At 33.6% G+C, this 70,896-nt stretch overlaps 8 protein-coding genes across 14 annotated transcripts; 4 read left to right on the top strand and 4 right to left on the bottom strand.

The window, feature by feature from the left end:
* Positions 1–2,891: 2,891 nt before the first annotated feature.
* On the top strand, positions 2,892–9,578 carry LOC130970767 (transcription factor TCP2). 3 transcript variants are annotated; one of them, XM_057896946.1, is made up of 5 exons: positions 2,892–3,242; positions 3,822–3,975; positions 4,139–4,246; positions 4,587–5,998; positions 9,327–9,578. In XM_057896946.1, exon 4 carries the CDS (start codon positions 4,603–4,605, stop codon positions 5,977–5,979), a length of 1,377 nt encoding a protein of 458 aa, XP_057752929.1. In that variant the 5' UTR covers positions 2,892–3,242; positions 3,822–3,975; positions 4,139–4,246; positions 4,587–4,602; the 3' UTR covers positions 5,980–5,998; positions 9,327–9,578. The 3 variants fall into 3 exon arrangements, with proteins under 3 accessions (XP_057752929.1, XP_057752930.1, XP_057752931.1); XM_057896947.1 differs by having other exon boundaries at positions 2,892–3,475; XM_057896948.1 differs by having other exon boundaries at positions 2,892–3,475; positions 3,817–3,975.
* Positions 9,579–9,673: 95 nt separating this feature from the next.
* LOC130970766 (ornithine aminotransferase, mitochondrial) lies at positions 9,674–13,155 on the bottom strand. Its single transcript, XM_057896945.1, has 10 exons — positions 12,917–13,155; positions 12,445–12,553; positions 12,106–12,336; positions 11,499–11,658; positions 11,345–11,400; positions 10,839–10,991; positions 10,645–10,742; positions 10,356–10,436; positions 10,055–10,288; positions 9,674–9,976 (listed from the first exon to the last, which is right to left on the bottom strand). The coding sequence occupies exons 1-10, from the start codon at positions 13,057–13,059 to the stop codon at positions 9,823–9,825; spliced, it is 1,419 nt and encodes a 472-aa protein (XP_057752928.1). The 5' UTR covers positions 13,060–13,155; the 3' UTR covers positions 9,674–9,822.
* A 4,637-nt stretch (positions 13,156–17,792) lies between these two features.
* Positions 17,793–21,840, bottom strand: LOC130968912 (KH domain-containing protein At4g18375-like). 2 transcript variants are annotated; one of them, XR_009081753.1, is made up of 8 exons: positions 21,624–21,840; positions 20,828–21,438; positions 20,111–20,623; positions 19,691–19,930; positions 19,334–19,603; positions 18,990–19,049; positions 18,566–18,662; positions 17,793–18,448 (listed from the first exon to the last, which is right to left on the bottom strand). XR_009081753.1 is itself a non-coding variant. In XM_057894415.1 (8 exons), exons 2-8 carry the CDS (start codon positions 21,428–21,430, stop codon positions 18,317–18,319), a joined length of 1,911 nt encoding a protein of 636 aa, XP_057750398.1. In that variant the 5' UTR covers positions 21,431–21,438; positions 21,624–21,840; the 3' UTR covers positions 17,793–18,316. The 2 variants fall into 2 exon arrangements, 1 of the variants encoding a protein (XP_057750398.1); XM_057894415.1 differs by having other exon boundaries at positions 18,994–19,049.
* Positions 21,841–39,176: 17,336 nt separating this feature from the next.
* On the top strand, positions 39,177–41,889 carry LOC130967296 (probable serine/threonine protein kinase IREH1). Its single transcript, XM_057892112.1, has 8 exons — positions 39,177–39,189; positions 39,503–39,618; positions 39,834–39,914; positions 40,032–40,117; positions 40,220–40,308; positions 40,662–40,713; positions 40,822–40,878; positions 41,794–41,889. The coding sequence occupies exons 3-8, from the start codon at positions 39,860–39,862 to the stop codon at positions 41,887–41,889; spliced, it is 435 nt and encodes a 144-aa protein (XP_057748095.1). The 5' UTR covers positions 39,177–39,189; positions 39,503–39,618; positions 39,834–39,859.
* Positions 41,890–47,677: 5,788 nt separating this feature from the next.
* Positions 47,678–49,294, top strand: LOC130970125 (receptor like protein 29-like). Its single transcript, XM_057896118.1, has one exon. It carries the CDS (start codon positions 47,788–47,790, stop codon positions 49,264–49,266), a length of 1,479 nt encoding a protein of 492 aa, XP_057752101.1. The 5' UTR covers positions 47,678–47,787; the 3' UTR covers positions 49,267–49,294.
* Positions 49,295–52,722: 3,428 nt separating this feature from the next.
* Positions 52,723–57,022, bottom strand: LOC130967837 (pentatricopeptide repeat-containing protein At5g66520-like). 4 transcript variants are annotated; one of them, XM_057892870.1, is made up of 2 exons: positions 54,528–57,022; positions 52,723–53,513 (listed from the first exon to the last, which is right to left on the bottom strand). In XM_057892870.1, the coding sequence occupies exons 1-2, from the start codon at positions 54,560–54,562 to the stop codon at positions 53,108–53,110; spliced, it is 441 nt and encodes a 146-aa protein (XP_057748853.1). In that variant the 5' UTR covers positions 54,563–57,022; the 3' UTR covers positions 52,723–53,107. The 4 variants fall into 4 exon arrangements, with proteins under 4 accessions (XP_057748853.1, XP_057748851.1, XP_057748850.1 ...); XM_057892868.1 differs by having other exon boundaries at positions 53,286–53,873; XM_057892867.1 differs by having other exon boundaries at positions 53,286–54,736; positions 55,102–57,022.
* Positions 57,023–58,945: 1,923 nt separating this feature from the next.
* LOC130968704 (glycolate oxidase 1-like) lies at positions 58,946–62,692 on the top strand. The gene is made up of 12 exons (XM_057894113.1): positions 58,946–59,167; positions 59,746–59,906; positions 59,993–60,117; positions 60,233–60,279; positions 60,464–60,541; positions 60,960–61,084; positions 61,214–61,280; positions 61,373–61,435; positions 61,520–61,589; positions 61,682–61,782; positions 62,008–62,112; positions 62,294–62,692. Exons 2-12 carry the CDS (start codon positions 59,758–59,760, stop codon positions 62,477–62,479), a joined length of 1,116 nt encoding a protein of 371 aa, XP_057750096.1. The 5' UTR covers positions 58,946–59,167; positions 59,746–59,757; the 3' UTR covers positions 62,480–62,692.
* Positions 62,693–65,325: 2,633 nt separating this feature from the next.
* Positions 65,326–66,129, bottom strand: LOC130968705 (protein TIFY 5A-like). Its single transcript, XM_057894115.1, has 2 exons — positions 65,855–66,129; positions 65,326–65,772 (listed from the first exon to the last, which is right to left on the bottom strand). The coding sequence occupies exons 1-2, from the start codon at positions 66,047–66,049 to the stop codon at positions 65,530–65,532; spliced, it is 438 nt and encodes a 145-aa protein (XP_057750098.1). The 5' UTR covers positions 66,050–66,129; the 3' UTR covers positions 65,326–65,529.
* Between the last annotated feature and the right edge of the window lie 4,767 nt (positions 66,130–70,896).

Genomic DNA, 70,896 nt, shown 5'->3' with positions numbered 1-70,896 from the left:
GCATGATTATATTTATTTGTCCACATATATATCGATGTAGTAATAACATATATATGTATACGGAGAGCCGCAAATACACAAAAGCAATGGACCATTTTGAGATACTATATATGGGGGACCATAAATATTTAACACGAGAGTTTTATTTAATAATAAGCCTAAACCCTAAACATAGAATGTCTACGGGACCTCATACTGAAAATAATCACGCATATGAATAATTTATATCACGTGAAATATACATCAAATTAAAAGAGAAGTAGAGAAGACAAATAGAATTAAATTGTGATATTTTTGGACTCTCTAATACAATGGTCAATAGGCAACTTATATTTGGGCGAAAAGTATTAGGAGACCATAGGCTTCGCTCTTTCTATATAACCTTGTGCCTAAACAATTTGTCAACCACGGCTTATCTTGTTTATCTTTAACTTTAAATACGATTTTGCCCCCGGGTTTCTTGTGCAAATTAGCCCATTTCATGAAAATGCGGAACTATCGGGCTCTTCAATTTTCATTCTTATTGAGGTTAGACGTGATATAAGCTGTTTAATTTTAACGAAATATAGAGAAAACCTTAGCGATAAATAATTAAAGCTATTTACGTTTATAAAAAATGCTACCTATTTTTTTAAATTCAGTTTTTTTAAAAATTTTTTGGAGGAGCCAGAAATTTTAATAAAAAATTATATAATAATATTTATATTAAAATAAAATTTATAAATATAATTATTTTATTTTTAAATTTATTATTAATATGTAGCATTATATATAGTTAAGATTAACAAAAAATAATTCTGATTTTGATTAATACAAAATTTTGTTTAGGTTAATAAGTCAATTTAATTTTAAATAAAAAATCAATTTAAAAAAATCAGTTTCTACATGAAAAAAATTAGTTTTTAGACATAAAAATATATTTTTATTTAGAAAAATATTTTTTTATCTAAAAAATAATTTTTCTTTTTAAAAAATTAATTTTTTATTTAAATTATAATTTATAAATTATTTTTTAATATTTTAAAAAATTAATTTTACTTTTGATAATATTTATCTCTCAAAAGTCTCAAAATTAATTATTTTTATTATTACTTTTATTAAAAATTAAATAATATAATACAACAAAACAAAGTCTTAAATTTCTAATAAAATAAAAATGTCAAAATTTATTAATGTAAATAGTGTTATACTATAATGATATTAAATTTGTAAAGTTGATTTAAAAATAAAATAATAACTTTATTAATAACTGATATTACTACTAGTTATATTATAATTTTTATTATTCTAAAAATAAAATAATGCATGAAACTATATGAGAAGTTAAATATAATTTAGTGTTAATTCTATAATGATATTTAATTTGTAACATTGACTTAAAGATATATTACTTCTTGTTGATTTAAAGATATGCTATTTGTTATGTCAAATAGGATAGGATAAAAAGTTTGAAAGAATGGTGAAGATGGAAATAAAACTCAGATACATAAATTAAAAGTATATCAATTTAATCAAACAAGCTAATTTTATTTTCTTTAAAGTAGAATTACTAATATTTTTACAAAAATTTTGGAAGCATACCCACACAAAACTCCGCCACGCTTTTAGTACCCATTTAAAATTTGTTTAAACTTCTGTCATTAAATAATTTTTTAATATATTTGAAATTCATCAAAAAATAAAATTATTTATTACTCTTGTTAAATAATTATACACTAGACTTAGAATCGAAAAATTTTAATTTTGATAGTAATATTTTAATTTTAATTTGGTTAGAATTTAATTTGCTTTGTTATTTTTGTCTTATTAAGTTTTAAATTTAAATTTGAATATTCTAATTTTAAGAAATATAATTTTAAAATTTTAATATACGAGAGAGAATATTTAAGATATAATATCTAAAAATATTTATTATAATTATTTTGTTAAATTTTTTATAGATAATAACTAATTAAAGAATAAAAATGAATATCTAGTTGTACCAATTTTTTATTGGTATTATTATGCATGCAATATTTATCATATGCCGAAGGAGGAAAAAGTATGGAAAGTACTTGGAACAAGAAAAAGGCCCCCCACCCCACTTAAAAAGAAGCCCAATCGCGTGTTGTCAAAGGCTGAATTTTGTTTTAAGAAAATTGGGGAAAATGAAGAAATAAATCAGACCGTAATAAAAAAAAAGGTAACGGGAGAAGAAAAGGTGAACTGAAAATAATGATGAATGGAATATATACAACTCCTAAGCTGATGAATTTAATTTGCTGTGAATTTTGTGAATTTTTTATTTTTAATATTGGAGGGGGTAGTGGTGTTTTTTTTTTTAAATGTGGATTGTTGAAGTGTTATATTTAAATGTGGGATCGTTTAATTAGAGAAGTTGAAATTAGACCATCCGATTTGTTTAGAGATACACAAATCGGATCGTTCGATTTTTAGAAGTACAGAAATCGGACCGTCTGATTTCTGAAAGGTACACAAATCAGACTCCAAGAATTTTTGAAAGGTACACAAATCAGACCCAGAGATTTCTGAGAGGTACACAAATCGGTTTCAAGGATTTGTGTTAAAAAAATTAAAAAATTTTAAGTACAGAAATCGAACCCAGGAATTTATGTACTTCCATAATTTTAAAAAACACCAAAAATTACAATGTAAGAATATATCACCACTTTTATTTCCATAACAAAAAAAATTAGCCGAATTTTGTTTCATCAGTTTGGGTTTTGTGATAACCAGGTGGTAAAAAAAAAAGGGGAATTTTGTAGGTGATATTTGATGTATAGCGAAAGCATAAGCATATATACGTGTATGTATTTGTATTTGAACAAATTGAGTGTCGTATTGAGAAGGGAGGAAGTGAAATAAAACTGAGGGGGTTTCCTGTTGGATCGTACGTTTGAATTAAATTTGATGGGCAGGAATGGAGAAAGAGAAAAAAGAAAAGCATAAGATAGCATACTATATAGAGAAGATATTATTAATAAAATGAATGAGAGTGGGTAATAGTGTAAATAAAGGAGAAAGCAGGGAGAAATGTGAAGGATTGAGTGCATAGCATAATAAACTGTGGAAGCATAGCGTTGTGTCTGGCCTTTCCTGATAAGCCCGGTCATTGTTCGAATGGGGAACATCACCTTCACCTTCACCCACAACTACAACCACCCTTCTTCTTCTTCTTCTTCTTCAAGCTCTTTGAACAAACAACTACTTCATCTTTGTTACTCTTGTTTTTGTTAAACGAGGTATAGTGTTTTCTCTTACATAAAATATCTCTCTCTTTCTTTCTCTCTCTACAAACTACGCAATTCCCATATACCCGGATATTTTCTTCCACTTTCTTTCCATTTCTCACCCACCAGAAAACCCTACAGCATTCTCTTCTTTAGATGTGCAGTTTCAGAGACACAAAATTAAGTGCACAACAAACTCCCAATTCAGTTCATACTACACAAGATATATGTTATACCATGCTATGGTAGTGGATTATTTCTGCTCTTGTCACTCGATCTTGTCCTAGGTTTTAAGGTTACAAAAGGAAAAAGAAGGAAAAATCAAGTCTTTTCTTTCAAACTTTTTGGCATTTGTAAAATTTAACAATTCATGAAATCCGGCATGCACCAATCAAAGTCTCTCTCTGTTTCTTTCTCCCCCTCCTAGTACACTTTGATCTCTCTCTGATATTCTATTTGACTATGGTTTCTGGCAAAATGTTGGCACTGATCTGAAAAGTGTGTTGTTGGTAGTTGTAACGAGGTGAAGATTTTCAAGTTCTGGTATTTAATATCTGTTTTTTGGTTTTTGACGCAATAATGGAAGCTCAGGTAGACAGATCTGTGAGCTGTGGGAGGAAAGGAAAGCGCTTGAATTGTGAAACTGAAAAGTATCGATCAAGATAGCGGGTTTATCTTGTTTCTTTTTGTGTCCTTGGTTGAGAGCTTAACACCTGTCACGAAAGCCCACCCAACATTGTTCAAAGTAATGACACTCTCGAACCCCTCTTTTTTTTAATCATTTTATTTTCAGCATTTCATGGATAGCGCTTTTATTAATTAATGAACAGTGACAATCAATACTTTTTGCAAAGCAGCTAGCTACTACTAAGCCCTAACTAACAATTTGCATAATGTGTATGTGTTAGGGAGAAAGAAGAGAAAGCTACAAGTACAGGGAGAAGGAGAAGGTAAAAGGAGGGGTGTGGCTGAGATCGAAGACGCTTAAAAACAAAGCAGAAAGAGTTAGATTGAAGGTACACATTAGACAGAATAGATAACACTGTAGGGGCCGGGCCATATATGTTTTCACATGTAGGTTTAGTTTTGATGATATTGAAGATGTGCATGTAGTAAATAGTGGTAATAATAATAATTACTTTGAGTGGTGTGGGTTTGGGTTTAAAACTTGAAGGCGTCTCTGACTTGGAGGGTGATATATGAGAGCGTAAAAAGAAGGCTTTTTTATGTTATCAGAGGAGAGAGAGAAAAGCAGTGTGTCTGAATTATGGTCATCAATGCAAGCCCAGGCTTTTTGTTTCTCTCTCCAGCTCTGAAGCAGAAAATTAATTAGGAGGATTTGTTTCTTTTGCAAAGGTATGATTGTTGTGGCATGGAGGAGGAGGATGAGATCCAACCACAGGCGTGTAAGTTCCCCAGGCTCGCTAATGGCAGGACCGACCCCACCAACAACGCCAAGATAGGAGCAGCCTGGCACCATTCCTCCAGGATCATAAGGGTTTCTAGAGCTTCCGGCGGCAAAGATCGCCATAGCAAGGTAATGACCTCTAAGGGCCTCAGAGACAGAAGGGTCAGGCTCTCCGTCACCACCGCCATTCAGTTTTACGACCTCCAAGACCGATTGGGCTATGACCAGCCCAGCAAGGCCGTGGAGTGGCTCATCAAGTCTGCTCAAGACGCCATTGCCGAGCTTCCATCCTTGAACACCACCTTCCCTGAAACCCCGAAGCAACCGAGCGACGAGAAGAGGGGCGGTGCAGGCGCCGACGATGCGGACATAGAGATAGAGGAGCAGCAGAAGCAGAAGCAGAACAGCCAGAATATGTCACTTTCGAAGTCGGCTTGCAGCAGCACCTCAGAGACGAGCAAGGGGTCCGGGTTGTCCCTGTCTCGGTCGGATATCCGCGTGAAAGCGAGGGAGAGGGCAAGGGAGAGAGCGGCCAAGGAGAAGAAGAAAGACAAGTGCAACAACAATAACAATAATCAGCATCAGAATAGCCTTCTTCATCATCAGCAACATCAGCAGCAGCAGCATCACAACATGAACCCAATTTCTCCTTCGTTTACTGAGCTACTCACAGGTGGCATCACCACTGCGGTTCCAACAACAACTAGTCCTACTTCTGATGAGCCTGCTGCTGCTCTCTTCCACAAAGCGGCAAGGCAACAACAGCAGCAGCAGCAACAGCAATGGGGTTCAGCACCCATGGATTACTTCAACCAGGTTCTCGTAGGCCCCTCTTCATCTTCAAGAACCCACCAACACCAACACCAGATCCATACCCTAGCTGAGGCCATATCCTTTAATAATGATCAGCAGCAGCAGCAGCACCACTACTCCTTCATCCCTGATCAGTTCATGCCAGCTGTGGTTACATCCTCTCACTCTCATAACCATCATCACAGTGCTGGCGACACTGATTACAACCTCAACTTCACCATTTCTCCGGCTTCTGTATCTGCTGCTTCTGCCTCTGGCCTTGCTGCTTACAACAACAATAGGGGGACCCTTCAGTCCAATTCTCCGTCACATTTCTTGCCTCACCTCCAGAGGTTCTCGCTGCCTATGGACGGATCCACTGTTCCTTTCTTCATTGGAGCTGCCGCACCCACCGCTGCTCCGCCTCCTGCCATCGACAACCACCAACACCATCAGTTCTCATCACCCGCATTTGATGGCCGCTTGCACCTCTACTACGGCGATGGAACCCGCCATTCCGACCACAAGGGCAAATCCAAGAACTCATGACCTTCCGGCCACTACCCTGGTAAGACAAAACCCAACCATCTTTTATATTTTGCTTTTCTTTCTCTCTCATTTGATGCATTGGGCGGGGATGCACTCCCATTTTTCTTGTTTGATCTGTTGACCATTTCTTTCAATGCTAAACCTAGCTTGGTACCTAGTAGTAGTAAAACAACATGTCCTTTAATTAAGAATTAAATATATGAAACAAAAAGCAGGGTTGTCTTTTATGACGTGTAAATGGAAATATAGTATTTCATAGAAGAATGCACAAGAAATTTGAAAAATAGGTGTGATTGTGAGTTTCTCGGTAACGATAAAGTAATTAGTAAATTACTATGATGATGGCATGGGATGGTGTGAATGTGAATCGGCTGGTTGTCTCCCTCTCACTAGCATAGTAGCATTTTCTTGGTAAGCTTTTCTTTTCATTCACATCAACAAACCCATGTGTTACTCATCCACTGGGGGCTATATGCTAATCTTACTACTAATTTATTTTCCAATCATTCAATGCTCCCACCCTCAATCTCTATTTCATTCATCTCTTCTAAGCTCCATGCACGTTGCCTCTAAATTTTACACAATCTTACCGCTCCTCCAATCTAGTTTACTCGCCATTGTTTCAAGGAAAAAAAAATACAACTAAATTCGTTACTGATATAAAATATATTTTGTAATATAAAACATATATTGAAAATGAATTAAAAAAGTACATGAATTTATATACAAATATGTGGTACTTGATTTTTTGTTAGCACATTTTACTTTTAGGGAAAAAAAAGGAAAGACATTCATTAGCTTAATTATTCTTCTTCTTTCTTTCTTTTTTTTTTCTTCATTATTATATAAAGAAAGTGTGTTATATTTTCTGAATGGAACTTTTATAAGATTCGCATCAAGTCGTTGAATTGCTGGCTACCTTAGCTTGTCAATGTAGGTAGGCTTTAAAAAAATATAAATTAATTTGCATTTTTGTCTAGTAAGTTTAGTTATTTAATTTCCAAGAATTAACATTTTAAAACTATATATTTTTTATATTTAATTTGAATGCTAATGCTGTATTTATTTATTAATTTAGGATTAGGTAGGTTTTCTATTTTATATATGAACTTAATACTAATATTAAATATGCGGAAGGTAATGGAGTTAAGCGACGAAACCTAGCTAATAGAATATTAGAATAAGACATGGTTGTTATCATTGTTGTATCTATGTAGTTATTGAGTCATGTTAAGATTTATCAACCTTTAAACAGTGTATTTATGTATCAATTATTGACTAAAGTATCTAAGAGATAATTTAATATCTCAGTATATATTAATTAAAAAGGTCCTGGGGTTATTATTATGCTATTATAATATATTCTAATTTCCTATAGAATGGTTAACATTGGGGGAAATAAAGTCATTTTAACGAATAGCTTGATTGATAAATTATTCCTATTCTTTAAAATTGGACTGTGCATTAATAGTAGAGTTCATGTTCACAATATACTTAAACTTTATCAGGCTATGACAGGCACATTGGAGACCATACTAGGGAACTTATAATATGATTTATTGATTATTAACAAGAAGTCTCGAATAAAATGTACAAAGGTAGCAACAAATGATGTATGTGGTAAGGTGTTTAACAAATTAATAACTTGGATATCTTGAGAAGGCAGGATTGGAAGTAGTGTTACTGGAAAGGTTTTTTTTTTTTTTGGCAGTATCAAGGTTCTAAATTTATTAGTATCTCCAACAAGATTAAAAAGTAAGTAAAGTAATTAAATTATATTGGCAACTTGGCTCTTTTAGAAGGCAAAAAGGCTTACTAAGTAATACTAAATGTTAAAGTCCGGAACTATGAACGTTGTTGTAGACAATACATTATATAAGTAATGCTAAAAAAGTAAGTAGAATTTTAAGCCTCTATGCAGTTCACATTTTCTTCTTAAAGACTTTAATTGGTTTTAGTTCTCAATATTTCTATTTCTCATTTTAAGAAATTGATTAAAATAATATTTGTTTTTCCCAAAACTTACTTTTTCTTTATTCACTTTTTACTTTGCAAAACTTGTAAAATAGAAAACACAAAACTCGAAACAAAATAGGCTCTTATTTTTCTTCCCAAGTAGCAAGATCATTATTAACCATGAAAAAAATGTAAGAATAATTTTGTTAAATACAATCAAATCTTTAACATTTAGTCTTATGTAGTGTTTTTCTCAATTCACAAGCCTATTTTTATGGAAGTAAGATTAGCCGGCAGCTTACATAAGTGTATGTTTAGTTCTTCATAGAGGTTGCAAATAGTCTGAGAGACTAGTTAAGTAAAGTGAAATGATAAGCTCAAAGCTAGAAACACTAGATCTTCATTGTGTTAGAGAAAAAGGAGTCCTCTTGACGTGGTACATAACTATGTATAGACTTGTAGCTTATTGGATAGCACTGATCTTCATCATATGCTAAGCATTCTAAAACATAGCCTAATGGAAAAGGAGGAAAGAAAAGATTGGCCGTGGCTTTATAATTTTTTTTTTTTGTTGTTGTGAAAGTCTTTCTTTATCTACCAATCTATGTTTGTAGGGCTTCAGTTTGGAGATATTATATTCACAAGTTTTGTTTGTAGACCCATGTGCAGATGGCAAATGCCTTGTTATTTAGCTGTGATTTCTAGTTCTTGGCAATCCTCTTATGCATGTTTGATTTTATCTGTCACTCTATCTGGTTGACAATTAATCTTCATTCGTCTCCAATTTCTGATATTTTTTAGGACATGGTGGTGATATTTCTTTGTTCTTTTTAATTTGTTTATTGGGTGAGAAAGAAAGAAAAAAAAGTTTTGCTTATTATACTCTTCTTGAAGGTGTTATATGTGAAAATGACTAATGTGATTATGTGAAATTAAACTTTGCTTTACCAGGCCCTTAAGCAATATTTTGTTGAACATTTATGACTATGTGATTTTTATTTTACATTATCAGAATACTAGCCAGAGGGTACTAATCTAAATGGCAAATTTCTGGTCTTTTGAAGATTTTTCAACACATATATTATCCATTTGCTGCATAACACAATGTAATTTGAGAACTTGTTTTGAAGTTCTGAAATCGTTACAAGAGGTGTGCATGTAATGCAGATTTTCAAGACAATCTTCTCATTTGACTACATTTTCTGTAGACATATAAACAGTGTCTCATCTTTCATGCTGCACCTGTAGCTTGGATAAGACCAAGTTGACTATTTTGACTACTTTCTCTTCCAAATTTTCTACAGTAATTGCAGGCGGGCCTAAGCATCTTGGAAGTGGCCATGCTATTACATAATTATCAGTATTTAACGTATTTTGTTTCTTTAATGTAGGACTCGGAAGGTCGAGTAGGAGGAGCAAGGCGTGCGTGCCTGAGAGCCTGGCTTCACCAAAATGGATGATGATGAATTGATGATGATACAATGTTGGCATCATCATGTGTTGGGGTTTCTTGTGTTGGATCATTTTGAAGTCATTCAATTACATTCAGTATTCGGATATAATATATATATATATAAATTGGTCTATGTGTGTAACATCATTGTGTGTTTTAAGGAACTTGTTGACTGGAGTTATTCTTTTGCTATCTCCTGCAATTATTTTAAAATGAAAAAAGATAGAGAATATCTTGATCTGAGATTTGCAACTCACAGGACAGACAACATAACATATTAGAGTATAACTGAAACGGCGATACACAATCTTTTATATTTGTGATTTTTCAACAATATCACAAAACTAATAAATTATGCTATTGTTGTCAAGAAATTAATCTCGATTATTGAATAGTGCGAGGATATTACAAATATAAAAGGGTGCTCTAATGATTCAACCGTACAAGAGTCGACCGCAACGATCGCATGCATGGGAATGGGAGGCAACTTGAGAAGCATCATGTTTTGGCTTCGTCTTTTGAAGCTTGGGTAAATCAATTTCCAAGACATCAGCCAGGGCCTTAGAACCTTCTTGTATCTCATCCCAACTGCAAAAGATTTCCTTTTATCATTTTATGTCAAATCTTTTAGAAAGGCATTGTTCAAACCGTACTGCATTTGCTTACCTGATGCAAAGTGGAGGCGTAAAGCGGATAATTGTATCGTGTGTCGGCTTTGCAAGAACTCCTCTATCCTTCAGCTTTTCGCACAAATCATAGGCTGATACAGGGGACAAGCTCTTGCTGTTAAGCTCCACCGCGCCGAATAATCCTCGTCCGCGAACCTCCTTCACATACTTGGGGTATTGTTGCTGAATCTTGTGCAGCTCACGGCCGAGCTCCACTCCCAGTTGCTCAGATCTGTTAATAGCATATGCAAGATAAAATAAAGGGGCAACTAACAACTACAAGATTATAATTGAAATACCTTTCGACAAGCCTCTCCTCTTTGATCACATTTAGTGCCGCAATTGCAACTGCACTGGCCAATGGATTCCCGCCAAAGGTACTGTAATCAATAATATACAAACAAGTTCAGCATTCTTCCCTTGTTTAATTAATAAACAAATTTGCTTTCATTTCAATAAATGAAATTACTTGACCAATACAGAAGAATAAACAGATGTATAAAACTTCAGACAACACTCACAACTATCGGCAAGAAAATGTAAATAAAGGAATCATTTATAAAAAGCATTTGTATGATAAAATCAAACCTTCCATGCTCTCCTGGTTTTATACAAAGCATTACATCCTTGTCTGCAAGAACTGCACTCACAGGAAAAACTCCTCCACCCAATGCTTTCCCTAGTATCTGAGTAGAAAGACAGAATAAGGTTCAACTCATAGTGCTGGGAAAGAATAAAAAGATATACAATTCACAAGGTTAAGCTGATTTCTAATTTCTAACCACAACATCTGGGCGAACTTCTTCCCAGTCACAAGCCAGCATCTTCCCTGTTCTTGCTAACCCAGTTTGTATTTCGTCTGCAATCATCAGCACATTATATCTAGTGCAAAGATCTCTAACAGCTTTCAAATAGCCATCCGGAGGAATGATTACCTTCAAATAAATAATAAAAACATATCAAAAGATGCAACTGAGATATGTACTTTGAGAAATCAGAACATAATAAAAATGTGAATATTCAACCGAATGTCATCGCTCTTGACCAAAATGAAACCTATAAGCACACTTTTATCTTTTCTTAGCCAAAGAATTTGAAGAAGCAACAGGGATTTCCCACACTATTTAAACATAATATAAAACAATCAAATGGTGAGACCGGAAATAACACCATCAAATTATAACATCAGGGTATAATGTATATAGCAACTTCTTTAGCATCTCAATTTTCAATTCAACCAACAAGGTGAGTGTTGCCAAGCAGATTAAGTGTTCTCAAAAGATCATACCCCAGCTTCACCCTGGATGGGTTCCAAAAGAAAGCCAGCTATGTGTTCTCCTTTTTCTGAAATTTTTCAGAGAAAAAAAAAAATCAAAGATCAGTCAATTTAAACTAAAATATAGTGATGAAAATGTAAAGCAAAGTATGGGGGCACTAAGAACCTTTAAAAATTCTTTCAAGGGCTTCTACATCACCAAAATCAACTTTAAGATGGCCAGGCAATAAAGGACCAAAACCCTGGGTAGCTTCATTGTCACAACTCATAGATATAACAGCTAGTGTGCGGCCATGGAAGCAGCCACAACATGACACAATAATAGCCTGCCACAAGTATCCGTGAACATAAATAGACAAACACCAGGAAAATTCAAATCTGCATCTCATAAACAGAAAAGAAGATGCTATATTTTTAAGAGTAGACTTCCTTCATTTTATCTTTGCAGAGGAGGAGTATCAATACATCTTACATTAATTTAGTTTCCAAAATATTTATTGAGAATATATGTCAAAACAGATTCTTCAGGCCATAGCTAAAGCGTTTCTCCCTTTAGTTTTGCAAATACTATTAATATCCACAGAGAAAAGGGGTTGGGGGAGGAAAAATAAAGTCCTAAAGTATTGTGGATTTCAGCTTAGCATGTCATGAGATATTCCTTGTGTACTAGGCCACAGTCCCACACTAAGCAAACATTCACTTCAACCCCATAACCTTGGAAAATGTAAAACATTTAAGATATGACTACTGTTAAGATGATCTCATTGTTATACCTCATCTTTGGGAATTCTTTTCTTTTCATAACCCCACTTTCTTGCTAATTTCAGAGCTGTTTCCACTCCTTCAGCACCAGTGTTCATGGGAAGAACCATATCATAACCAAGCATACTTGTCAAATGCTCAGCAAATGGTGGAAACCGATCATTGTAAAAGGCTCGAGAACTCAGGGTCAGCTTTTCTGCCTGCTCTGTTAAGGCTTTCAGAATTTTAGGATGGCAATGTCCCTAAGGAAAAGACAGGCACTTCAATAATTAGAAATTAACTTGTATAACTCATTGAATCAAAATTTGAGATCTATAGCTTAGGGAATAACCATGAGACAAGCATGTTACCTGATTAACAGCAGAATAAGCAGATAAGAAATCAAGATATTTGTTTCCCTCTGGATCCCACACAGCAGCTCCCTTTGCTTGAGAAAACACAATGGGAATTGGATGGTAACTGCATTTGAATCAGAAAAGATCATTTCAATTATCAACCTAAAATAATTAGTTAAGTTAAACTCGTTAACAATTAATATAAATAACTAAAAAAATAAAAAGGAGTCTCAAAACCAAAGTAAATCCCCATCATCCTTCTCTTTGTTAAAAATAAAAATAAAATGCTCAATAGTGATAAACTCAGATCAAATGACACTCGAATGTATTTGAAATAAATTCAGAGTCTCTACTGAAGTGATAGACTGCTCAGCAGACAAAGAGGTATTATTACTCGCAATTAATCCCTTTTTCATTTTCTGAGTAGAATTGAGGATCAAAGAGAAACAGATTAAGAAAAGAATAGTGTTTGGGGGAAGGAGGTTACTTGTGGGCACTGTACTGATATTCCTTGTCAATGAGTTGCTGAGAAGAGGAAGAAGAAGCATGGCCCTGAAGAGCAACACCGAATCGTCTGCTTCCGCCGCAAACCCTTTGCAGCAAACACTGGACTGGTCTCCTCGCAGCCATGGAAGATTCAATAAGCTAACACCAAAACCTTTACTTAGGATTTTGGCAACTGTCTCTGTCACTCACTCGTCTTATAATGGGTTTTTATTTTTTTATTTTTTCTGACACTGGAATTGCAAGAATTATTACACCGTTCTTTTTCATGCTTTTGCAAGTTGTAACAAACAAAAATGAATTAATAATTCATTTAAGAATTTTAATTTTCATATTTATTTTATTTATAAATGAGATTAAAAGAAAACTGATTTTTAAATTGATTTTTACAATAATCATACTTAACATTTAAAATATCAAAAATACTTTTTATTTATAACTGAGTGTTTAACAACAGTAGCTTTTATCAAGGATGAAATTATAAAAGAAGAGAATTTAACTTATTTAAAAGTTATTTAAAACTAAATAATTTAATTTAAATTTACTAATATATAAAAGATATTCTGAGCAATAAAATTAAATTTTAAATAAAAATAAATTTCTTTTTTAATAGAATAATTTTTTGCTAAATTTTTTTTTGTTATGGATGGATTCTTTGTGCAATCCAACCACGTTAGCTTTGTATGTTATTTTTTTCGGGTATGGGAACTCCGATTACTTTGTATGAGATTTTTAAAATTTTTTCAATATAAAATCAGAGCGTCCAATTTTTTGTTGTAATTTTTTATTTTCAAAGTTCACAGTTCACACATCAAACTTTTTGATGTATGTACTTTAATATTTTTTTTTATTTTTTAAACATAAATCAGAGATTCGAATACAAAAATCAGATGATTTAATTTTTGTACCTCCTAAAAATCGAACGGTTCAATTTCTACTCATTAAATTAAATCGTCTTACATCTCAAAAAAATATCACTAACAGTTTACAATTTAGAAAAATACAATTATTAATCCAATATAAAAAAATGATAATTATTTTCTCACGTGAAAAAAAAAACTGTTAAACCTACCTTAACTAACCCGACATTCTTGTTACTTGTTCGTTATATGAGTTTAATTCTTAGAGGCTTGCTACACATACAAGTCTTTTTAGCTTACAAGTCTTACAAGTCTAATAAAACACACACATTACACTTAATTAACGCATTACACACTTCCACATTTAAGAGTAAATAAAACGCACGTTATTCAATAACTTCCTGTTTCCAAAGCGCACTACTCACCATACATTATGAACGACTCTTCTTCTTCTTTCTCCATGAAAACAATTTTCTTGCCAAATTTAAAGATAATGGAACTTCAAAAATACACCCAAACAATTACAGAAATACACCCCAACGATTACAGAAATACACCCAAACGGTTACAAGAATTCACCCAAATAATTATAGAAATACACCCAAAGAATTACAGAAATACACCCAAAGGATTTAAGAAATACACCTAAAATTCGTTGAAGTACACCTTATGCATATTTTAGAACTCTTTCTCTTTCTCCTCCTCATCTTCTGCTGCTTCTTCTTCTTCAAAAACGATTTCAGAGCTTGATGTAAAAAAAATGGAAATCGAGAATAACAAAAAAAGAAGAAAACAGAGAGAAAAGCACGTAAATGAAGAAGAAGAACAGAAAGAGAAAGAAGAACGTGCAGCAAGAAGAAGAAGAAGGAGAAAGAGAAGACAAGAAACGAAAGAAAAAAAGAAGAAGAGGAAGAGGAAGAAGAACGTGCAGCAAAAAGAAGAAGAAGGAGAAAGAGAAGGCAAGAAACTGAAAGAAAAGAAGAAGAAGAAGAGGAAGAGGAAGAAGAAGAACGTAGATCTTGCATCGCATTTTTAGAGTTTATTTGTTAATTAACTTGTAAAGCATACAAGCCCTAATGACCTGTATGCAGAGCTTTTCTCTAATTCTTATGAATGTCATATAATTTCATGCTTATAAATGAGAGTAGTTTATTATACTGGGTATTAATTTATCTTTTTATTATTTAAATATGTATTATAATAACGAATATAGAATTAGTTATATCAATTATTTTAAATCCAAAACATGTTGTTTAAACAATTTAAATAATTATCACTTGTATTAGATTTTATGATTATTTTGAGTTTATACTAATAAATAATATCCAAACGTTAGTGATTGAGTAAAAGAAAACTCATATGTTGCATGCACTTTCTTTTCTTTTTTTTTAATGAAAAAGGAAAAATGGATGACATTGTGTTTTTCTAATTAAAAAATATAATATTATTTAAAAAATAATATCACTTTTATTCTGATAATATTTTTCTATAAATTGGTAGAAACACAAGTTAAAAGAATTACGTGAAGTGTGGTTTCATTTCTCTATTATTTAAGTCATTCAACAACATTTTTTTGAACCTGCTTTTTGCAATATTAGGTTATTTGGAGTGAATTTTCCAGAAATCATCCAAATTATGTGTTATATACTATTATAAATCTTTATAAAATATCAATATTTTATCTTTTTATAATAAAAAAAATATTTTTTTATAAAACAATAATATTTTATGCTGCTAAATATTAAAATTATCAAATATTTTCGTATTTTCCGTTAAAATCATCCATATGTAAACAAATTAGCCCACTTTTCTTCCATAAAAAAAAATTAGCCCACTTTACCAGCGGTGATATTCTAGAGCTACAATAGGCTTATCCAACTGAGTGGAAACACAAATTACGGAAAAAGACAACCTTGTATGTCAGAAAAATATGAATATAAAATTTTAGAATATTTAAACAATAGAATAAAAACTAAAACAGTCTCTGACAATTACCACAAAAGACAATGAGACTCTTAACAAAAAAACCCAACTCAAACTTTGACAATTATTTCAAAAAAAACGAGACTCCTGTACCAAAAAAAGAATGTTTTTTTTTGCATAGGGACTAATCAACCCTAAAAAAATATATCAAAGACCAGATTGGATGTTTTTTTTTTTCTTGAAAGTCTCGTCTTTTCGAGATAATTGTGAAGAACCGGATGATATTCACTCTTAACAATATAAATAGCATAACTTGTTCTGGACCCAGACTGATATTGGTTGGATATAAAGCTGAAATATTTTCATGGTTTTGTAATGTGAAGAGCGCCAGGGGCAAAACGGCGAGTTGGGACTTGGGAGCGATTGTGTTGAGTGATTTCTCTTTTTGCTAAAATAAATATTATTATATGCAATTATGAAAGGACAAATTATACAGTCCCATTCCGCATCACATTGCGTGTACGAATAAATCATATCATATGCGATGGTGATAAGCTAAAACTATAGTGGGGTCTACACTCCATCCCCCCCAAGATAAGTACAAATAAGTAAATAACTGAATAATGACATTCAAGTTGAAATCATAATCTTTTGGGGGAACCAACATTAGTGGCCTTATCACTGCAAAAGTTTATTACAATTGGGACTTGGGAGGGCTGAAACCAAACCACTAATACTTTGTTACATATGAATATATGATATAACTACAAATCATATCATACACACATTGATGTACAAATAGTAAGTAACAAGTGCAATTTTAACCTCAATTCACCTGCATGACCTTGTCAAATTACCAAGGACCCGAAACCTAAACTACACCTACAGTGATGAGAATGATGACGCCATAATCAAAGCTTGTCTCGGAAGAATGGACGTTAATGCAAACACAGAGAGAGAGAGAGAGAAGAGAAGGGGGGGGGGGGGGGGGGGCTAAACTGTTAGAAAACTTAAGATAGGCATAACTAAGTGAGATTTTAATCCATGTGTATAGCAGAATATCCTTTTAAATAACTAGAAATATTTAGAGAGCAATTATGCAGAGATAAGTGAAAGTGAGTAATGCTATATAAGACTAACGGGAAATGGAGAATATTTCTGATTCCCAAATTCCTGGGAAGGCAAAACACGAAAATCATCCCTGACAAGTACCAGGCGATATAGCATATAATAGAAAGAAAGGAGATTCATTACGCTTAAAGAGAGAAGAGATGAGATAGTTATGAGCGTGCTGATGCTACAACATCTGGATTAGATAATGTTTTTCAATAGAATAAGGAAATGTTGCTGGAATTATGATGATTTAAATTTTAATCTAGCTGCATCCTATGAATAGTCATATTGGTCAGACAGCAATAGTTGAATAAAAACACTACTATTGCCTACAAACTTTTTATTCGGCTGGATCACTAATTATACAGGATACCAGAAATCAATTGCTTATAATCCATATTCATTTTTTGAGAATCAGACGAAGCTGCATTATGCGAGAAGACTTTAGTCCAAAGCCAATGGACCTTGAAACCAGGGCAAAGCCATCGCAATGCCACACTCCAAGGGCATGAGGAGATTCAGTGGTCTTGCTAACGGAAAAGGTAGCAGCTAACAACTACTCCCTTGCGAGTGGCACAAGCCATAAGAAGTGAAAAGCATACACAGGAACTTACAAAATAATTTTGATTCATAATTATGAGTATTGAGTAGTGCTACATTGGATAAGACGAGGAGATGAAGGAACACTCATCCAACCGAAGTCAATAACAATGCAGACAGATGATCCTTTTCTTTCTTCTACTTTTTAAGACATAAGGACCCATATGACCTTGGTATTTTACCTTATCTTGTTTCAACATATATCTATTGTTAAAAAGAATTGGGCGGCTATCGTTTCCTAGGTATATAATTTAGCGCATTTGATGTTATAATAAGGAGATGGTCATTTATAGTTGAAAAATGCCTTCATAACCATGGATGGCAGGATTACAGGATAAGGAATTTGATTAACGGAGAAGAAAATGATGCAGAATTTTCTGAAATCCTTCAAATTCATGAGGCAACTTGAGAACTTTCAACCAACTAGCATAAGCAACGATAACAAATGAGTGTGATAGAGACTCAGTCTCATTTGCATCATTGGGGAAGATACTTTCTATTAGCGGGGGAGAGACAGGGTGAACCACATAAACATCACCACCTCTTTACGGTTCCTCCGAAATTAATTTGAGGAAATAGCGATGACTCCATGCTAGCAAAAGACAGTACCAAACGGACATGGAGATCCTAGATTTCTAAGAGAAAACATAGTAATGAGAGTAGCTTAAGAAAAAAGGAGGAGCTATCGTTCCTACATATAAAAACCATCAATGGATCCTCCGGCACAATCTTGCAAGCTGCTGTTATGGAAGAACTTGAATCCAGATGAAGAACCAGAGAATATTCTCTCTACAGGACCAACCTAATGAAACTATGGACAGGACAAAGACATGCTTCAATAATTAAACTTTTCACCTTCGAAAACCCCGAGAAAGAAACTCAATAATTCAGGTGGCCATTATGAAAGCCTGGATCAAGTTTTCAGCTGCGCACTTCTGTTCAGGTGTGCCAGATATCACAGCAATACGATCACCCCAGGCAGACTTGGAGTCACAGATTTCTATCATTGCTCCTGAAATCTGGGGCCAAACAAGACATTAAACAAAGCAAATTTCACAGTTAGCTTCGAAAGCCAACAATAAAACACAATATTCTCAGATAAATATACTTTCTATATAAAGTGTGAATGAACAAACCTTCCTGATATTGGCTATATTTGCCCCTCCTTTACCCAAAACCTTACTAACAGCACTAGCAGGAATCAACATATCCAAAGTTGATGGAGGAGGCAGACTGTACAGAATAAAAATACAGAAGCATAAGTCCAATAACAAGAAACATCAACAAATTTAATATAATGTTACAAAAAAGGCGGAAAAGAGAATAAGTATAAGTGGAAGTGCAATAGAGTTGCTTTCACTTTGGCTTGAAAATGCTTAAGCCCATTGGCCAAAATAATCATTTTTCAGATAAAGGTTTCCAAACATAAATCACATCACTCTAAACCTGCATATAAGTGTATAACCAAAATCAAGTACCCCAGAATCAACTTAGCAAACTCTAATCCAGACACACTAAATCATAAGTAAAGAATTCATATAATTTTATAACAATATATACCAACCCTCCATACAGCTTGCTGGCGTACGGGGGCATCGATCCATAGGCATTCTCTGCCATCTATTACATAGAATCAAACAAGACAAGATCAGTGAAAAATAATTGGAAACTGAAAAAAAAGTGAGATACGTGATATGTAAGCAAAAGAAGGCAGAAAACGAAGACAAATGCAGTATATTAACACTTTGAAGGTTTGGAGTTTGGACTACAAAGATGCTCCATGCAAAACCAGGGGAGAGGGGTTTGCTGAGTTATATAAAAGGAACATCTCTAAGGAATTATCCTCATAATACTCCTGTCCCCTCCATGCAACATGAGCATTGGCAAGAAAAAATGAGACATACCGACAAAGATCCATATCCATACAGGCTGCTTGAAGAAAACATTCCAAGGCCAGTTTCACTTTCAGTCCTCTGATCATAAGCCAATGGTGTGGCAACAGGAGGGACTGGAGGTAGGACAGATGGCACTGAAAGTCCAGCACCACCAGAGTACATGGATTCAGCACCAACAGAGGGATTGTGGCCATTGTCTCTTTCTCTCAACACATCTTCTCTCAGTCTTAAGATAATCTGGATTAGCGCATCTCTCACACAATCAACTATGCCTCCCACCTAAATTCAAAACAACATCGAATAATATGAAATGAATATGCAAATTTAAGCATCAAGGAAAGTAATAATGAAGCAAAGAAGCCAAACCTCAACAAGTTCATCGTTCACATCTGCACATTTTGGTTTATCACCTTTAGAAATTCGAATATCTGCTTTAGTTCTCTTCCGAATTTCATTAATAATCGAACCACTTTTCCCAATGATACAACCTATTACTTTGGATGGAACTAGAAGCCGAATCGAAACCGTGCTATCATCTTCATCGTTTATCTTCCCTTGCATCAATAGAACAGCTTCAACTGCCATAGACTTCAGATCACTTGGTGACTACAAGATACACATCCAAGTGATTAGTTTCCATTTTAACATAAAATAGAAGTATGCAATCAATTATTAATAGAGAATATATATGGTAGACCAAGGACTCCACCAAGTTTAACAACAAACTTTCTTGCATGAACAATTCAACTTTATACGGAAGGTGGAGAATAAGACACAGCATGGTACCTCAATCGTTGTTATAATGATTAAACACTCATCGTGCTTTGCCTTCGAATCATCAACTTCAATTCGAGCACCAATCGCTTGCCTCATACTTTTAATTGTACTCCCTCCTTTTCCAATGACTCGCCCAATCTTGTCCGAGGGACACAACATTCTAATGACTAATTCCTCAGAACGAGAAGCACCTACACCAGAAGCTGCTGGAAGAGCCCCAGGAGCGGCTGGAAGGGCAGATGAGTATATAGGCCATGTATTTCCTGCATCAGCATAACCATGTACATCTCGCATGTTTGTAGCACCTAAAATTTGAGGAAGGGATCTAGGTGGGATAATAGGGTCTGAAACTGGATATAGTCCACCAGGTGGATAAATTGGAAGTTCAGAAGGAATAATAATGCTAGGTGGGGCTTCTGGCACAGATGTGTCAAGAGAGATGTCTTCCTTGGGACCGAACTTGTACATAATAGAAGAAACAGCAAATAGGGCCCTTTCCACTGCTGCTGCCTCACCAGTGATCTACACAGAATAGAAGCAAGCATATAGTAAGATGAAAGTTACAAAAATAATTTGTACAACATTCAATTCCACTAATGGTTAAATGACAACTACCTTGAGTTATTATTTCCAGTTTTCCACTATCTTAGAATTAAGAGAAGAAATAATTCCATAAAGTAAATTGTGTTTCAATGGCAAGAGTTTCATGATATTGAATATACTAACCAAAACAAAATTATCAAAATCCATAGCACAGGAGTGTGTCGGGTCAGCCGCATCCTTAGCAACAACTTTGATATTGGCTGTCGTCTTACTCCTCAGCTTCTTAATGGTAGCCCCAGCCTTCCCAATGATATTTGCAGCCTGACTTGATGGCACAAGGAGTTGACACTCCTCCTTAGCCTTTCGCTTTTTCCTCCATTCTCCAATTACAGCAGTGGAATTCGTAATGGCAGCATGAATCTTGAGAAGTGCGTCTTGTGCAGCACACAGAAGCTCCTTACCATTGAACTCATCATCAATCTCAACATCTTCCTTGCCCTTGACATAGCAGTAGATTGTTATAACACGATCCTTGGCACCGGGAAAGGGATCCACAATCTTTATTTTTGCCCTGGTTTCTTGCCTTATTGAATTAATCACTTTTCCATTCTTACCAATAACACTGCCAATAACATCATCTGGGCAGAGTATCCTATAAACAACCAATTCACCGTCTCCCTTTTCAGCATCATCGTTCATTCGTCTCTTCTGATTCCTTCTGTCCCCGTCATGGTCTCTCTGTGAATGATACCGTTTTCCAGTCTCACCCATTCGCGGAAATAACATAACAACTCCTGAAAGCAAAGCAATCCTCATATTGTTTGAAAAAGAATGGAAATCTTTGAACAATTTTAGTCAAGTATAATCAAGCTATTGAAATAGAAGAGAGCTACATTAAGTCCACTGTCTAAGAGAGTTATGAAGATAGGTTGTAGCGGCGAAAACTGGAAACTGCGAAACCAGTGATTTTGGAATATACCTGATTATGACGGCGAGAGAACAAAGAACCAATTTCGTAAAACCCTAACGAGAGAGAGAGAGAGAGAGAGAGAGAAGAGAGGGAAGGGGAAGGGGAAGGGTTGGGAGACCGCAGTGGAGGATTCTGATTTCTGAGAGCCGTAGGCGGGGTTTCCCTTCTCCACATCCACACTTGATAAATTCGACTTGGATCAACCATGCCCGACCCGTTGCCATCGCAATTCGGGTTTGTTAATACAAAATTTCCAATGCTATTTTTAAAATACTTGTTTCGGTAAATAAATATGAGTAATGTTAAAAAATGAGTAGAATTTATTATTTTTATTCAATAAATAATTAATATTGTTTAAAAGTATATTATTAAGCTACTAAAATAAAAGTATTAAAAAAATTACATATATTTAGTACAAGTTTCATAACTAAAAGTTTGAGAAAAATATGTTTTTAAAAAGTTTTGTTAAAATTTTATCTCAAAAAAATGATCTCGTGTAACAAAGCATTAAAAAAAGTCAAATATTGTTCGAATCTAGACTTAAACTAATATGTTGATAGTATGGAGATGATCGATGATAAGCTCCTAAATGCTAGTAAAGAGCTAAAGATTACCTATAAAGCTTTTTTGCTATTAACCCCAAGAGTTTCTATGAAAGGATGTTTTGTCTTCAGATGCGATAGATGAAAATAGTTCAAATTTGGAGGATCGGTACTATAAAAAAGAAGGTGGCCCTTCTAAAAAGGATAACCTTTTGACCTGTGCCCGGTTATTCCAGTTCTCAAGGAGTTCAACAAATGATGTAAACCATGAAAAATGGTGTTCATTATCAAGATTCTTCGCAAAAGAGTGTATCAGGTTTCATGGTGTAGCGTCTCAATAAAGATTAGATTAAAAAAGGTAAAATAAATGTTATTGATATGGATCGTGATCATTTTTTGGTTCATCTTTCAGATGAGGAGGATTATTCTAATATTCTGCTTGAAAGACCTTAGATGATTGCCAGATATTATCTTATTGTTTAAAGGTGGAAGCCTCTCTTTCTTACATCTAAGAGTGTTATCAAAAAAATAGCAGCGTGGATTCGAATCCCAAATTTTTCTATTGAGATGTATAACCACCATTTTCTCTGGCATGTTGGATATACTATTGGAAATATGTTTAAAATCGACAAAGCAACGTCCGTTCAATTGAGAGAAAAATTTGCCAGAATATGTGTCAAAATCGATTTATCTAAAAAGCTTGTTCCAAGAATCTCGATTTTAGAGAATACTTTGAACATCAAGTATGAACTATGAAGGGCCCCATCATCTCATCTATTTTTTCTTGTGGGAAATACGGCCATAGGGCAGATCAATACAGCAAAGGCGGTGAAATAAAGGATATGTAGCTAGTAACGGGTTCGTCCGGCGAATATCTTGCAAAAATGGTAAGTCAGGATTTCAACAATAATCAAGACATTAATGTTAGCCAAGATAATAATAGGAAGACTAATCAGGATCCTCCTAATTTTAGCCCAAGGATGATGATAAAGAGGCAAATTCGAAGGAAACAAGAAAGAATCGTTCCATATGCTAAGAAATCTAATCCTTCTAAAGATAACCACATTATTACGGAAGATGTGATGAATGATACACGACATAATATGAAATGTAGATCTAGGTTTAATATTATGAATGTTGAAGAGGAAGCTTGCCATAATGAGCCTGATAAGAAAGAGAATTCTATCATCCCCATGCAAGATGGGCCAGAGCCTGAGGAAGCCCAAGAGAGGTTGAGCACACCAAATATAGTCAAAGTGAAGGTGTTAAGATCAAGAGCAAACAAAAAAAAAATTTGCTATCAAAATTGGGCCTATCATGCCCAAAAAAGGCTTCAAGACTAAAGCTAAGGCCCAGAAAAAAATACCTTATCATGACTAAAGTTGGCCCTAAACCGATTCAAAAAACAGTCCCTTCTTCAAGGAACCCTAAAATGGAAGCAAAGGAAAGAGAGATACTTGATCTTATGAGGGATTTGGAAAAGCATCAAAGAAAAACTTTCGAGATGACAAAAGGAGTTAATGCTATATTTGAAGAACATGTGGTGGGGAACGAATTAAAGTCGGATCAACTATTTAAAATCCTTCAATTGGCGAGGGCAAAAAGGAATAAAGTGGGGTGATTTTGGCAAAAACCACCTGATCTCACCATAGGAGTTCCTCCTCTAAGAATTAAACAAAGATATCAAGTTTCTCTAGACCAATTCATGTTGGATGCTGAAGCAAGCTCCACTACAAGAGAAAGTAATATTTGTAACAAAAAAATTGTTACAAAAAACTGAAATTTTGAAACAAAAAGAATTTGTAATAAAAAAAGGGTCATTGTAGTATATCCCATTACAACAAGTTTTTGTAACAAAAAATAGAACTGTTACAATTCAAAGTAATCTTTTGTAACAATTTTTTTATATACAAAAATCGAAATTTATTACAAAAGTGATAACAAATTTTGATCTTTAAAATATTTTTGGTGACAAAATATTTTTTTCTATCATAAAATTTTGGTACAAAATATAACTTGATTTTGTAACACTTTTTTTTCTTTAGTTACAAAAGCACAATATTTATTTTGTAAATTTTTTTAATACAAATTGTCTGCATAATTTACCAAATTATTTTTTTAATTAACTGATATATTAACTATTTTACTGAACAAGTCGACATTTATATAATATGTAAAAGCATAGATAATTCAAACATGTTTCATTTAACTAAAATTATTTTAAAATAAAATAACATTAGTGTCTACATTGATTAGTTCTACAATTTATATTTCTTACACTAGTTTAACCAAAAGTTAAAAGTCTAACATAGATTAGTGTCTCTATGAGTCAAAATATTCTTGAATCCTTTAGGTAGCATATTGTCACCATTTTAACACTCCTATAAATGAGAAAAACTGAAATAAAAAATTAGATACAAGATATAACATCAATTATAATTTTTTTCATTAACTTTTATCTAAAATTTTTTGAAAAATTTTGGCAGAACCTCCCCTAAAACTTGGATATTTTCACCGTCTATGGCTCCATCAAAAACAGCCAATTCATTATTTATTTCTCAGCCAATACACAATATAGTAATTTCAAGGCACAAGTTACTAGGATTGTGAATTTGGGAACAAAACAAAGACCCTAAATGAAATTGAACATATGATATCTCACTAGTACCTGGATATAATGAAAAAACATGTAACCATAATGGTTTTAATTGTTCTTATTTTGGATACAAGGGCTAATTCAACAAGCTTTCTAAATCTAGAATAGATTAAACAAGCAGTATTTTTCATTTCATAATATAGCATACTAATAATTAGATAATATGAATCCAACAGACAGTTTCATTTTTCATTTGCATACATTTTCCAAAAGTTGTAAGCCACATTTCATAATCATCAACAAATATGCAAGATTACTTATTACCTCTTAATCAGACATGTATAATCAAAATGTTTTCAAAAGTGCTCACTAATTCGCTATTCACATATCAACATTTAGAAGAACTTACAAGAATAGCGATTAATTTGCTTTCAAGGCTCCACATGGCCTGAGAGTTTTTCCCTTCCTTTTACAAAGAATACAAATCTCTCTTGTACTTCCCCAATCTCAATCTATGCTGCACCAACAGAAAATCTAATACACTATCAAGTTTATATTCAATCCTTTAAACCCTCCTCATAAACTCCCATATACAGCATATTGCAGTAATTTACCCCTCAAGAAACCTAGTCTAACATCCCCCCCCCCCCAAAAAACAGATGAATCCGATCATAACATTATAGAAACTCTGCTCCATGACACCATGAACACAATTTTAAATGTGCAAAATAACATAATGTAAACCCCAGTAACCACATTCCACAATCACCTCCGTCAAAACCCAATTATACATAATAAGTTAAAATCATAATTCTCAACTAGTCTCGAGTCACTTTCACAGCCACAGCAACATACCAAACAACTATTTCAACAGCCAACAGTCAATAATTCAATCATCTACCACACATAGTTACACTCAATTCAATCACAACTCCAAATACAATCTCAACCACAATCCAATATTCATATAATCAATCAATTATTCACAGCTATTAATCCTATTTGCAGTTATTCAATAAACCTTATAGGTATTCTTAAATTAAAACCATTTAAATTAAATCCCCTATCTCGATTAGCTGAATTCACATAGATCAAATGTGGCAACTCCCTTCTCTTTTAATTTCATGGCAGCAGCAAGCATGCAACTGAAACAGCAGCAGTGTCAATTTCTTATGGCAGTGACGATGGTTGCAGCAAGACAAGGATTCGAATTGGATAAGAATCAAAAGCAAACATAACTCTGAAAAATTCAAAACAAATCCAAGACTAGAATTGAATTAAAACAAGAACATGGCAATTAAAATTGACAAAACAGAACGTGCAAATGGTTCAGAACCAAGGAAAAGAACATACCAGAATCAATGTATCAGAATCAGAACCAGCAGCAACAACCCCGGTAGCCCTCTCTTCACAGAATAATTTCTCTCTCTAACGGACAACAACAACAATCAAAGTTTCCAATAGCGATGACAACCAAGTTAGGGGATGATGGCAGCAGCAACGGTGGTTCTAGAAAGCAAAGACACGACATTGGTTCACCTCCACAGCAATGACGATAGCAACATCACCCTCCGCTGCCTCCTTCTTCGAGTTCTGTTCTTGCGTTAGTGACAGTGGCTTCCTCTGGTGGCAGCAACGGTGATGAGACATGGTGCCGGTGACAAAATCGACGACTTCCTCCACAATTTGCAATTCCAACCGTGGTGGCAGCTTCCCTCGACGGTACCAGGGCACAATAGCGACGGCGACACGGACAGGGGGTGACGACACAGACGACACGAGCTTGCAGCAGCTCCCCTGACGGCTAGCTCGCGATAGCGTTCTTCCTCTCCTTGGCCTTTGCTCCCTCGTACACTCTCCGTCTCAACATTTCTCTTTCTCTTCTTTGTCGCGTCGGCGGCGACGCGTGGGTCAGCGACTCCAAGGCAGATCGGCAGTTTAGCGGCGACGGTTTGGGCTGGACGGTGCAGAGCGCGACTCCCTCTTTCCCTTCCCGACCTCTCTCCTCTGATTCCCACTGTGTGTATGTTTCCGTTTTTTCTTTTTCTTTCCTGCTTGGTAAGGGTTTTGTGAAGAAAATGGTTGGCGGCTACTAGATTTAGAGGGTGGGGTGTGTGTGAGTTGTATTAGAATTAGGAATTGGATAATTTAGATATTTTCAATAAAAATAAGGATAATATAGTAATTGAAAATTAATTTTAATTTAATAATAATTATATAAAGAAATTATTTAACTATAAATTTTTAAATTATTTGTAAATAAATATTCTAATATTAAAAATTAGAATAATTAAATTAATTATTTTTGAAATATTATTTTATTATTAAAACTTTAAATTAATTATTCTTGAAATATTATAAATTTTCTATTTTTTTCAATTACTAAAAATTTAAATTATAAATAAAAAAATATTCTGTTTAATATATAAATATCTAAAAATTCATTTTGAATAAATATAATAAATTATAAATGACTTATTATTTAATTTTTAAAATAATTTTAAATTTAAAGTATCATTAATTGAACTTAAATATTTTTAGTAAAATAAATTTTTGAATATAAAATTTTAAATAAATATAATAAATCATAAATAACTCATTATGTTAATTTTCAAAATTTCAAAGTCTTACATTTAATATGTTGAAACAAATTTTTTTATTAATTACAAAAATTTTTGAATTTTGTGACAAATAAATAATTTATTACAAAAATATTGTATTCTGTGATAAATTAATTTTTGTTACAAAATATTTAGAGCTTTTGAAACAAATAGATATTTTGTTACAAAATGTTTTGAATATTTTCAACAATATAATATTTTGTTACAAAATATTATAATATTTTGTAACAAAACAACAATTCGATACGAAAACCAACATAATTTGTAACAAAAGAAATTACGTTGTTACAAAATATTGAAATGTTTTGTAATAAATTTTCTTATTGTTACAAAATATTCTTATTTTGTAACAATAACTAAGTATTGTTACGAAAAAACTATAATTTGTAATAATTTTAAATTTGATACAAATTTTTTGTTACAAATATTCCATTTCTTGTAGTGCTCTAAACGCTCTGTTTAAGGTCTCTGGTCTATTCGGCTCCTTTTCTTTGTTAGGTTAGATGAATATTATTGTATGGATCTACAGGAGTGTGGATAGTAAAGAATTTCCTACTCTGACTAGGGATTTGAGAAGGGATTATAAAGCCTATTTGATCATCTTGCTAAAGACCCATGTGAGTTATGATCGAGGTAAGCTTATTAGAGACAAAATGAGTTTTGATAGCTGCTGCTGTGTGGAGGAAGTCATGGGTCATTCAAGGGGTATATGGTACTTGTGGGTAGGGCTGGAAATGAGTCGAGTTGAGCCGAGCTAGACCAAGCTCAAGCTTGGCTCACCAAAATTGAGCTTGGCTCACGGCTCGGCTCATTAACAATCGACCCTATTTCTTAAGCTCAAGCTCGACTCACCAAAAGTTCACGAGCTGCCTCAAGATCACGAGCTGCCTCAAATAATAAAAACATAAATACATAATCTATAATTTTATATCAATAAATTATAACTTATATATTTTAAAAAATATTTGAAAAGAACAATTTTATATATTGTTTATCTATCAATAAATATAAATTTTTTATTTATGTCCTACATCAAAATTATATGTAATAAATAAATATAAAATTTTAAATAATTAATATTATTAATATATATAATTATATATTACTATTTCATATATATATATATAATATTAAAAATATAGACTAGATGCATATAGGATATATATATATATATATATATATATATATATATATATTCGAGCCAGCTCACGAGCTAACGAACTAAGCTTATCCAAGCTCAAACTCGGCTCATTTAATTTATGAGCTCAATTCCAGGCTCAAGCTTGGCTCACCAGCTCACGAGCTTAGCTTATCGAGCTATTAACGAGTCAAGCTCGAGCTAGCTCATGAGTTGACTTGACTCACTTCTAGCCCTACTTGTGGGACTCATATCACTATAAGATTGAGACCAGTTAATAACATATGCAATTTATTCATCTAAAGATTCAAGGAATAAATTATATGTCATGGATGCCAACAACTACTTTTGGGAGCCCCCAGAGAGCACTGCGAAAGATGCTATGGGATAAGCTTCGTGATCTCTGAAACTCTGTTGATCTTCCTTGCTGCACTATTGGTGATTTTAATTCTATCTTACACAACTGTGAAATACAGGGTGGAGCAATATCTCAAAGTGGTGGTGCATGCCCTGACTTTATCTCTTGCGTTTTGGATATTTATTTTCTAGATTTTGGTTATTCTGGTTTTCTTTTATCTAGAGGAGAGGTAACTTATTTGAACGTCTTGATAGAACTCTTAGTGATACTGATTGGCAAATTAAATTTTCTGAAGCTACTGTTAAACATCTGCTCTGCCTAAAATCATCCGATCACTCTCCTCTTTGTTTACATATCTCTCATGTTGTGTCCCTGAATAGAGGAAGGCACCCTTGGAGACAACCTCGCAGCTTGGTTGAACCACCTGATTTTGAGAACATGGTCTCAAATAACTATAGTGTACAAGACTCTTGGAGTGGTTGTGTTGAGAATTTTCATAGCTCTCTAAAAACGTAAAATTTTGAGGCTTTTGGTGATATAACAAAAAGAAGACCAAGATTCATATAAGATTTCAAGGTAAAATAATAGTATGAGCAATAGTACTAACCTTTTATTGAAAAATCTTCAAAAAAAGAGTATGGTCTGAATATGATGTTATTCTGGAGCAGGAAAAAATTTTGTGGTATAAAAAATTTAGGTGAAACTATATTGAATTTGGTGACCGTAACACTAAGTATATTCATGGCACTACTATGGTGTGGAGGAGAAGGAACAAAATTGAATCTCTCAAAAATGATAATGGGGATCAGAGTAGGTTACAAATGATAATAGATTCGAGGCCATGGCAACCGTTTTTCTTTAATCTGACATTGATGATATGCCAGAGCAACCTTTTGTTTTGGGTAAACTTTTTTCAATTTGAGTAACGAGGAGTTAGAGTGGTTTAATGGAAATATCTCTATTGCTGAAATTAAAGGTTCTCTTTTTAGCATGAGTGGTTTAATGAGAATATCTTCATGCTGGCTACCAAGTTTCTGAATGTAGAGTCGATGAATTGGGTACCATTGTCAATGGTGATGGAGTGGAGAATTCCATACCTTGTGATGATATTATTGTAGAGGAACTTCTGACTTCTCTGAGCTGTGATATTGGCCAATAGCTCTGCTTCAATCCACTTCGTAAAGTAGTCCACTCCCACTATTAGGTATTTCACTTGTCCAAGCGCTTGAGGGAAGGGTTCGAGTAGGTCCAACCCCCATTTTGCAAAAGGCCATGGAGAAGTTATGCTGATGAGTTCCTCAGGGGAAGCGAGATGGAAGTTGGCATGCATTTGGCATGGTTGACACTTCTTTACGAACTCGGTGGCATCCCTCTGCAAGGTTGGCCAATAGAACCTTGCTCGAATGACTTTCCTAGCGAGAGACATTGCTCCGAGATGATTTCCGCAGATACCATTGTGAACCTCCTCTAGGACTTCTGTTGTCTTCAAGGTCGGGACACATTTCAACAATGGTGTGGATATTCCTCTTTTATAGAGGATATTTTTCACCAAGGTGTAGTTCTATGCCTCCCTCCGAATTTTCTTGACCTCTTTTTCCTCTTCGGGTAGGATGTCGAATTTTATATATTCGATTAGTGGGTTCATCCATCCGAGGTCTAACCCGGATACCTCAAAGACATCTTGTATAACCTGGATCAAGCTTCTTTTATTCCCTCCTGGTTTGGTACTTGCTAACTTGGAGAGGGCGTCTGCTCTACTGTTGAGGTCTCGAGTTATATGTTTGATCTCAGTCTCCGAGAATCGCCTAAGAGGCTTCAAAGTTTTATCTAAGTACCTCTTCATAGTTGGCTCTTTAGCTTGATACTTCCTATTGATTTGAGAAGTCACTATTTGAGAGTCGCTGAAGACCACTACTTTAGTTGCGCCGACTTCTTCAGCTAGTTTAAACCTGGCAATCAAGGCTTCATATTCTTCCTGATTGTTAGAGGCCGAGAATTCAAATTTCAGGGAGGCTTCTAGTTGAGTTCCCTCTTGATTGACAAGTATTATGCCGGCACGGTTTCTGATTTTGTTAGAAGAGCCATCCACATACAATTCATAAGTTGTGGAGGCCTCCTCTTGATCTTCTGCATATTCTGCAACGAAGTCGGTCAGGCACTGGGCTTAGATCGCCGTTCGAATTTCATACTTTAAGTCAAACTCGCATAGCTCTATGGCCCATTGAACCATTCTGCCCACAATGTCTGTTTTTTGAAGAATTTGCTTCATGGGCTGGTTCGTTCGGACTTTTATTATATGAGCTTGAAAATAAGCTATAGCCTTTGAGACGCCACTATTAAGGCATACGTGAACTTCTCGAGTTTTTGGTACCTAACTCGGGGCCTTGTAGAACTTTGCTGGTGAAATATACTGGATGCTGCCCGACCTCATATTCTCGTATTAGCGCCGATGCCACAGCTTTGTCGGCTACAGACAGATACAGGACGAGTTCTTCCCCAATTTTAGGTCGGGTTAGAATTGGAGGTTAGCTTAAAAACCTTTTGAATTCCTGGAATGCTTCTTCGCATTTAGAAGTCCATTCGAACTGGCATCCTTTTCTTAGTAGAGGGAAAAGTGGTAGGGATCTCAATGCTGATCCTGCCAAGAACCTGAAAAGAGCTGCAAGTCGGCTATTTAGATGCTGGACCTCCCTTAAACAAGTCGGGCTTTTCATTTCCAAGACTGCTCTGCACTTATCGGGGTTGGCTTCAATCCCCCTTTGTGTTAGTATAAATCCTAAAAAATTTTCAGCCTCCACCACGAAGGTACATTTTGCGAGATTCAATCTAATCCCATGCGTCCTTATGGTGTCGAAGACTTGCGAGAGGTCGGTCAAGAGGTCCGTCTCATCCTTGGTTTTTATCAACATGTCGCCGACATATACTTCCATTAAACTCCCAAGGTGAGGTGTGAACACCTTATTCATCAGCCTTTGATACGTGGCTCCTACATTCTTTAACCCAAAAGGCATAACCACATATCAATAATTTACTCTAGGCGTGATGAAAGATGTTTTTTCTTGATCCGGCTTGTACATCAGTATTTGGTTATATCCTGAGTACGCATCCATGAACGACAAGTATTGATATCCCGAGTTGGAATCTACCAGGGTATCAATATTTGGAAGTGGATATGGGTCTTTTGGACACACCTTGTTCAGGTCGGTGTAGTCAACGCACATCCTCCACTTGCCATTCTATTTCTTGACTAGCACCACATTTTCCAGCCAAGCCGGATATTTGACCTCTCTGATGAAGCCGGCTTCTAGGAGGGCTTGTATTTGCTCTTCGACCAATTGAGCTCGTTCAGGGCCGAGCTTCCGTCTTCTTTGCTGAATAGGTTGTGATTCGGGGTATACTGTCAGCTTGTGCGCCATGAGTTCGGGATCTATCCCGGGCATGTTGAAAGCTTTCCAGGCAAAGAGGTCGGAATTCTCTTGTAGGAGCCTTATCAGCTTCTACTTCAAGTCTTCTGTCAAGTTGGCTCCTATGTTGGTATTCCTTCCGTCCTCTTGCCCGATCTGTACCTCTTCAGTCTTTCTCTTGGGTTGTGGTCGCAATTCTTCTTTATCTCAATGGTATGAACTTCCTTGCCTTTACCTCTCAGGTTTAGGCTTTTATTGTAGCATTTTTGAGCTAGCTTCTGGTCTCCCCTAATGGTTGCAATTCCCTCTGGCGTTGGGAATTCATGCACAGATGGGGGTGGATACCACTGCTCCAAACCGATTAAGGGTCGTTCTACCTATTAAGGCATTATAGGCCAAACCCACATCAACGACTATGAAGTCGATGCTTTGAGTTTTGGATTTTTTTCCCCTTTCCAAAAGTTGTATGTAGGGGTATGAATCCTAGTGGTTTTATGGGTGCGTCCCCCAGCCCATATAGGGTATCAGGGTAAGCCCTTAACTCATTTTCATCCAATCCTAACTTGTTAAATGTTGGTTTGAACAGCATGTCAGCCGAGCTCCCCTAATCCACCAGAATTCTGTGTAGATGGGTATTGGCGAGAATTAGGAGTGCACATGGGTCGGGTGAAGCCGGGTTTGATATGACTCAGACCCAATCTGAAATATACACCGGGTCTATTTATTAGACCCAAACCCGGTCCTAGACCTAATGAAACCAATACACTTTCGGGCCACAATTATACTGGGTGAAAATCGGGCCGTTAACATTACATTACGTTGATACCTTCATGTAAGCTAGCATGTAAAAATATCCAAATTTTCAAGACTCCAACCATTATTTAACATGGTAAAATTCACTTAGAAAAATATAACAAGAACCAACCCTTCTTCAAAATTAAAGCATAACCACAATTAATACTAATATTGTCTAATAACACCAAATATTTAAGTCAATACAAATAACACAATATTATGCATTAGTCTAAAGTCTTATGCATTCTAAACATAAAACATTAACTTATAATCTTATAATGACTAATAACACAAAATATTAAGGTTTACAATACTTAAATTCCACATAAGAATAGACATGATCCATCACTAATAACACAAAATATTAATTGTGTATGATGACCGGGCCGACTTCGGGTGACCCGAGCTATGTCCCGAACCCGACCTGAAATAATGACCGGGTCTATTTTTGAAACCCTTACCCGGCTCTAAACCTGGTGAAATCACACCAAATCAGCCCCTAAAGTGTTTGGGGTCGGACGGGGTCTTCGGGCCAAGCCGGGCCATGTGCACCCCGAGCGAGAATCATGGTAATTACTATTGGATCGTCATGTCCAGAGGCAATACCTTGCCCGTCTTCTTTGGTAAAACAGATTGTTGGAAGGTGTGGTAGCTCTCCCCCGACCTGGTAGACTTCTTTCAGGTGCTTCTTACGAGATGACTTTGTGAGACCTCCTCCAGCAAACCCTCATGAGATCATATGTATATGTCGCTCCGGGGTTCGTGGCGGGTCTCTCTGATCTCCTTCATCTCTCTTCCTTTTCCTATGATTGTTTGACCTTTCCATGAGATATCTATCAAGCCGGCCTCCTCTGGCCAACTTTTCTATCACATTTTTCAAGTCGTAACAGTCATTTGTTGAATGCCCGTATATTTTGTGGTATTCACAGTATTTGTTACGACTTCCCCCCTTTTTGTTCTTGATGGGCCTAGGGGAAGGTAGCTTTTCAGTATGGCAAATTCTCCTATAGATGTCGACTAGGAAAACTGGCAAAGGAGTATAAGAGTGATATCTCCTAGGCCTTTCAGGCCCGACTTCTTCTTTTTTCTTGGGCCCTCTCTCCTTCTCCTTTGATGAGTGAGAGTGCCCAGGTCGCCAGCTTGGTTCTCACAGCCTGACGCTTTCTTCCATGTTGATGTACTTTTCAGCTCTTTCTTGTACATCACTTAAAAAAGTCAGATACCTTTTGGAGATGGATTGGGAAAAGGGGCCTTTTCGAAGTCCATTTACTAGGCCCATGATCACTGCTTCTATAGGCAAGTCTTGGATCTCTAGACACGCCTTGTTGAACCTTTCCATGTAGTCCCTCAGAGGTTCTCCAACCTCATGTTTTACTCCTAGGAGGCTCGGCGCGTGCTTGACTTTGTCCTTTTGGATTCAAAATCGCATAAGGAACTTACACGAGAGGTCGTCGAAACTGGTGACCCACTTTTGGGGGAGGCTATCGAACTACTTCATTACTGCCTTTGTCAGCATTATCGGAAAGGCTTTGCAGCGAATAGTATCAGAGGTGTCAGCTAGATACATCCGATTTTTAAAGTTGCTTAAGTGATGCTTTGGGTCGGTGGTCCCGTCGTACAGATCCATGTCAGGGCTTTTGAAGTTCCTTGAAACTTTTGCCCTCATTATATCTTCACTGAATGGATCTTCTCCTCTCAAAGGGGAATCTTCTCCGTCACTGCGAGAGCTCTTACCTCAGAGATTGGATTCCAACTCAAGAGCTTTTCTTCAAGCTCTTTTTGTCGCTCGACCTCACTCCTTAGGTTTCTTTCTACTTCTCGCTGTCTTTCCAGCTCTTGCTCCAGCTGCTCTAGCCGTCCTTGATGGTCGTGAAACAGCCCCATGAGGTCGGCAGCATGAGATTGTCCCCCCTTTCTGGCTCGTGCGCTTCAGAGAGGATCCCTTTTGGATCTTTCACCCCTGAAGGGCCTTCTCTATGCTGGTTAGCAGCCCCTTGTAGAGTGATTATAGCTCTGTCATTGTTACCTGTGTCTTGGTTTTCTTGTTCAGATTCGGACGCGGTGTTTCTGTCCTCGTTCAGGTCATCCACCATCATGCGTTAATCTCCCATGTCTCCGGCAACAGCACCAATGTTACGTAGGTAGCCTGAGATAGGTGGATTGGGCTTGAAGGATTGGCCCAAGTGCCAATGGAAGGTGGTCTCTGACTTGTTCTCATTCGGGAACCTCCGTCCGAGTTGTATGTTTTGAGGAATGGGGGGTGGTACCTGCAAAGACACTCCGATGCCTAAGTTAGCAAAGGGGCTAAGCAGGTTTAAGAGTGTATTGGAACTTAGAGATACCTGAGGGGTGTCAGTGTATTTATAGTGGTGATCCAATAACCACCGTTGGATTAGTTCCACTTATGGAGGTGGATAACCGTCCCTTTATCTTAAAGTTGTTGGGATATTACTCCTGGAAATGGGTTGAGAGATTTTAATGGCACTTACTTATTTGAATAAGTATTTTCTGCAGCTCATGTCTGGCCCAACCTCTTTAGGGAGGAGCCTATGTCGAGCCTGACCTCTTTAGACGAGGTCAGGCGGGTGGTGAAGGCCAATCTTTAGATTGGACTTTTTTGACTTATTTGGACCTGGATCATAGTGTTGGATCAGGATATGAACAATAATTAATACAGTTAAATAAAATATTAAATAATTTGATATTTATCTTAATTAAATTAAATAAATAAATAATTAATTAATATATTTAAATAAATCAAATAAAATAAATTAAAAATACTTTTAAGAACATGTCACGTGAACTATATGATTAATTAAAAAGATTAGATTTTAATAATAAATAATAGATAATAAATAATAAATTATATAAATATATAAATATTATTTATCAAAATTAAATATTTAAAAATATATCAAAAACTAAAATTTCCAACCATTAATTTTTATGTAAAGTTTAAATTTAGATCAATTATCAATACCCACTTAATACTGATACATAATAATTAGGGCAAAATATAAAATAAACCAAAGTCAGCTCAATACTACGTGATTCATCTAAATAAAAAAAATGTTATATTGATCTCTGAAATCATATTTTTATATAAATCAAATTGGTTAAATTCAATTTATGCAATATAATAATAAATTGAATTGGTAAGTTTCTAATTACATGGAAATGTTTTTTTTTTTTGCATAAATCGAATTGGATTGTTTCGATTTATATATGCATGATATCTATAGTAGTAAATCGAATATGTATGATTCGACTTATGCATGGTTTGTGACAAGTAATAATTCGAATTAGGTTGCTTCGAATCATAGAATTTGAACGGCCATGGTAAATCAATACAATCCAATTCGATTTACTAACAAATTGAGTTCTATGTATAAATCGATTTAGACTATTAAATTTAATGTGAAATCAACCTATATAAATATTAATTTTTAGGGATAAGTATTGTTTTGGTCCCTCACGTTGAGGGTCGGAATCGAAAACGTCTCTAACGTAATTTTCGATTTAGAATCATACTTAACATTTTTTTTCGTATTAAAATCGTCTTTTTAATTTTTTTTGGACAAAAATACCCTCACCACTACCAGCACAATTACCTCCTCCACCACCACCAACACCAACACCAACACTACCACCAAAACCAATACCACAACCAGCACCACCACCACTACCACCACCACCACCACTACCAAACAACAGCAACAACATCAAATAACACCAGATCACACCAAACCAAGAAACAGAAACAGAAAACAAGACCACCACCACCACCACCACTACCACCAAGAACACCAAACAACAACAGCAACACCAAACAACACCAAACCAAGAAGCAAAAATAAAAAGTAAGAAAACAGAAAGCAAGAAAATATAATGGCAAGGCGGAGGCGGCGAGGTAGAGGCAGACGAGGCAGAGGTGGCTCCAAGCTTCGCCGCCGTCGCCGTTCCCCTCCCCCTTTCCCCTTCCCCCTTTTCCCTTCCCCCTCCCCCTCTGATCTCCCCTTCCCCCCCACCCCCACCCCAACCCCAACCCCGCATCCTTTACCCCTCCCCCTCAGATCTCCCCCACCCCCCACCCGACCCCAGCTTCTTCCACTTCCCCTCCTCCCTCTCTTCGCCACCGGCGCCGTCCCCCCTCCCCCTTCCCCTTTTCCCTTTCCCTCCTCCCCCCCAATACCCTTTTCTCCCCCCCCCCAAACGCGTTTCCCCCACCCCGAACTCGCGTTCCCTTCATTTTTTTCCTCTTCTTCTCCGACTTCTTCTACTTCCTCTCCTCCCTCTCTTCGCCGCCGGCGTCGTCCCCCTTCCCCCTTCTCCTTCCCCCTCCCCCTTCCCCCGATCACTCCCCCCCTTCAAATACCCTTTTCTTCCCCCTCCCAACGTGTTTTCTTTTATTTTTTATTTTATATTTTTTTATTATAAGAGTAGTTTAGGAATAAATTAAAAAAATTTATTAGAAAGGACGATTTTAAATTTAAATACGACTTTAAGGATGATTTTAAATCAAAATATACACTAGGGACGAGTTCGATTCCGATCCTCAACGTGAGGGACCAAAACAATACTTATCCCTAATTTTTATTATAAGAAAGAGTACTTAACTTATCAATTTTTGTACGTTATTTTGAAGTTAATAAATAAATAAATATTAATTTTTATTATAATAGTAATAAATTATAGCATACTAAAATAGAAAACTAAAAAAAATACTATATAATATAATATAAAAAATATCCTAAAAAAGTATAAAAAAATTATAATAAATTTAAAAAGATAATATTATAATTTAATATCATATTTTTTTAATAATTATCTATCTAAAAGTGAATTTAACTAATATTATCTAAACAATATCTATCTTATTAAAATTAAATTTAATATAAAATTGTCAAACATAAATTAATTTCAACTCCTATTAATAAATTGATGAATTAAAAATAACATATAAAAATTTACTCATATTTATTAAATTTTAATAACATATAAAATTTAACAACTTTTTAAATACTTTTTATATAAAAATTAATATTTATTTATTAAATTAAAAATAACATATTTTATTACTCTTTTTAAATATTCTAAATAAGTTTAACATAACCTAATATTTTTAATAATTTATAATAAATATTTATAATTATTATTTTTTAATTTATTATCAATCTCAAATCAACTTTTTCGCTTCATAAATAAAAAAATATATACGCATATTAATAATAATAAATAAAAAAACTTATAACCTAAACAATCACTACAAGAAAAATACTCATTCAGCCACACTTTTTTTAAGCTACATTTGAAAAGCGTAGCCTATTTATAGAATAGGCTACGCTTTTTTCCGTGTTGCCTTTTTATATGAGAAAAGGATACACAATTGTGGCATCATTTAAAAAGTGTAGCCTTAAGTATTTTAGAAATCACTTATAAAACGTAGCCTTATCTAAATATCTATGAATACACTTTTCTCATCAAAGGAAACGCTTTTAAAGAATAGCTTATTTACTCTGTTTCAGGTGCCCTTTTAAAATGTCTCCTAATATGATCCTCAATAAACACTTACTAAAAAAATTTGTTGGCCCTCTCCCTCACTCACGCAGCAGTGCAGCACACACTCTCATCCTCCTCACCACATGGAAAGGAAGGAAAGAGAGGACGACGCCGTCTAGGGCTCCGCCGCCGTCGCCGTCGTCGTCGAGCGCCAGTGAGAGAGAGAGCTCGAGGATGAGAGGAAACGCGATGGAGGAGAGAAAAAGGAGGTGCTCCGTCGCCGCTGAAAACTCCACCACCACTGCTAGGGCTTGTTTTTCAGTCGCCGTTCTGCCACCGTCGGGCTTCTGTGCCCCCGCCGAGGAGCTCGAAGGGAGGAAGGATGATGTATGGCCGCCTTTGTGCTCTGTCGCGGCGCTGCCCGTCAACTGAGCTCGCCGCTGAGCTGCTGCAACCGCCTCCACTGCTCAACACCACGTCGTATCCTCTGTCACCAGGTAAGCATTCTCTGTTCTGCATCCTCTCTTTCTTGCTCATTCTCTAACTCGCTCTCACTTTGTAGTTCGAAGGTGTGTATGATTTTGATAGTGATGAAACTGCAATGCTAATTGAGATACAGAAGGTATGTATCAATTTTCAATTGGTTCTGTTTCAATTGGTTCTGTGAATTTTTGGGGGGTTTTGGGTTCTAATTTTAGGTTTTCTAATTTTGGGGGTTTCGCCTTCTGATTCTCAATTTGTTATGATTCCTTTCTGTGTTTGGCATAAACGGAAGCAATAGGTGCTGGAAATTTTATACGTGCATGCTAACTAGGGAAATCATTCTGTAGGAAAGTGTCGATTTCTCTGCTTCTTTTCTTCCTTCTTAATACCTTTCATTGATTGTAATTATGTAGATTTCGCAATTTTGCAGTTTATCTCCTTTTATTTTTCAGCAAATTGTTGATCAAACAATCAAGGAATCGGATCAATGTGATAAGGAGAAAGAGAAATTCAGCAAAGAAGTTTCTTAAGCAAGACACCATTGATCTGCTTGCGAATCATTTACAGTTGCTTACAATAGAGTAATTGATTTATTTTTTCTGCTGTTGTTTCATGAAATTTAGAAACCTGTATGCATAACTAGCGATTTTATTTTTTAATTGTAATTACTTTCGCATACAATTAGTAACTACGTGTTTTATATAAATTACTATAGTTGTTATTATGAGCTAGGACCAAATACAAAGTCTGAGTCTATTTTAACATTTTTAATCAATTTTCAGTATTGAAACTGTTCAAGTGGATTTGGCATGTTATCACACAAGGCTGTGCACCTGATTCAAGGCATAAACGAGCAAAATCAAGGTTTCTGCTTTTTTAGCTTCGCTTTTTTTCTTTTCTTTACCTTTTTGTTTTGGCTTATGGATTAAGCTTCCTTGTCGGTGGTTTCGATTTTGATTCTTAAATGTGATTGTAGTTTAGGGAGAGACGGAGAGAGAATGAGAGTGGCGGAGGCCGGAGAGACGGTGCTTGTTGGTCTTCCACCTTTTAATGCAGAGCATCCTCAGGTTTAATAGCATACCTTTTGCCATGATTTTTGCGTTTCTGTTCTTGTTTGATGTATGGTTTAGCTCTTACTGACAGATATTTCTTTTTGGGGGTGTTTGTAGACTATATTTGATAATATTCTTAATCGTAATATACCTTGGCCTGCAGTTCCTGAAGAAATGAGTCCTGAAGCTCAAGATCTTATTGATCGTATAATCATGTTATCTTCATGTTATATGTATCTGGCAATTGCAAACTGTTTATTCTGGTCAGCATTTTAGAATATCAATGCTTTGTTTATGTTTCCAATACTGAGCATGCTTCCATTAATTTGGATATTTTAGCTTGACTGCTTAAGCCGAAGATAGCATTTGTGAATGTATATTGTTTAGCAATCCTAGTGCCATATCTGCTAAATATGAACTTTATGTTAATAAATTTGGATGCCGATCTGTTATAAATTATGGTTTTTTGTCCTGCGTTATTGTGCTAAGTTGAAGTCACGATTAGGATAGAAAAATGAATATTTTCTTGGATTAGTACCTGAGATGTGTTTATTTACAGATTATTGACTGAAGATCCTAACCAAAGACTTGGAGCTAGAGGTGCATTAGAGGTGATTTAATTTCTTATTAGCATACAGATGCTTGTTCCCCATTTTTATGATCATATTTCATTTTACTTGCACTTCAAACGTCACATTGATAGATGCTTAATTATCCAGGTGAAAGAACATGTTTTCTTTAAGGATATAAATTGGGACACACTTGCTAGACAGAAGGTATGTATGCTTCTCAAGTCATAATTAAGTACTGTTAATTTCATCACTTCAATGCAATATGCGTTTCAATTAAATTATAATTATTCCCTAATATAATGAATTATATTTCATCACTTCAATGCAATGGTTTATGGTTTGGATTTGTCAGTTTTATTTTTCTGTATGCTTCTCAAGTCATAATTAAGTACTGTTATTCATCACTTCAATGCAATATGCTTTCAATTAAATTATAATTATTCCCTAATATAATGAATTATATTCATCACTTCAATGCAATGGTTTATGGTTTGGATTTGTCATTTTTATTTTTCTGTTTCGACAGTTAAGTCTTTATTTATGAGGTGCACTAATAATAGAACCCACCAAATTGCCTTGAAGCCCATTTTAAGTTGCCGTTGATCTGTGGCCTTTCCACTAGGTGGGACCAGCTATGTTTCCATTTTTAACCAAGTGGGGAATTTTGAATTCTTCGTGATTTTATAAGAGGAGGTAGATGGTGAATTGAAGACAAAAGTGAAATAAATGGTAGACTGGAAGAGTCCACTAGAGATTCCAAAAGCATGAGGTTAAAAGAATCTGATGAACTTTGAAATTTTTGTGAAAATAAACAATAATAGATGTAAAAAAACCAAGAAAGTGACAAAGCTAATTTAATAAGCTAGAAGAGCAAAGAGCATTTTAAGAGGGAGATCAGAGAGGTCTATTCAAGAGTCAGGATTATTCTGTGAACATATGCATTATTTTCTGAATTGAAGAATCTTGGTCTCATCTATCTAATTGCTCATTTTGATTTTGAGATGTCTATTTCCAAAGCCAGCAGATTTTTTTGTTTGTTATGAAGTAGTCTCTGGGTCTTTTTATAATTACAAATGTCATTATGAATATTTTTTAACTACTTTTCTATAAATTATGCAGGATACAATGAAGATTAAGCTGATTATTATTGTGGTTTTGGCTAAGATAGAGTGCTATTTAGAATTTACATATTGGTTGACTAATGATTTTTATTAGAAGATATTTTTATTGGCTAAGTAATATTATGGTTTTGATATGGCTATGCTTACTTTAGTTTGAGATGTATGAATTTTTACAGTTAACTTCATTCTTGTACTTTTGGATCAATATTATAATATATTTTGGTTAGAGATAATTTTTATTTATAAAGAAATTATTTAGTAATTATGTATTTATTTTTATTTTGTAATATTCAACTCATTTAAATAAAAATGCAGAATTATTATATATTATGTATTAATAATATTATATCTATATATATATATATATATATATATATATATATATATAACGAGACCTAAGGCTACACTTATATATAGTAGCTATAGTATACAAAAAAAAAGAGGGACCTAAGGCTACGTTTATAAAAAGTAGTTATGGTATACAATGTGGCTACGCTTTACAAGTGATGCAGTAGTGTTGAAAAGCGTAGCCTATTCTGGAAAAATGAAAGTTGAAAAGCGTAGCCTTTGGTCCTGGATAGCATCACTTGAAAAGCGTAGCCTATTCTCAAAGGCCAAAAGCGTAGCCCTTGGTGCAGAAAAGCGTAGCCTTTGAGAATAGGCAACGGCCGAATAGGAATCACTCCAAAAAGCGTAGCCGTAGCCCAAAAAGCGTAGTCGTAGCCTAAGGCATCATTTTTTTTCAGTTTTGGCTACACTTTTCAAGTGTACCTGAATGGGTGTTTTTCTTGTAATGAATATAAAACTAATGCATAACACAAAATTTACTATTTTTAAATAATATAAAACTTCACTTATTACAATTATCTAATATAATTAATCAGTTAATTCTATTTCCTTATGCGTCATAACACTTTGGAAACAAGAAGCCTCATCACTCTGATAAGGTATTTAAAATACTAAAATATGAAAATCATATGTTCTTCCATTTTCTTTCGTAGGTTCTTCCTCCTCTCCTCTGATCATTCTTTTTCAAGTGTTAATTAGTAGTATCTTGGATACTGTTGTTGATTATTATTGTTTTGGTGATGTTGCTGATGATAATCACTATAGAATACCATAAAGTCAAAAGTGAGAATGAAGAGTATAGTGAGCACGACGGTAAACAAAAACACACGATTTTTGAAGATATCGCTGATGGGTATGTTGAATAAACCCAAAAATGAGATGAGTATGAAGTAAATTATAAGACACCCGAGAGTAAGAACAAGCGTTGACCAAAATCGTCTTGGCAGAATACCATAGTTTGGTCTCGGCACTCTTATTGGAATTGGAATACCACCATATCCCATTCCCATGCCTCCACCTAGTGGTGGTGGTGGTGGTAGCATTGGCATATTTCCATAACCATATCCTCCCATTGGTCTCGGTGGATAATTCGCCATGTATGTTTTATTTAGAGATAATTCTCTTAAAATAAGGGAATATATATAGCAATAGCAGTTCAAACGTATTTTAGAGATGTTAGAACATTAAGTTGATTGATCGCCTCATAATTACGGATCGGGGTGCATGACCATTATTTATGACGACAGATATACCAAATAAAATATATATATAGGGATTGATTTTAATGTATATGTATACTTAGCATTTTAAATTTTGATTTCGTGTGTAATAATAATAAATTGTACTAATTTTTTTATCTTCAATTTGTGGGATATTGACATACAAAAATGTTTAATAATAAAAAAATTAACAAAAATAAAAATAAAAATTTATATTATTTAATATTTATTAATTATTATAAATATTAACTAAAATATATTTTAATTGTTTTTTTTTTGTTTTTTTAATATCATCGATCAAGATATATGTATAAATAAGAGTTTAAATACGTAAGTATTGAGATATAGGAATTTTCAAGAGTTATTGGGATTATATATTATTGTAATGAATGTAGTTTTTTCTATGATAAACCAAGTCTCAATGAACTTATTTACGCCAAATGAGTTATGAATTAGACAAAAGTGAAATTAATTTACGTAATTAATTGGATTAAGCATGTTCAGTTGATTATAGAGATCTCTACCTATGAAGTCATTCTCTTATACAATCATATCATCATATGTATATTAATGTTAATACATGCATTATAGAAAGAAAATGCTGTATATTAGTGCCTATAATTAATTAACTAGTAATTGAAAACAACAATAATATCAACTAGACATGAATTGCCACATGTATCAAAATCACCTTTTTTTTTTCTCCTTTTCCTTTGATATCCTCATGCATTAGAAATTCTCCAGAGGAAGCATCAAACATTTTTTATGATCATATTTCATATAAAAACAGTTGTCAAACAAAGGAATTTGAAACTATGATAAAATACAAGTTGACTTATATATGTTTATTGACATATCAAAATAAATTAGTTAAAGTTTGTAATTGGATTTTTGTACTATATAAATTGGTTAAATAATTTTCAATCAAATCCTTTCTAATTATCATTTATTAAATAATGCAAATTATTTTTAGAACATTTCTTTCTTTAATGTAAGAAAAATTATAAAATATTCTAAAACAATGATATTCTATGATTATTGTATTCTTTTTCAAAAAATAATTAATAAGAATCTAATTATAGTTTTTTATCTAATAGATAAATTTAATTACAAAATTTTTTAAATAACAAAAATATGATAAAATTAAAAAGACTAATAATTAAATTAAAAAAATCTCATACCAAAGACACATACATTTTGGATATTTTTGGCATGGATGTTTTTTCTTTGTTAACTTGACATATGGATTGAAAAATGAAATACGGTTAAGATATTTATAATGTTTAATTTTAGATATAATTAATCTAAAAACATAACTCGAAATAAGTATTATATTCGAATGGTTTCTTTAATTATAGTTTGTTTCTGTCTCCAAGATTCAAATTGGATACCAATAAAAATCATTGCATTTAGCTATTACTCAATTAATTTAGTATTTATAATATAGGAGAAAGAAAGAAAAAGATAAAAAAAGAAAAAAGAAGAGAGAGAATACATATGTGGATTTTTTTTTTTAAATTAAAAAAAAAAAGACAAAACAAAACATGCTTCTGTAAACTATAAACACTTGTAATATATATATATATATAGAACCTTGTTATTATATTCGAAATGTTTTAAACTTTATCATTTTGAAAATAGTAAATGTGAATGATTTGAATTTGTAGGTAAAATATAATTTAGTTTTTGAAATTTTAATTATTTTTATTTAATTTTTTAATTTTGTAAATATAATTTATATTACTTTTTGGAATAATTTTTAGTATACAAATATTAATAGAGTATTTATATAAACAGTTAGATATTATGTTAAAATTTGTAAAATAATATTTAATTACTTGTTTTGAGAAAAAAAATAGAGCCTGCTACACATACAAATTTTTTTGACTTATAAGTCTTACAAGTTGGCACAAGTCCAACAAAATACACGCGCATTACACTCCCACATTTAAGAGTAAATACACGCACTTATTCAACTTTCCAAAGCGTGCTACTCACTATGCATTATGAATGACTCTTGTTCTTCTTCCTCCATGAAAACGAGTTTCTTGCCAAATTTGTTCGATCTCCTTTGTGCGTTCTCTTTTCGCCTTTTCATTCGTTGTTTTACCTACGTTTATCACTGGTATTCTTGCTTCGTTTTTTTTTCGATTTTCATGGTTTCTGAAATCAAGCTTTGAAATCGTTTTGAAGATAATGGAACTTCAGAACTACACCCAAAGGATTACAGGAATTCACCCAAAGGATTTAAGAAATACATCCAAAATTCGTTGAAGTACACCTTATGCATAATTCAGAACTCTTTCTCTTTCTCCTCCTTATCTTCTGCTATTTCTTCTTCTTCATTTTTTTATTTCATATTCTCATAATTCTTTTTGGGAGGAAAAAATCAAACAAAGAAGAAAAGAATACATAATGTTGCAAAATCAAAAGAACAACGAGGAGAAACACAACAATGAAGATGAAACACTTCAAAAATGATTTCAGAACTTGATATCAAAAAATAATGGAAATCGAGAATAACGAAGAAAGAGAATAGAGAGAAAAGTACGTAAATGAAAAAGGAGAAAGAGAATGCAAGAAATTTGAAAAAGGAAACAGAATCTTTTCAAAAATTAAAAATCTGTTAGAGGCGCGTTTGAGCGTAATATCAATTAGAAAACTTGTAAGACTTATATAGCAGAATCACTTGTATGTAAAAATTAATCCTAAATGATAATAAATACTACTTATGATGTTTTTAGAGATTATTTGAGTGACAATAAAAATGACGGTATTTTAAAAAATTAAATATAATATTTGGCAATTAACATTAGTGTTTTGTTAAAATCTATGCCTTGAAAATTATTTCAAAGATTAACACAGGTTCACAAAATTTAAAAATTACATAAAAAATAAATTTTAAAAATTAAATTAAAATCCACATGGAATTTTATGACAAATTAAATATTATCTCCAAGCAGAAGAATAGAATAGTCAAAATCGAAAATAGGGCTTGTGAAGTGAAAGATGAAAGAGGAGATGCAATGCAAGAAAGAGAAGTTTCACGGATGGGATATATACGAGAAGGCATGTCTCTGATTATCCATGAATGGTCCCTTCATTTTTATTGCTTTAATCTATGAGTCTTTCTCAGCATATATATATATATATATATGCTCATTATTCCGTCATGTCTTGTCAGTATTTGACACTTCTACCAAATAGCATCCCTTCTTCTTTATGAAAATCAACTTTAATTTTCTTAACATCTCCCTCACACACATAACCAACACTGATCATACTCACATCTAACCGATTTTGGGAGAATCATAGCCTTGTTTTTTTCTTCATCTTATTTGCAGCCTTCACAGCTGACACAGAAATGAGACACTACCCATGTTACGTTATTTCAACATAAAAAATAGTAATAGAATCGCTTTTTCTTTTCTATTTTTTTTAGAGTAATTATCTGATCGTTATACTTTGAAAGAGTGTTACGTAACAATAACAAGACAAAAGTACTTACAAAAATGTTAATAGAATGGCTTTTTCTTTTGTATTTTTTAATATTTTTTATTAGTATAAATATTAAATTATTTTTAATAAATAAATTTTATTAATTTATGTGTATAAATTTTAAAAAATATAAATCTAAATTATATTAATTTATATGTATAAAATTTTAATAAATATAAATTTAAATTATATATTTTTGTATATAAAATATTTATAAATATAAATATAAGTTATTATCGATTAAATACTGATGAAAAATAATACAAAAATGTTATTCGTATACTAAAATTAGCCATTAAAATCAGTATTAATATATTTATATATAAATATATATGTGATTTAATTTAATTTTAACGTGTATTTATATTTCAGCATATATGTTATACTAATAACTAATTTTAATAATTAATTTTAATATACACGTAATATAATTTAAAATAATAATATTTGCTAGCTGTCGATCTAAGATGTTAATTTTTGTACGCCGATAATTGATTGGTATGTGAGCTGTAACATGAAATATAATAAAAAATGATTTAGATCTTCTAAAGTTTAAATTTTATTTTAGAGAATAAAATATAATTTTTTATTTATTTATTTTATAGACGAGGCTAAAAATAAATATAAAAAAAATTATTCAAAGATAAAAAATCATATTTACTCTCTAAAATAAAATTTAAACTTTACAGGATCTAAATCAAGTGAAAAACAAAGTCACAATATTTATCTCATGTCTTTCCAAAATAAATATCTGGAGTTTACCTTTACATCCTTCTCCTCTGCCATAAACTCCATATAGAAAAAGTGAAACTGAAACCTCGCCATTCATTGAGATCACTTACCTCCAAACAATACACAATTTTAGCAATGAGCCATTTGAATTTAGAAGACCCTATGAGCAGGTTCTAACAGTGGAGCAGCCACAAATGGGTTCTTCTACGTCTCTAGCTCTTGTTTTGTTCCTTGTGTTTGCTGGTGAAATAATGACATCAGAGGGAATTCGAAGAAGCAACACACAAAACAACAAGGGACAGCGCATGGTAGCACCAATGGAAGAAGATGAATTATTGGCATTGTTTGAAGTGATGAGTGGTCTTCTGGAAGATCCTGAATGGGCCCAGGCACATCCACAGCCATGCACAGATACCCCATGGCCTGGTCTTGAGTGTGAAGTATCCACCACTGACCCACCAATCTTTCATGTCACAAAGATTCATGTTGGTCCTGATATACTTTCACCACCTTGCAAAAAATCCGCTTTCCTATCACAATCCTTGCTTAAACTCAATTATCTCAAAACCCTTTCACTCTTCAACTGTTTTGTTGCTTCTTCACAAGTGATCACTCTACCAAAGACACTCTTTGGTACTTTCTCTTCATTGGAACACCTTGCTTTGGAAAACAATCCATCTCTTTCTGGTGAGATACCTACGAGTTTGGGAGATGTTGGTTCTCTTAGGGTCCTGAGTTTGTCACAGAACAGCTTACAAGGTAACATCCCAAGCAAGCTTGGTGGTTTGGTTTGTCTTGAACAACTTGACCTTAGTTACAACAACTTGAATGGTTCAATCCCCATGGAAATTGGAAAACTGAAGAAGATGACCATTCTGGACCTGAGTTGGAATTCAATTGAAGGGGCTATTCCTCATTCTATAGGACAACTTCAACTCCTTCAGAAGATGGATTTGCACTCTAACATGCTTGTTGGGAACATTCCTCATGATTTGGGAAATCTCAAGAGGTTAGTGTTGCTTGATCTGAGTCATAATTTCATTGAAGGGCCTATTCCTGAAACTTTGTCAGGTATGGAGGTTTTGGAGTATTTAATCATTGATAACAACCCCATTAAAGAAAGGGTACCACTGTTCATAGGGAAGCTTAATAAGCTCAAATCATTGAGCTTGTCAGGGTGTGAATTGAATGGTCCTTTACCAAACTTGTTTTTTTCATTGAAGAATCTTACAGCTATTTCCTTAGGTAACAACAGACTCAGTGGGCCAGTTCCTAAAGTTTTGGGGTTACTCCCAAACTTAGATCAATTGAATATAAGCTACAATAATCTAAGTGGGGTTCTAGAGCTTCCTGAATACTTCATCACAAAGCTTGGTAAGAGGTTGGATGTGAGAGGAAACAATGAGCTATGCACAAGTGATGATGATGATCAACCAAATAGGAAGAAAAACTTCTCTTCATACTTGGGAATCCCCTCTTGTTTCACCATGGTGCCTAGGACTGCAAATTCTTTTGCTGCTGGACCGGTTGAAAACCCTTCTGGGATAAAGCCATCTTGGTATAACAACATCATAAGTTCGTGTCCATCATTGTTACAGGGGGATCTTCGTGTCATCCTATTTACTTTGGGTTTGAATTTGGTTTGGTTACCTGTTCTCTCAGATTTTATTTAGATTAATGAAATTCAAAAGCTTTAGTTAAGTAGTACATACAGACATAGTCACAACTAATGAGAATATGACTTATTAAGGTGTGACTTAGCTCGTAATAAGAACAATATAAGTGACATTAGTAGTTAAGCACTTTAAGAATTTCTCCTAACATTAATACAAGTTAATTCCATATATCATGATTTACTTACTATATATATATAGATATATGTATTTGGAAACATGCATGGAAAAGCTATTTCATATATATAATATAAAGTGGCATTAATAGCAATGCCCAGTGGTACCTCCTTACTCCTCAGTGGATTCAATAATAGGGCTCCAATAAAAGAAAAAAAAAAGAAAAGTAAAATAAAGATTCACATTTGGCCTTTCATCTCCGATTTTTTATTTTGACATTGGAGAACACGTACTGGATAAGCTTTCCGCAAATTGACAATACTATTTCGTAAATTGTATTTTTACGAATAATTTTTTTTATAATATGTCTTTTGTTATTGACAATACATCTTCTGCAGATTGTACTTTTATGAACAAAAAAATTTTTCTCTTACGATATACTCTCGATGAATTACTTGTGTGATAGACGTCTCGTAATATTTGGATGATTCTCAAACGCTAAAACAATAATATATATGTTCTCCCAGACCAATAAGGGTCGGAGGTTCATTCAGCAGATCACTGATTCAACGGGTTCTCGACCGGTACGAGCTAAAGTGACCCACACGTTATTACATCTTTTGAAAAATTGGACAGCTGACAGAAATTTTTAGACGAATAAATTTAAATAAAAAGTTTATCTAAGTACAAAGTATAAAAGGAAAGAGATCTATCTATTTTTCAAAGTATGTCATCTTTTTATCTTAAGTAATCGGTTTATACAGACATTTACTTTAGTAATGTCCTTACAAGTAGTTCCACTTATAACTTACCGACAATCGTGGCTTCACTTTCCCATGTCAAATTAGCATCTTGGTCCTGATCCTCATTGCTCACGTCTATCTATACAATCGACTATCCATCCCAGTGAACAACCGAACAATATATAATTAAAATCTATTAAAACATTAGCCTCTCATCTCATCATTCATGTTGATAAGTAACTCTTATTTGAAAGAAAGATCTGTATCACAATTTTCAAGGGCTGTCCCCGAGTGTTGTTTTCTAAGGCAGCCTTTTAGGAAGAGTAGCAGGAGTGTCGGTTGGTTCTGACATTAATGAGCATGCTGATGCCACAACCACCCTTGTTTTGGCGGGTTCAGACGCTCACAGAATCTGAGAATCTTATAGCAAATTAACAATCTTTACCGGCAGCTCCCAAAATCTTCACATTCTCACTAGCAATGAAGCATATGGACCAAACAAAAATTTAAAATGAACCCTAATTTATTTGAATTTAGTTATTACATTATATTATATCATAAAATTAACCACAAATATAATGATCAAGCTAAATGAACTATATTATATTTTTTGGGTGCAATCTTTTTTATACACCTACTTAATACAAAATGCTTGTGTACAGAATACATTAGTATATCATATTTTTATTTATTTATTTGACCAGAGTGTAAAATTCTAATTATATTAGAACTCACATAATTACTCTATCCCACTCTCTTCTCTTTTTTATCAGAGACTGGTCCATTACATAGGGTTTGGTTGGCATCGACCCCCTCGTTGGGTTAAATTTGAGTGGTCCAATTTCTATCCTATAAATAATAATATTACAACAGGACACAAGCTATGATAAACCACTTGTAATAATGACCCCAATAATTAACAGAACAAGTTTTGGAGTCAGTAATTTTTTAAAAAGTTAGCCAACATTTAATTATTAAAAAAAAATTGAATAATTTTATACTATTAAATTTAATTTTATACCATTAAAAACATTATTAATGACCAATTGACAGTTACAAAACATAAACATTATTGCCTCTAACACTCCTCTAACTAACATGAGTTCAAAGGAAAGTTTTGAATCGAGCTCAAATCTTGCTCCATGAATTAAAGAGCCCGTCTGAGGATAATACCATCTCTTCAGCAATTTTCAAAAGAATGCGCATCAAGTTTACTTTGCTGTATTTCTGTTAGCAATATTTTCTAATCTGCACATTCCATACGCAGCTTGCACGTACTTAGTTACTTTATATAAAATAAAGAGCAACTCTTTAGGCCATTCATTTTTTAGTATTTTTTATCTGTATAAATATTAAATTAATACTAAATAAATTTTATTAATTTATATATTTAAATTTAATAAAATATGAGTACAAATTGTATTGATTTAAAGAAATATTATATATTTCTTGTATGTACAACTCCTATAAATATGAGTACAAATTATTACTGGCTAAATATTAGTTAGGTAATATTTTTCTAAAATAAAATTGGTCCCCTACGTTTGATCCTGTTTTGTTCCTTAAGGTTTAAAGTGTCATATTTGAATAAAAAAAATTCATTTAGCTTCAATATAATCTCACCGTGATGTCAAAGTTAAATAAGTAATGAAATGTTTTAAATGACAGCAGTACAAGAAGAAGGTCGATAATTTGGAGAATAAGTACAAGTTCTAGAGGCACAAAATCAACCGTTGATGCATCAATATATTTTCTATAGAACTGAAAAAAATGATAAATAAATATATTGATGCATCCACGGTTGATTTGGTGCTTCTGGCACTCGTACTTATTCTCCAAATTATCGACTTTATTCTTATATTACTGTCATGTAAGACATTTCATTAATTATTTAACTTTGACCTTACGAGTGAGACTATATTGAAGCTAAATGAAACTTTTTTTAAATTCAAATAAGACAATTTAAATCTTAAAGACCAAAAACAGAATTACATAAATGTAGAGGACCAATTCAGCACTTTATCCTAAATTTTATGAAAATGCTTTTTACAATCCAACTTCAAATTAAATGATGAGCCTAAGTATGATTCGAACTTATTATTGGGATTGAAAATGTTGTGCATTTTACCGAGTTCTAGCTTTTAACTAATCAATTTGATTCTACGTGAGCTGACAGAGTATAGAAGTATATAATATATTATACTTTTGCTTCCATTATTAATTGAAGTTTTACGGTATTTATTAACTCCCAATAATAGCAAAACAGAGAAGAAAAGAGTCGGATCAGAATGCAGGTGAAAGATTAAATTCAGACCATGCAAGATGTAAAAGAAAAGATTTCTGTTTTTCCGATGGCTCAGATCTTGCACACTTTCCATATATCGTTGCCAACGAGTCAATTAGCGGCTAATAATGTTTATTTATTAGTTATCTGACCCGTGCTTTCTTCCTCATCGTTTAGTAGTTTTATTTGTAACTAAGAAAGATGATATGTTATATATGAACTCAAACAGATAATACTATTGATTTTGGTGTTTGTGTTTGACAGCACGGCATGGAAAGTGGAATGCTAGGGACCAGTAATTTTGGTGTTTTGTAATCATTAATTGGTCATTATTAGTGTTTTTAATAGTGTGAAATTACATCTAATGGTGGGAGATCACGCACTTTTGTTTTGATGGTTAAGTGCTGGCTAGAAAACACAAAAGTTGCTAGCCTCCTAGACTTTCCCGCATGAAAATTTTATCAAGCCAAAAAGAAGAGACAGATGTTCAAAATTTGGTTGCAAGGGAAATAGTACAAGACCCAATATTTCACAGTTGAAGAAGATAAGCAACACAAGTTTGTTTTTTTCCTCAAAGATTCATTCATAAGAAACAGCTTCACTATGAGGTATAAGAAGCTGAAGTGGGCATATTAAGCACTAGAATACAAGTAATAAGCTAGCCCCATGACATGCAACATAATTACAGCATAAAAATCTAAGCAATAAAGCCATGCAGGGAAGGTTGGTAGGAAATAAGGAAGAAAAGAAGCAGTAGCACAAAGGCAACACCCCAAGGGGAACCACCAGCTCTGTGGATGGCACCTGGCTCAGATCCTGGCATGGGGAAGCTTAACTGGCTGCCAGTGGAGAGCCAGTGAACAACGATGATTAAGAGCAACGGAGAAATTACCAGCAAGCGTTGCAGCAACTCTGATGCAGTAGCCATCACTGCATCATACACTATGTACCCCAAGAATCCACAAATCACAGCACTTGCTACTACTATGAGCCAATGCTCTGAGAAGCTGAAACCTGAACTTGATCTGTTCACTGAATAAGCCATGGAAGTGGGAATCACTAGTTGGAGACAGTGTTTATGTTGACTCTCTGAGTGTGGAGCACTGGAGTGTGAACAAGTACAAAGTAAAAAATATATATAAAATGACTTATTTTTTGTGGCCATTTAACATTTGGTCCTTAAAATTTATCATTTCTCGTCTAGAATGGAATGTTGGGACCCAACTATAGTGGAAACCATAATACTTCTTTTGCTCAAGAGATAAATTTCAAGCAAGTAGATAAAAAATAGTTATTAGACATATATTTTTCCAAAGGCAGAAGATCACCAGGTACAAGGCCAGCTGTCCATTTGTTTTTTAGTTCAGTACATTAATGCATCTAGGGTATTAACTATATATTAAGACATCATCAACAGAAACAATGTTGGGGTGCTAATACGTTTTTCTTTTCTTCTGGGGTTCCTGAAAGAAGCATTATGTTAATAATAATCAGATAAAAAACAAGTTTATATACATGGATAAAGGGGCTCAAAAATCCAGGAGAATCTCTGATCCTGTCATGGGTTTTAACTTTTTATCACATTTTAATCTATGGGGTACATGATTAGGTAATAGTCAATCCATTTGCACCCCCATGTGAAGGCACGTGAATATGTGATCGTTAATTCTATATCCGGTTAATATGGGCCGTTTACTATTTGACGTGATATACACAAATCAGGAGCTTCACTATTTAATTTTAACCCTTGATTTAACTGTGAAAATTATAAAATGCACAGGACTAGAAATTTTTACAATCTCGTTATTGACACCCCTTCTATAATAAACAATATTTTGACATCAGTATTTTTTTAACAATTAAAGATAATTTTTTTTGTTTTATTAATTAAAAAATAATTTAAATATACACTTAATTAATGACAATCTTATTTTTATATGAAAGTCAAGAATATTTGATATGTAAATAGTATTTTTCAAATTTTTATTATGTGTGGATGTCACTTAAAAAAAAAAAAAATCAAACAGTAACATGGTAAGGATGTCAAAAAGTTTAATAAAACTACCTTAGACAGTGAATACAATGCAGCAAGTATATGTAATAACTAATAAAGTTACCTCAGTGAATACAAGAATACGAATGTCAGAACCATGGGATGTTCAACTAGTCAAGAAGGGTATTTGATCTGGATAAAAGTAGAGAGGAGATATTTTCCGTAAGGGTAACCGCATACCAGAGTGGCGGTGTGCATGGTTTGCAGAATGATGGAGTTATTGGAGTCAATAATAGCCTTCGCCATAAGCCCATATAAGCCAATCAACTTTATCTTATTATATACAAGGACGCACGAATCACTAGGAGTAGGACAATAAATAACAATTGAAAAGGAAATTGCCTGCTAAAATGAAAAAAAGCAAATCTCCCCATTATATAAAAAGCAAAGGGGGATAATGCAGGCAAATAATATGTGGCATTTTTGGAAGTCCATAAACCAGGATACAGGAGCACATAAATTAAACTGTAGTTCCACCTCATCATAAAAGGTGCATGACAATAAATATTAAATAATACACATTTTAAAACAAAGAGAAGTGCTAGAGCCAGTAATTTTTGTGTTTTATAACCATTAATTGGCCATTAATAATGTTTTTAATGGTGTGAGATTAAATTCAATGGTGAGAGATCACTTACTTTTCTTTTCGTGGTTAAGTGGCCACAAAATACAAAAATTGCTGGTCCTAGACTTTTCCTTAAATTGGAGATTCAGATATCAAAAGTCAAGGGTCCTTCTTTACAGTGAAGACTTACTAGTTACTCACGAAGCGGATACCCCATGTTACTCTCTCTCTGTGACTCCAGGTATTTTTGGAAAATGGGATTAAGGTCAGAGAACTTCGCCGGCATTGCTTCCCATTTTTTCTCTGTATATGCCAAAACTTTTTCCTTAAGCATGAAGAAGGCACTTGAAAGATCAACCATAATCCCAAACGGAGTAAGAGTTGAAACCTCAGTAAAATTCATCTGTATTTTCATTTTCCCGTGTTCCTATCTCCTAGCATCTGTAAAAGTCACTGTTTGTGTACATTTGATTGCAATCAATAGTGCAACGAGACAAGAAAGAATGTACAAATATGTTTGGTAAACAAAAGCTTCTCTGGATCAAAACTTAGCCTCTTCTCAAAATATATTGGAAATCAATTTTGCACCTCCACCCAACTACAACCAGGAGTCTTCTTCAACCCTCTGTGTTTCATGGCTAACCTCAAGTCATTGGCATCCTTCCAGGAAGAACAGGTGGAAAAAATACTGGCAGTAAGCACATAGTTTGCTCCCAATTCAGACTCCAATTTAGACAAAAGCTTTCCATCCAAACTAGGAACCCACCCAAGATTCCTGCAAGCACCTAGAAAACTCCTTAATATGACAGCATTCGGCTCCATTGGCATGTTCTTGATCATATCATGAGCTTCCTCAATCAAGCCAGCTCTTCCCAGCAAGTCAACCATGCATCCATAATGCTCAACAGTTGGCTTTATGCTATACGTTCTCACCATCCTATCAAAATACATTTTACCCTCAGAAACAAGTCCCATGTGGCCGCAAGCAGAAAGAATTGCAGAAAAAGACAAACTATCTGGCTGCAACCCCATATCTTCCATCCGGGAGAACAGCGAAATAGCATCCTTTTGGCGGCCATGATTTGCAAGAGCAGATATCATAATTGTGCAAGACTGGAGGTTCTTCTCATGCATTGAATCGAAAACCTGGAGGGCTTTGTCAATCTGCCCACACTTTGCGTACATCTCAAACAAAGCAGTGCCCAAACCAACATCCAATTCCACTTGATTCCTCACAATGTGAGAATGAATTGATGCTCCAGCACCAAGGTTGAGCATTTTGGTGCAAGCAGAAAGCAAGCTCACCAAAGTAACGGAGTTAGGCTTCACATTCTCCATCCCCATCTGGAAAAACGCAGTCATTGCATGGCAAGGAAATCCCCGAGAAACACACGTAGAAATCATAGAGCTCCAAGACACAACATCTCTAACGGGCATTTCATCGAACACCTTCCGGGCGAGCCCCAGTGCGCCGCAGTCAGCATACATCTTGAAAAGGGTGTTGTTGATATATGGATCACAGGTGAAACCCATCTTGAGGATCAAAGAATGGATGGAACCGCCAAGGGGAAGGGAGGAAGCGCGACCGCATGCAGTGAGAAGGGGAGGGAAAGTGAAGTTGTCAGGGGAAAAGGGGGGAGTTTGGTGCAGGTGGCGAAAGAGGGTGAGGGAGTGGAGAGGGGTGGTTTGAGAGAAGGCCCTAATGAGGAGGTTGAAGGTGAAGAGTGGGGGAGTGGCGGGGAGGGCGCGGAAGAAGAAATGGGCGTAAGGGAGGGAGATGGAGGACGCGCAGGAGATGAAGACGGAAACCAGAAAAGGGTGGCGGATGAGGCACGATTTCAGAAGGAGCGAGTGTACTTGTCGGAGATGCGACACCGTTGTGGACAGCCACAACACTCTCTCTATCTCTTGCGCTTGGAGCACTACCATCACTCCCAAACATCACCGTATTTTCCAATTCCATTCAGCAAAACTTAGTTTGTTAGGTAGTTAGTTCTAACTTCTAACGAACCAACTACCCTGTTCCCCCCCCCCCCCCCCCCCCCCTCTTTTTTTTTGTCTTTTGGTCTCTCCTAATTTCTTTTGATGGACTCCCTTCATGAAGAATTGGGCTGATCCATTCTGATGTTTGGGCCCAAGCTCGTATAAGATCATATCATTTTTAACTGGCACTCCTCTTTCAGTGTTGTCAACGTACAGCCAGTATAAATGGGCCTTGGCCTGTTTTCATACCCAAGATAAAAAAACAAGTAAATGTAAGTCAAAATTCATAAGAGAATTTCTCTAAATTTGTGCTACCATATGAGTATGAATTAATTAAGTAATAATGTAGACCCACTAGTCAAGTTAGTTAGTTTCCTTTTCTTTTTTGTGTTGGGCTTAGGCCCCGTTACTTTACCAAAACAAAAAATTAAGTAATAATGTAGACAAGTCCAAAAAAAAAGTAATAATGTAGACCTTACCCTAATTTAATTTAACATACCAAACCAACTTGGGTTGGTCGAGTGGTCAGTTCACTCGTCCGCTTAAACAAGTGTTGGCCAGCGGCAGACCCTTAAATGGAGCTCAGATCCGCGACGGATTAATCCTTAACCTGTCGGGTTGGGACCAACAATTTAGGTAAAATATTCCGCCCCGAATATCCTCTTAGAAACTTTTTCAAAGATACTTATCAAATATTGAAAACTTATATATTATATAGGGGCTTTAAAGAGATACACAATGGTTTATTTTAAGACTTATATAATACAATAGGGATTTAGTTTTGTAACTTCCATTTATTTTACATACATGTGTTTATTTATATATTTATACATATATTTAATATAAAATAATATTACATGATCAATAAATATTATTATTTTTAATTAGTCAATAATAATTTACATTTATATTTATAAGATTTTTATATATAAAAATATATAATTTGTACTTATAATTATCATGATTTATATATAAATTAATAGAATTTATACTTATTTTTTTAAAAATTTACATATATAAATTAATAAAATTTATTTATTAAAAGTAATTTAATATTTATACTGATTAAATAATAATAAAATATATTAAAAATTATTAGTCTCCAAGAATTTTTCTTTAATATATTTTAGTGATTCTGATACTTTGATGAGTTGATCAAATTAATTAATTTGAGTCCAAAATGATTATAGCGAAGAATCAAACATGATATTTTCAAATTCATTTAGCATAATTCTTATTTGCTAGACTATTATTAATTTTGTGTTTTATATGATGTAAAATATGGTGAAAATTTATATCCAGTTATTTTTTTAAAAGTTGATAATTAAAACCGAAAATTCTTAATTAACAACTTTAAATAAAAATAAGTGAAAAATACTACTTATTTATTAAATTTTTAGTTTTTAGTCAATATTTTTAATTTAAATAATATTATTTAATTAATTTAAATATCCATTCTTATAAAAAGTTATTTATTTATAAAAAATTATTTATTTTTTAGTTTTTTTTCTAAAAATGGAATAATAAACAATTTTTAAAAAAATTATTTAATTGTACTGTAAATAAATATACGTGAGATTTTACTATAAAATATATACATCAAATATTTAAAAATATAACTTATTTTAATATGGTGAAAATTTAAGTGAAATTGACTTCATTTAAAGTTGATATGTGAGAACCATTAGATGATTTGACTAAATTTTCATCTAACGACTCAGCTGAGTTTTGAACTTTTAATATAAATATTTAGTTATATATTTATGTACCAAACTTCGTATCATCTACCTAGCTGGTAAATGGATAGTAGCAGAGTGGAAAGTGGGACCTGGGAACTGTAGAAGAAAGCTCAGATTTCCATGAAACGTATTCGTCTGATAACTCAACTTCATTAAATAATGGACAATTGACTGTTTTCTTTCATTTGATAACATCTCATGACATGTGAGTCAAGAAAGATACTTACCCTTTTGTCACTACACACATTACCTTTGTTATTATTTCAATTCACCGCCGTTTTCTCATTGTCTCCATTTACATACTCTCACACGCTCTCGTGACTCAACTCAACACACTTTTCTCTCCTCATATATCATCTTTCCCTCCTCTTCCAATTGCCCCCATCTCATTCCGCTTTCTCACTTCATATATCAAAGGTTTGTTCTTCCTTTTCAGCTCTCCGTATCATTCTGCCTAATTTCATGGTTCGCTTACTAATATTTGCAGTTCTAGATATACTTGATCATACTCTTGTATTGAATAGTTAGAATTGACATGATCAATTTCCTTTTCAACTCTTAATTCCCACTTCAGATGTTTATCTGCTGATCACAGTTTATGGTTTAGGGTGTTATTGAGGTTTTGATTAGAAAAGTTGGGGTTTTTAATCTTTTAGGTTGTTTTCCATCATGGGTTTCTTTAAATTTATCTGGTCCTGTTGCGCAAAATACTCATGAAAAGTTTAGAATATCCTGCTTTGCATGTGGTGGTGGGGCTGATGCATGTTGAAATTGACATGGACTCGGAACTTTTTTATTAAAGACAGATTCCATAATGGTGGATAATTGAGGGGAACCAGAAAATAACTATATTGTTTTGATTTTCTCATGATTGCATGTTGCTAGGTCTCTATCCAGATTGTAATTGTATAGTTTGCATGCCATGTATGGATTTGGAATGCATTTGATTTTATATGAATTCATGTAATTTAACCTTTGTGTTAATCTAATTTCAGAAATCAGAAGTAATGCCTAGTACAATGGAGATAACTAATGTTACCGAGTTCGAGGCAATTGCAAAGGAGAAACTGCCCAAGATGATTTATGAATACTATGCATCAGGGGCAGAGGATCAATGGTCCTTGAAAGAGAACCGAAATGCTTTCTCAAGGATTTTGTAATGCATTGTTCTTAGACATCTTTAAACATTGGTTTTATTGCAGAAGCCTTTTTCACAAAGTCCATTTGGTTTACTTGAAACAGGTTCCGACCACGTATTCTGATTGATGTAAGCGAGATCGACTTGACAACAACAGTATTGGGTTTCAAAATATCAATGCCTATCATGGTTGCCCCTACTGCCATGCAAAAGATGGCTCACCCTGACGGTATGTCATAATTCTGACTCTTAATCTTTTAAATTGAAGTTTATATGTTACTGATATTGAGAAAAAGAAAAATAGAAAAATCTTATTTCAAACAATCCAAGCAACCCTTGTGCAGGAGAATATGCTACCGCTAGAGCTTCAGCAGCAGCTGGCACAATCATGGTTTGTGTTCCATCATATTTGTTCTGAATTTCGTTCCCAAACAAGAATTATATTTGTTTTCTCTGTAATTTGTTATAGATTATTTGATTCTACTATAAATTGGTTCATTCCTAGTTACCTGCATGAAATCTTTTGTACCCCTTACTTTTCAGGTAAATTCATTTTCATTTTTTTTTACCCACAGACTCTATCCTCATGGGCTACTTCCAGTGTTGAGGAGGTTGCTTCAACAGGACCCGGCATACGTTTTTTCCAACTCTATGTGGGTATACATTTCCCTGATTCCTTTGCTTTGTGATTCCCTTTTAGGTGATAATCAGAGTTACAAGTTTCCCATTAAAATACAAGAACATGTGCAAGCACTTTAGGTGAAACAAATTCTTTTGAGCACAGTTGTTTCCTTCTCTCTCTCTCTCTCTCTTTAAATTTTGCTGCACTTCTGATAATGCATTATATGTTTTGGCACTACGGACTGAGTCTTGCATATTGTCACAGGAAATTTATTACCTTCTGTTTCATATGGCTGTGATTCTTTTACAGGAAATGATATTATTAGTTTCACAAGGAATTTCCTTTCCTTTCACTAAATAGCCTTGGGGCCTGCAATAATTTCTTCCATTCTTCCTTGTTAATAAAAAAATATTATAAACTAAACCATTTTCATGCTGTTTTTCTCTTAGGTGTATAAAGACAGAAATATTGTTATACAGCTTGTGAGAAGAGCTGAAAGGGCTGGTTTCAAGGCCATTGCCCTGACTGTGGACACTCCCCTTCTTGGTCGAAGGGAGGCTGATATCAAGAACAGGTTGGCAAGCATTTAAAATTTTTAATGCGAACATTCTTTTATGAAAATTTAAGAAAGTCTTTGTTCATGGTTGAGTGGATGAATCTTATATAAATATGTTATGTGGTTGTTTGATGGTGTTGCATACAGATTTACTTTACCATCACACCTAACACTGAAGAATTTTGAAGGATTAAACCTTGGAAAGCTAGATAAGGTGTGTGACACTAATTTTTGAAATCAAATGCTTCTTTCCACTCATGATCATCTAACTATTACTGTTTCGAGATAACCTCACTGTCCTTGCAGACTAGCGACTCCGGTCTAGCTGCATATGTTGCGGGCCAGGTTGATCGGTCTCTCAACTGGAAGGTGATATCAATATTTTTACATATATGCCTTTCCTAATTTTGGATGTTGAATGTGAAAGTGATACCAAGTTAAACCTTGCTACAGGATGTGAAGTGGCTTCAAACAATCACCTCATTGCCAATTCTTGTGAAGGGTGTACTCACTGCCGAAGATAGTAAGCATATCAAACAGATACATTCTAATGCTCTCTCATTCATATTCTCTTTGTTTGGATTGTTTTCTCAATCTTGAATGTGAATAATGTAGCAAGGATAGCTATACAAAGTGGAGCTGCTGGGATCATTGTTTCCAATCATGGAGCACGCCAACTTGACTATGTCCCTGCAACTATTATGGCTTTGGAAGAGGTATTGCATTATCCTTATCATTTTAGGAAAGTTACACATTAATTGAAATTGAAATAAATCACTTTGTGACATATCTTGTTATTATTCTTGGTTGTAGAATAGAAGTCTAGCCCATGCCTTATTTAACTTTGCTTAATCATGTATAGTGCATGCAAAGTTTAAAGGTGCATCAGAGACCAAGATTATTTTTCTTCATAAGGTTTGGTTGTTTGCCTTTAATAACAGGTTGTGAAAGCTGCACAAGGAAAAATTCCTGTTTTTCTGGATGGTGGAGTCCGCCGAGGGACGGATGTTTTTAAAGCACTAGCTCTTGGAGCATCCGGTGTATTCGTAAGTATATGTGACCAATGGATGCATGCTTTCCTCAGATCTCCCATTTCTTCTCACAAAATTCTGTCTAAGCTAATTGGTTTACAAGTAGTGTTTGATTATACATAGCCTAGGTAGGTGATCTAAAATTGAGCCAGCTTCATATTGCTGCCATTGCCTTGGCTTTGACTTTAATTTTCAGATTGGAAGGCCTGTGGTGTTCTCTTTGGCTGCTGATGGTGAGGCTGGCGTAAGAAAAGCACTTCAGATGCTTCGAGATGAGTTTGAACTAACTATGGCGCTGAGTGGTTGCCGTTCGCTCAAGGAGATAACACGCGACCATGTCATGACAGAGTGGGATCGCCCAAGAGTTGCTCCGAGGCTATGAGTTGACACAGGATTCCAGCTCTGTTTCACCACTGGGTGGTGCTAGTTAAACCTGATAATAGTAGGAACTTTGGAATGAACTTTTTTCTTTATTCGCTGCTTCAATAAACAAACCCTTGTGTTAAAAATAAGCCATCCATGAGTGACTGCTACTTTATGATCCACTGTATGTATTGAATAAATTTCTAATAATAACCAGGCTTGTTTCCTTGCATTTGGTGGTGTTGGAATTTGGTAAATCTATATCTATCTTTCTTTTGTATCAAAATAATATAGGGAGTTTAGCTAATCAGTATCTACGGTACTGGTTAATGTTCTTACAGTTTGCATATCTGTGTTGGTGATTCTGAGAATTAGCTCCTTTTTAACGCCGTGTTACTTGGATTTAATTTGTTGTTAGTAGCCTAATTATAATCATAAAAAGTAGAATAGGAGAGGGAATGGATACACATTTCGTTCGGCTTTGGCCTTTGGGGAGACTTGTATATGTATATTTTGGTCACATTTAATTTGGAACAAACACCATCTATCTCCAATCACTAACTTGGATAGTAGTAATTCAGAGAAATTTCTGATCTGTTTGATCAGCAAAGGAAGGTTCTCGTAAATAATAATACACAAGTGGAGGAAATTCTTGGGAAGGTGGTGCTACACTACACACGTTCCAGGAAAGAGGAAACCCACACATATTTGACACGACAACTCCACCTTCCTTGTATCTTCAACTTAATTAAGTTATTATAAACTAAATTCAATAGCTAAGCCAAAACTAAATTCAGACACTTCTTTTCATACCAAATCGTAACATGGTCCTAGCTATACTATCCCAACATGAGCCACGCGTACATTAAAGACGTGCCACACTATCATTTCCCAAAGCAAAATTATGTATATACAAAATGTTTCTGCAATTTCCGGGGAGTATCCAATGCTGTGTTTCATCACTCTCATGTAAATGTTTCAGACACAGGAGCATTCTTAATGTGGATTTGGATATCGATTAAGAAGACTAAAAGAAAAAAGGTTTTTATTTTTTCAATATATTAACTGTATAAAAGAATTTGAAAATAAATATTTATTTTGAATTTTCAATGAAAATCTCTCTTTGTTTAGTATTTTTAACTAATGTTTTTGAGACACTTATTAACAAGATTTGTTAGTGGAGTATTCATTGTTTAATTTTAAACCGACAATAGTTAAAGAACTTTAATTCAAGGTCATATAGAAGTACAATAATTGGAAGTTAGGTCACTTTGGTAACTCGTGAAGCGTGTAGAGAATATCTTTTGAGGCCTTATCAATCATGGATTTAATTCAGGTACATCTAACATATGCTGGTGCAGTACTCTCCAGATATGATAAAGCTATGAATGTACATATATATAGATTCTAACTGGTGGCCTATCTCTTATCAAATTTTCAAACCATTTCCCGTACTAATGAAAGTAACAACTAACAAGTATGGCATATTTATGCTTCCCATAATGGACCAATTTTTCCTTTAGTCTTATAGGGGTATTAAGAGACGTGAAGCTAGGGAAGGAAATTAATGATCACAAGAATCTTATAAGGGAAAGTATGAGGAACCAATGAAATATTTATACAATGTGTACAATGGAGGTTTATGGAGTATTAGAGATATAATCATTAGTGTTACATTTTCCCAGCTTTTGGGATGAGTGGTATCATGACATGATATAATCATCCTTTTTGAGTGCTTAAAATACTATAAAGTTGATGGTGATAATGATTTCCCTCTAATTTCAAAAGAGTATAACGCACAAATTAAACAAGAGAATAAGGGTGGTTATTTGATTAAACAATTTATATGACATTCTTCATTTCAAAAATATCATGTAATAATTAAGGACATAATAATAACGGGACTCTATTATATATTCATTTTTTTTTTTGCTTTTATATAATATTTAGGGCATAAAGATGAATATCAATAAACTCAAATGTGGTTGAAACATACTAGCTAGAAATATAACCAATTATTTTTCTTTTTTTCTCAGTTTAAATTTTTTGAGAGAAATAACTCTATGACATGCATAATATCAGAAATTTTATAACGGAAAGGTTTAAAGTTTGATCTTTAAAAAAATTATATAAAAAATTTATGCAAATTCAAAAGATGCCTTTATATTATGTAAGGAAATGTATTAAAAATATAATTATTTATTTGTCTATTTCTACTATCAACTTAAACTTTTTTGAAGAATTGATTTCATGGCATCAATAATAATCGGTGATTAACTAGAGATTGTTTTAGCCAAAACAGCTTTGCCAACTTTGGAGTGGGCGGCGGCTAACATATATTGCGTGATGAATTGAATGTGGACTAGCTACTTGGCGTGGGTTCAATTCTTAATTGTTGATAAAAAGAAAAACATACTGTACTGCTTTTATGCGCTGAAGATGGATTAGGTATATATATAGTTGTTGGGACCAGTTCCTCCACTTAAACTTGTATAGAGTAATTTTTTCGGTCTCATTTAATTTTGTCTCAGATAGAATCACGTAACTTGAGAAGAATATAACACCATCAATCACCTGATTTAGCTTCCAAGTCAAAATACAGCTTCTATAATAATGAATTGCTATTTTACTAATCATATGAATAAATCAAGTCTCATCATTTTTATATTAATTATCCGTGATATATGATATATTCATTATTTTTGTGAGATATTCAAATACAGAGTTACCAGATCGATCAATTATTGAAACGTGGATATATATAATTGGTATGTCAAATTATTATTATTATGTATTGGCGGGTAAGATAATGAGGTAGGTGTATTTAGTAATATGTAGTGGTTATTAGTCATCAACAAATTATGGTAAAAAAGAAGCTAATAAAATAATATTATTAATGAAGAAACCAAATAACATATGGCATGAGAAGAAAGGCTGATCTAGAAATGCTAAGCTACATAATTTACAAACCATTGATTGTCTATATATAGAAGGCACAAAGCTAATTAATTAAGCAACCAAAATTTTGAAATATCTCTATTTAATTAGCTTATATAGTTATGGTTGTAGCTAGTGATGGTAGGGGGATGCTTCCTGAAGGCGGTTCTTTCTCTTTTGGAGAAACCTCTGCAGCGATCTTTTCATGGAAAGACTACTCCCAGGGCTATGCAAATTATTATTATAATATTGTTGTTGCTGTGACGATGATTGAAGCAATGCTGGTGAACATGGCTCCACTGAAGACCCAGTTGATGTTGGTGTCCTCACTCTTTCCTCCAATTCTTTTCTTGCAAGCATTAAGATGGATCTTGCCTGCATAAAATTGAATCATTTAATTTACCTAGTAAATACATTATTGAATTTCATCATCGGAGGAAATTAAATATGTACGTACCTGAGAGTGAGTGACGTCACAAACGGAAATCTTGCCATCGTAGAATATGGTGAGTGGGTGTGATTGCGGTGTATGCTGTCCTTGTAACGGGCTACTCCTACTCTCACTGCCTCCTGCTTCTTCTTCCTCCATGGAGCGGTGGTCGGAGGCAGGAGAAGGGAAAAGCCGTAGTTCTAAGTTGCAGTTCCTCCTCATCGAGAGAGAGACGGAAAGTATGTTTTTTTTTTCTTTTTGTTTTTGAAGAGTTAAGAAAGAAGAATAATGTTGAAATAGAGATGAGGGATGAGAGGCGTATATATATTATAGGGGTGGGTGGGTGGGAATTGAAATGAAAGCGAAAAGGCTTGTGTTGCGAAACACGGAAATAAAATGAAATAAATAAAGAAAGGCGTTGTTGCATTGGCGGTGGGGTTGCGACTTGCGAGGGAGCTGTCTATGTACACACCCAACTTGAAGCTACTCTTGAGTTGTACGCTCTTCTTTATTTATTCACGTGTTTCATGCTCTTTTCAGATTTCCACCACATGCCCATCACATTAACAAGGAAACAAATTAATAATGATGTGAGTTGTGACATGCTTGATCCTACAAAAGTAGTCACTGGATCATGCATGTTAATAGTAACATACACCCCGCTGACCCCACAACCTATTATTTCTCATTTGTGAATGCCGTCGACCTCAAATTTCCACACCATCAATTTACACGTGCTTTTATATCCATATACGTACCCATCACAATTCACAACTAAGTTACCTACCTTCAACCCTAGCTAGCTACCTAATATCTACTTTTACTTCTATGGATATGAGAAAAAAAAATCATGCTTCAAACGCTAGCTACCTAACTAATTATCATTTAAGTTTTACTTTTATGCATATATTTCACTATCTCTCTTTTTTTTTTCCTTGTAATATTATTGTTAATTGTTATCTCTTTTCTAATTCTCAAATTACTTTTTTTTTAATGTTCTTTTAGCATTCATTTTGTTTAATGCTAGAAAAAATGTGTTCATATAGTAAGAAAAACCTGCCATGTATATTAAGTGTTCTAGACATTAAATAAAATTAACTAATGATATGCGAGTACACTTAGAAATTTACTGCAAATTAAAGCTTATTAATTTTGAATTTACACAGAACATCATTAATTAGAAGTGCAATCTGTCATTTATTAAATTAATTAGCATTCTTTTAAGGAAGGTGTTTTAAGCTCGTTTTTATGTTTTAATTAGTTATGCCTAATTTTATACGTATAAATAAATAAAGTATGACGAATACTCATATAAAGATGGTTAAAATAATTTAATTTAGTCAAATATATTAAATAAATTTAATAAAAATTTAATATTATCATTTTTATAGGAAAATTATTCTAATTATTTTTGTGTGAATAGTAATAAAAAAATATTGGTTGTGTTGTCAGATAACATAAATAAATAATAAGTTCAAAGAATACGAGGCACCTTAATTACATATTAGGTTAATTTCATACTAATTAAATCACATGATACATGTATTAAAAATGAGGACTACTAAGTACTAAAGCTAAAAGATTATATTCTGATGAAAGGATAAAAGAATATATATATATATAATTATTAATTGCTATATTTTTTTTATACATAATCCTGATTCCTCAATACCCTAATAACCAGAGTTGGTGGATAAAAATATATTAATTCCAAATTAAATGGTTGGAAATTTATATAAATTAGTTTAATAGAAAAGTGTGATACTTAATTAATAATATACATAGAAAAGTGGTTTAGAGTAATTAAAATAAAATAATTATATTAAATATATACTAAAATTAATCATATAAAATGTATATTAAAATACAAAATATATATTAAAAATATAAAAATATTTAATAATAAAAAATTAATTAAAAATAAATAAATATTAAATAAAATAAATTTAAATTATTTAATATTATCACTAAAAATAAATTAAATTATTTATATTTATATAAAAATATATAATAATTAATTTTAGTATTTAAATAATATTTTTAAGAGTAAAATGGCACGCAGCACCTTAGGTTGCCGACTTGCATTGACTGCGGAAGCGGATTAGCAACCAAGAGAAGAGAGGGGTATGCAAAATGCAAAGCCGCAAAGCTATTTTATTCCTGTGGCTGCATTTACGCACAATGCACACGTGCTTCGTCCCTCAACCATTAAATTATTCACGTGATTCGTAACAATACCATTCAATTGCTATTTTCTTGCTCCCTGCCAAACTGCCGTTGAACATACCACATTTTTAACTAAACAGCCCTCTGTTACCTTTTTTTTTCTTTATGAAAAAGTACAGTGAATCAACAACAATATAAATCAACTTAATTATTTTTTTATTTTTAATTTTAAAATTTAAAATTAGAATAATAAAATATTATTTTTTATTTTTTTAATAAACCTATTTTTTTAACTAATGAACTCTAATTAGCTATACTTCTAATTGATCTTTTAATATGATTATTTTTTTATTCATCAAGAAAAAAAAAAGGACACACAACAAAATAACCAAAAAGAACAGATTTAGCCTGTATAAATAATATACGAATATTTACACATTGTTTGGATCAAAGGAGTTTGAAGAAAAAGAAAATATAAGAAAAGAAAATGTAAGAAAAGAAAATAAATAAAAAATAATTTTTTTTTTATTTAGATGAGAAAAGAAATTGAGTAAAAAAGAAAAAAATTATGTGGAACCCACCTATAACTTTTTTCTTAAAAGATGAGAAGAAAAATGATCAAAAATATGTAAATAAACATAAAATTACAAATTTATTCTTTATAATTATGTTAATCAATTATAATTTATATATAATATAGAAAAAGAGTATTAATATAATTTTATTCTGTTATAATTTTTTTATCCAAAAAATAGAATATTTTTTTATTTTTTTATTTATTTTTTCTTCATCTAAACAATGCAAAATTTTTTTATTTTTTTTTTCTCATTTTCTTTCTTTTTATTTTCTTTTTTCTCATTTTTCATCTTATATCCAAACAATGCATATAGTGAATATACGGTTAAATAATACAATATATAAATTCAATATTTTTAAAACGATATTAAATCTTTGAATAAAGAAATATCATGATGAAATATAGTTTCCAAGTGGAATTAGTTGAATTTTTCATTTATGTATCAATAACTATCTAGAAAATAAAAATAGTTACGTATTTAAATATATAAGTCTCTAAATTTGTTTACTAAGATTTTTTCGTAATCAAACGTTATGCTCATTATTTTTCAAATAATTATGTGAAACTCAAAACTATTAAACAACTATATATAAAAAAAAAATCAAACTTGACATGCTTCAATCCGCTTCAATTCTCTCTTTCCATTATCCAATACACCTCTTTCCCCTGTTTTATTAAAAGCATGTATCTCGTTTTTGTGTTATATGTAACATATGTCTATCAAAAAAGAAAAAAGCTATTCTTCCAAGTCAATAATTTGTTAATAAAATAATAGCATTAACTAAAAACGAATGATAATTTGACGTACCCATTAGAGTTTGAGTGTACTCGCTAGAATTTTTGTGTGTTTCACTGGAACACGAGCAAACTGTTCCATTCGTGATTCTAGCCATGCCTTTCTCTCTCTTTCACTTAATTCTGTAACGGTGTCCAGAGGTGAGGTTGATCATGAGGATTGGATAATCAGATAGAGACGAGGAAGCTGAACATTTAAGCCGTGTTTGTTTTTGAAAACAAAGAGAACAAGTTTTGTTTATTTTTGTATCCATTTTTTTATGAAAAACAATGGATATAAAATTTAAAAAGGGTGTAATTTTTTATATTTAGGTTTATTCAATTGATTTGAGTTATGCGTTTTTTTTTTTCGTTTCTTCTCCTGTGCTACTTCACTCCAAATGTTATGTCTTCTTCTTCTCCTCATTTTTTATTATTTTTTTCAATTTCGTTATCGTGGTCGCCAACAATACCTTTTTCCTCTTCTTCCTCCTACTTCTATTAGAATTTTCTCTCCTCTTTTCTTTTCATCTTTCTCCCCCATCATCATCATCATTATCATCGTTATCGTCATTGTCTTCTTCTAATAAGTATCGTCGTTATCGTTATCATCGAATTCGAATTTATGTAATGAATAATTTTCGGTTCATTTGGTATTATACAATAGTTTCGTTTGGAGCTAATTTTTGGTCTATTCGAAACGCAAGTGTTTCTGAATTCAAATTTATATAATAGACAATTTTCGATTTATTTGATATTATACAATATTTAGTTTTGATAATATTTTCAGTTTATTTGAGAGGCATCTGAATTCAAATTTATATAATGGACTATGATGAGTTTGGAAAACTCCAAATTAAGATGATGATCAAACATTATTAAAATAATAATTAGAAATTATAAATTTGATTATTGATGCAAAATTGTTTATTTAATAATTTCTATGTTATATGCAGATTTTGGTGATTGGATTTAATGTAATTTAAGGCCCAAATATGTTAAATAGATTCCGCCATGTGTAAGAAATCTTATCTAATATGTGGCAGAATTATTTTATTAGGCAACATGAATTTGGTTGGTCCGAAATTAAAAGAAGGAAGAAAGCAAGATTGCATGCTTTCCACGGATGCCACTTTCTCCTTTAATGGATTTCAAATTCATTTAACTAATTTTAATTGCCTTGGTAACATGAGAGAGAAGTTTACATTGATTTTATTGATATTATTACTCTCACACGTTACAAGGCATGGGAAAGGGAAGTGATTAACTCACTTTAATTTCTTCCTTAATTCCATTTGAATGTTTTTCTCTCTTCTCTTTATAGTTTCGGTCATGTCAGGAAGAAGAAGAAGAAGCAAGCTATCAAAGGTGAAGTACAATAGCAGTGAAACTATGTGCAAGCAAAAGGTTAAGGTGATGATGACTCTTGCTGAAAGAAGATCTACAGTATGGTGTGGCTGAGATCTTTGCCACTTATGGTAAGATGTGGTGAAGAAGTCTCAGGATCACCATGCCTATAATTGGTGGAAGATCCAACTCGGTTAGAGAAGAA

The sequence above is a fragment of the Arachis stenosperma genome, chromosome 3 (assembly GCF_014773155.1).
Source record: "Arachis stenosperma cultivar V10309 chromosome 3, arast.V10309.gnm1.PFL2, whole genome shotgun sequence".
NCBI lineage: Eukaryota > Viridiplantae > Streptophyta > Magnoliopsida > Fabales > Fabaceae > Arachis > Arachis stenosperma.
Note: the sequence above shows the minus strand (reverse complement) of the source record. Positions and strands in the feature narration are given on the sequence as shown.

Excerpts from the sequence above, each read along its gene's own strand:
- LOC130970767 (XM_057896946.1), top strand. The coding sequence starts at position 4,603 with ATGGAGGAGGAGGATGAGATCCAACCACAGGCGTGTAAGTTCCCCAGG.
- LOC130970766 (XM_057896945.1), bottom strand. The coding sequence starts at position 13,059 with ATGGCTGCGAGGAGACCAGTCCAGTGTTTGCTGCAAAGGGTTTGCGGC. Across the intron at positions 10,743-10,838 it reads AAGTTCGCCCAGATGTTGTG|ATACTAGGGAAAGCATTGGG; the intron begins GTTAGAAATTAG and ends CTTTCTACTCAG. Across the intron at positions 10,437-10,644 it reads AAACCAGGAGAGCATGGAAG|TACCTTTGGCGGGAATCCAT; the intron begins GTTTGATTTTAT and ends TATTGATTACAG.
- LOC130968912 (XM_057894415.1), bottom strand. The coding sequence starts at position 21,430 with ATGTTATTTCCGCGAATGGGTGAGACTGGAAAACGGTATCATTCACAG. Across the intron at positions 19,604-19,690 it reads TGAACGATGAACTTGTTGAG|GTGGGAGGCATAGTTGATTG; the intron begins GTTTGGCTTCTT and ends TTTTGAATTTAG. Across the intron at positions 18,663-18,993 it reads GCCAGCAAGCTGTATGGAGG|TCTGCCTCCTCCATCAACTT; the intron begins GTTGGTATATAT and ends TATTCTGTACAG.
- LOC130967296 (XM_057892112.1), top strand. The coding sequence starts at position 39,860 with ATGTTATCACACAAGGCTGTGCACCTGATTCAAGGCATAAACGAGCAA. Across the intron at positions 39,915-40,031 it reads CATAAACGAGCAAAATCAAG|GGAGAGACGGAGAGAGAATG; the intron begins GTTTCTGCTTTT and ends ATTGTAGTTTAG. Across the intron at positions 40,309-40,661 it reads GCTCAAGATCTTATTGATCG|ATTATTGACTGAAGATCCTA; the intron begins TATAATCATGTT and ends GTTTATTTACAG.
- LOC130970125 (XM_057896118.1), top strand. The coding sequence starts at position 47,788 with ATGGGTTCTTCTACGTCTCTAGCTCTTGTTTTGTTCCTTGTGTTTGCT.
- LOC130967837 (XM_057892868.1), bottom strand. The coding sequence starts at position 56,957 with ATGGTAGTGCTCCAAGCGCAAGAGATAGAGAGAGTGTTGTGGCTGTCC.
- LOC130968704 (XM_057894113.1), top strand. The coding sequence starts at position 59,758 with ATGCCTAGTACAATGGAGATAACTAATGTTACCGAGTTCGAGGCAATT. Across the intron at positions 60,118-60,232 it reads AAAGATGGCTCACCCTGACG|GAGAATATGCTACCGCTAGA; the intron begins GTATGTCATAAT and ends ACCCTTGTGCAG. Across the intron at positions 61,085-61,213 it reads GAGGCTGATATCAAGAACAG|ATTTACTTTACCATCACACC; the intron begins GTTGGCAAGCAT and ends TGTTGCATACAG.
- LOC130968705 (XM_057894115.1), bottom strand. The coding sequence starts at position 66,049 with ATGAGGAGGAACTGCAACTTAGAACTACGGCTTTTCCCTTCTCCTGCC. Across the intron at positions 65,773-65,854 it reads GTGACGTCACTCACTCTCAG|GCAAGATCCATCTTAATGCT; the intron begins GTACGTACATAT and ends AATTTTATGCAG.